The sequence below is a fragment of the Aethalodelphis obliquidens genome, unplaced genomic scaffold, assembly GCF_003676395.1.
Source record: "Aethalodelphis obliquidens isolate GAN/ISIS:26980383/991018 unplaced genomic scaffold, ASM367639v1 scaffold63, whole genome shotgun sequence".
Classification (NCBI taxonomy): domain Eukaryota; kingdom Metazoa; phylum Chordata; class Mammalia; order Artiodactyla; family Delphinidae; genus Aethalodelphis; species Aethalodelphis obliquidens.
Window position 1 is genome coordinate 472,468 of NW_020838007.1, and position 60,096 is coordinate 532,563.

Genomic DNA, 60,096 nt, shown 5'->3' on the forward strand with positions numbered 1-60,096 from the left:
AATAAAACCCCAATAAAAGCAAAACTCTGGACAACAAAGTTCGGGTGAGCTTCCCTGGTTAACATACTCAGTGCATATTGTCAAACACCGATGTGCCAGGAGAGTGGTGTGTCCTCACTCCACAGGGAGACAACACAGAAGCTTTGAATTTAGGACCCCCCCAGACCTTGCCCTATACATCTCTTCTTTTGGCTGGTCCTGATTTGTATTCATTTTGCTATTATAAAACTGTAAGTTTAAAAAAAAAGTGCTGGTGGGGATGTGAAAAGACAGAAATATGTAATACCTAGTACAGCTGGAGATGTGAATATCCTATCATTTTCCACTTCTAGGCCTCAATCTCCAATAAAGACACACACATATATATAAAACCATGCATACGGACATTCATTACAATGCAATACTAAAAAGCTGAAGCAATTCTCAGAGGTGAAATGGATACATAAACTGTGGTTTGTTCCTACAGGGAACTGTCATACAGAAGACAAAATGAATGAACTCGACATATCAACACTTATTCTGTACTCTAAGTTAAATTTATCTAGCAATTTCCAAACTAAGCCTTGAATTTCTGCCTTATGTGCCAGTGCTCATGGCTATTGTCCTTCCCCTCACTTTTAGCCCAGCAAATCCGAGTCCTTTAATCCTGACACTACAGATGGGAAAACCAAGGTCAACAGAGGCTGAGTCGTGCTAACTTCACATGTCAGATGAGCAGCAGAACCAGAAGCAGAACCAGAACTCTAGCCCTCTGACTCCTCATCTCAAGTAAGGCTGCAGAGAATCTCAGAGAATGGTAAATGTAGAATCTATCCCACCTCCCAGCCTGGGGCACTCCATCCTTTCAACATCCCTGGATAGCCCTGGTCTCAGCTGCTACAACTTCTAGCTAATGAAGTGTTTAGATATAGCTTCACCTTTCAATCACCGTGTGACTCAGTTAAGTCAATCTCTCTGTGACTCAGTTTTCTCATGTTAGATGCCAATAATCTCTGCCTGGCTGTCACATGACCTCATTAACAGCATCAAGTTAAATAAAGGATAAGAAGCAATAAATGTGTGAAATAAATGAGAAATTATTAACTTTTTTTTTTTTTTTTTTTGCGGTACGCAGGCCTCTCATTGTTGTGGCCTCTCCCGTTGTGGAGCACAGGCTCTGGAAACGCAGGCTCAGCGGCCACGGCTCACGGGCCCAGCCACTCCGTGGCATGTGGGATCTTCCCGGACCGGGGCACGAACCCGTGTCCCCTGCATTGGCAGGCGGACTCTCAACCACTGCGCCACCAGGGAAGCCCTATTAACTTTTTATTATTCTCAGGATGCATAAATGCCTGCCCTCTTGCTACAGAGATCATGGGATTTCCAATTTGTAAAGAGATTTGATGTAGAGCATTTTGCCATGAAGCATGGTAGTGGAGTGGGGGGTGCTGGCCTTATACCAGAAGCAGGACTCTGGAAGCTCTACTCCTTTTCCCCACCTCATCTGGCTTGTCACCTCTGTGCCACTCGGCTCTCTGGCACAGGAAACTAGCAGACAGACCGGGGTTCCTGGAGGCAGGACCAGCCAGTCCTGACAAAATACTGAAGTTAGCCAAGTTGGTCTTCAAAATCTCTTCCCTGTGCCCTTTCTCCCGGTCTAGGCTTCACTACATCTTTCCTGGGTTACTGAGGGAGGGCTTCTGGTTCCACCTCCTCCCCTTCTACCCACCACTGTTAGGTTTCCCACTATTTAGTAAGACGTATAAGGACCCTGAGGTTGGAAACTATGCCTGGCCCCATCTTGGCAGAGTCCGTATTCAGCAAATGCTGAATTGAGCCAAGGTACTGCCTGTGTATCCCTCCCTTACCAGGTGCATTGTGCTGAGCTGGGCCTCTTGCTCACAAGGAAGATGTCTGATGGGTCCCTTCCCACAGGCTTTTGGGAACCACTGCCTTTGCCCTCCCCTCCCAGGCTCTGTGCTTTTTCCAACAGGCCTGTGGGGAGCACTGGTAAACCTGGGAGATGGTCACATAGTGCAGTGGAGGGAGTGTATGGGCCGGGGACTTGGCTCCCTGCCCTGACTCCTCTGCTGCTGCCCATAGGTTTCACACCACCATGTTCCCTGGCAAGGGCAGTGGCCTGGGGTTCCCCACGGACAGGGCTGGCACTGAGAAATGCTTCGAAGTTGAGGTCACGCTACTTCTCTTCTCATTTTTAAAATGTAGAAATATTTCCCATTCTCCTCCCTTCACAGTACTGTTAAGAACTAAATGTGAATTAATTAATAATTAAAGATTAAATGTGAAAACAAGTAAGAAGAGAAGTGACACAGGCAAGGCATCTCCAGAGCCAGGCTGGTCTGCCAGGCCCTCCTGACTGCGATCCTCGGGCCACTGCCAGCTTAGACTTCGGTCTGGCTGCCCGTGGCCACTTCTGGTGGCCCTCCTCTCACCCAGACCAGAGACATAGGGATTAAACACAGGAACCCTGCCCTCCTGAGTGACCTTTTATCTACACAGGATTGTTTTCTCTGAGAAACAGACCAAAAGGAAGGCAGGCCAGCAAGACATTAGTTCTTTTCTTAGCCTCTCAATGGCTGACATTTCAGGAAACCAAAATTCTGAACAGGACCAGAGGGGATTTCAATTCACTCTGCCTGTCTGCAGGCAGGGTCAGTCTTACATTGGGATTCTATTACACAGGGTGCACTTCCAGAGGTTCAGGGGAGGCCTCTGTCCAAAAATCTCTTCCAAACTTATTTGCTCATGCTTGGAAATCCATCATTAGAGCTTTACTTCTTTGGCACAAGCCAAATGTGAGTTTTTGTCTTCTGTACAATCACACAAATCATACACATAAAATTGTGAATGAAATAAATTGGTCCTTTCCTGACAATAGGCTCGGATGGAGATTAGAAGGCTAGAAGATTGCCAGCGCAGTCCCTGGGGCTGTAAGAGGGAAGATGGGAAGCGTGCAGAAGAGAAAGGATGTAGAGGGGGTGGAGCTGCTGAAGCCTTTTGACCTAGACAGTCAGGTGCAGCCTCCAGAGCACACAGAAAAACTACATGTAAAAAACACCAGGCAAAAAAAATAGATCACACTCTATGATTCCATTTATATCTAGCAAATGCGAAGTAACCTACAGTGACAGAAAGCATATCAGTGGTTGCCTGGGCAGGTTGGGGGGAGGCAGGAGGGAGGAATGACAAAGGGAATGGGGAAATCTGGGAAGTGATCAGTATCTTGATTATGATGATGGTTTCAGAAGTATATATATAGATAGATAGATAGATAGATCAAAATTTATCAAATCACACACTTCATATATGTGCAGTTTATTTATTATATGTCAGTTATACCTCAATAACACTTTTTGGAAAAGAGTAAAAAAAAAAGCTACGTGAGTACAGTGTGCCTGCCAAACCACCCATCTCACACGCCTCTGGTAAGTTCTGACAGAAGCAAGTGTTTTCCAAGAAAACACCTCATCTCTCTGAGAACTGGGTATTCTCTCTGTAAGTTGATAGGGATGAACTAGACAATCCCAAGGTTCTATCCAGATATCACATTCTAGGCTGTGAGGGTCAAATATACTAACTAATAGGAAACCATTATAAAAGCTTAAAGGATTTGATTCAAATAGAAGGCAGGAATTAATAGCCAATGTATATAGAGATACTGAGTAAAAATAGTGGATTAAACACGTGTCTAATTTCAATATATCTAAAACTCCATTAAAAAGTATTCTTTTTTAGGGCAAAGTCTCCAGTGGGAGCTCTTGGAAAGGAAAAATATGACATCAGAAATAAAAATGTAATAAAAGCATTAGAAGACAGATTGAGGAAGTTTCCCAGAGAGTAGAATAAAAAGACAAAGATAGAAACTAGGAAAGAACAGATAAGAAATTAATCCCAATAGCTGAATCACAGGAGTTTTAGAAATACAACGAGGGATATAAAATAATTCAAGAAAACACTCCAGAATCAAAGGACATGAGCTTTCATGTCCTTTGAAAGGGCCACCAAGTGGCCAGCACAATAGGTATGTCCTCGTGACATTTCTTAATGCTGGGGACTAAGAAGTCCTACCAGGCCACATGCAAAGAAAGAATGGCCTCAACAGCAGTCCTGAAAGCTAGAAGACAGTGGAGCCACACTACCAAGTGACTCTTATCTAGGGCCCTACACTTAATCAACATGTAAGGTTTCAAAAAATTTCCCTTTCATGCACTCTCAGAAGTTCTAGAAAATATAAGTCATCAAAAAGAGGGAAGGAAGCAAAAAAATGAGAACACATGGGATCCAGAAACAGGTGATCCAAGACAGGAAAGAGGCAAGGGAATTCGGAATTCCCTGGATGACAGTATGGGGGAGGGGTTCCCGAGATGGCAGCAGTACCCCCAGAGCAGGTGAGAAGAAAGCCTCCAAGAGACTGTCTGGATCTGGATAGAGAGAGATCTGGATAACTGGCAGGGTTTAGGGTTAATTAGTGCTAAGATCTTAGAAACCTAAATGCATGAAAAAACAAGAAGAACAAAACAAAAAGATATGTTGGGAAGGAAAACCAATCATAGTTGACTACATTGCTTACCTGTGAACGGGATTTACATTGTCATAATGACAAGTGCACTAATTACTGATCTACCCAAAATTACACTATAACTATACTGGGAACTATATTGGGCATAGGAAGTATAACATGTGTAGAGGGGGTGAGTGGAGAAAAGGGAGCTGAATCCTCATCTCCCATGGTGGGAAGTCAACAGATAATGCCTGAACTGAAAAATCAGGAAGTAGCAATACAAACATGTTATTTATAGATAGGTAAAAGAATGAGCTAAACAAGTTGAAAATGGTCCCTCTAGAGAAGGAAAAGTGGCGGTAGGGTGGTGGAGGGAAGCTGAGGACCACTCTTTGTCTTAATAAACCTTGTAGCACTGTAGAAGTTGACTTTTTAAATTATGTGCCTGCAGGGAATCTCCTGGAGGTCCAGTGGTTAGGACTCCACGCTTCCACTGCAGGGGGCTCAGGTTTGATCCCTGGTTGGGGAACTAAGATCCCACACTGCCTCACAGCACAGCCAAAATATAAAATAATAAAAATAAAAAAACATAAATTACATGCCTGTATAACTTTGATAAAATATAATAACTTAAAAAATGAGTGTGGTGAAATTCACACTTATTGAGGGCCTGCAGTGCAAACAGGTGTTCCACATGTAGGCACCATGGTTTTATTAAAAACACATGGAAGAGGGTGCGTCCATTTGGAAAGTAACACGGGGGTTAATCCCACAGTGCTTACTGCCTCCTCAGTAAGTTACTTGGCCTAAATCTCAGGGTGTCTCCTTGAGAAACCAGATGCAAGGAGTGGTGAAGGCTTTTTTAAGCAAATGTCTAGAGAATACAGAGTGAGCAGAGCCTAGATCTACAGCCAGCTGCTTCAGGTCCTAATTTGGAGAAGAGCAGGGGGTAGAAATGTGGTGAGTGGGACAGAAAAACGTGCCATCCTCTAGTAGCTAACAGACTGGCCCTAGCAGCATGAAAAGAACAAGAAGGAAGCCCTGTTTATGAGTTGTCTCATACCCTGAGCATCAGGCTTTGTTTGTTACACTCTTGTGTCTTAAATTTCAGTGGAAACTGGAGAGTTTCTCCTTTATGATGCTGAAATGGTGACCCCATGAGTCCTGTTGTCAGCTACCACCATCAGCAGCAGCACAGGGCCAGATCTCCGGCAAAAACACCCATCAGAGAGGCCACAGTCTCATTAGCAAGCTGAGAAGGGAGAACTCACAATATGAGTGGAAGAAAAACACCCAAACTAGGAATGAAAAGACCCAGCTTCCCAGATTTCCTCTCTGCCACTTGTTGCTTTGTGCCCTTTCTTTGCTTTATAAGTCACTCATACACATGGCTCAACTTTTCTTTTCTGTAAAAGTACTTGACTAGATGCTTTCAAGGGGCAATACTGGCCCCCTACACACCCTGAGGCAGGGTCCGTGTCTGTCTTGTTCTGGTGGATTGTATGCTGCATTCTGTAAACCTGCTGTGGTCCCCAGGTCTACACATTCGCATGGTGGGGCAGGGGGAAGGGGGAGAGGGAAGAACTTGTTGCAGAAGTTTTTTTTCTTTCTTTATTTTTTATTCTTTTGGGTTTTCTCTTTTGTTGCTGTTGTTTTCTGTTGGCAGGACACACCCAAAGATCCAAGTTTATTTTAAAAAGAAATGGAAGAAAGTATGTAGCACAATGTCTGACACATAGCAGATATTCGATAACTATAGAATGATGAAATGGAAGGTAAAGACAATCGGTTTATTAGAGTCTTAAAACTGGAAAATGACCCCAGTCAATGAAATTCATCACAGATGAAGAAACAAAAGCCTAGTGAGAAGGGAACACATGTGTTTGTGGTCACCCCAGCTAAGCAGGAATGGAGCTGAGTCTCAAGTCCCAACCCTGTGGGAGCTCAATAGAGGGTAGATCAGGACAGAATAGACAGGGAAGGGAAAGAGCCACATATTGGAATATTTAGAGGAAAACATCAGTGTAACAAAATACTATTCTGAACTAACTAGTAAAGTTGGGCAGTGAAGCAAGATAGAGTAAAAAGAGCACACAGTATCTGGTTCAAGTCCCACCTCTGCTACTCACCTGTGTGACTTAGGGCTAACTACCTTATCTGAGTCTAAAAAGTATGGATAATAATAGCATCTGCTTTAGAGAATTCTTGTTAGAGTGAAAGTAAGTTAGATATGGTATATGAAAAAAATATTTTACAAGCTATAAAGTATCATAGATTGTTAACCTGTTTGGCTAGGATCCCTCCTGAGTATCTCGCACTAACAAATCAACATGGATTATTAATGACAGTTTTCTTCAGCCAGCTAATTGTCGCTTTGAAAATCAAATGTAAGGACCTTGAAGGGGGGTAAGTTCTGATGGAGGGGGCAGTAGGAAGAAGTGGGCAGTTAGACTCTAGGTGGCGGTGCTGCAGGGGCTGGTCCTGAGTGGTCAAGAGCAGATTACACCAAGGCAGGGCATAGGGAGAGCTGGCCCATGATCTGGAAACTGGTCTCTAGACTTCGTGACTGGGGGGACCTGTGAACCCTCCTGGTGGGTTTCCTCTTCTGTAGAGGAGAGATAATACCACCTCTACTAACTTGGAGACTCCTGTAACATCATGTGAGATGGTGGCTGTGAAGAATCTTTAAGAATCATTGATCACCATCTCTGCAAATGGGAGATTATCATTCCTTTAGAAGAACATGGATGACAGGATATAAGGCACATGTATAATAAACCTTGCCCACTGTTATGGACTGAATTGTGTCCCCCCAGGTTCATATGAGGAAGCCCTAACCCCCAATGAGATTGTATTTGGAGATAGGGCCTTTAAAGAGGTTATTAAGGTTGAATGAGGTCATAAGGGTGGGGTACTAATCCAACAGGACTGTTGTCCTTGTAAGATGAGGAAAAGACACCAGGGATGTAAGCACACAGAGAAACGGCCATGTGAGGACACAGCGGGAGGACAACCACCTGTAAGGCACAGAGAGAGGCCTCAGGAGAAACCAAACTTGCCGACACTTTGATCTTGGACTTCCAGCCTCCAGAACTATGAGAAATGAGTTTCTATTGTTTAAGCCCCTCAGGCTGTGGCATTTTATTATGGCAGCCTGAGCAAACTAACACTCCACCTAAGTTTTGCTGCCTTTACTCCTTTCCCCAGAACAGATTCTCCCTTCACACTGAAGGGTAATACACAAAAGTGGTTCCCAGAGGCATTCCAGCAAGCCAGCAAAGGGAGGAGGCAGCATGGCAAGTGGTCAGGACCAGGTGTTAGGAGCTTGCCCAGTCTACTTGTGGGTTATGTCCCTGAACTGCTGAGTGAGTGAAACCATCTTTGTCTGCTCTTAGATACCAAGTTTGTCTTCTTCTGCCTATGTACCAAGATTCTGAGACTCAAGAGAATAAGCTGTTTAAAGAGCTTTTAGTCCAAGGGAAGGATGTAGCACACGATTCAAGCTCAACTTTCCTCTTCGCTGTGTGCTATGCAATTTGAATAGTGGTACCTTAGAAATAAGGGACAATGTTTGAATCTTGATTGGGAGCTCCACAAGTAATTATGTTGAATCCTGTCAGAATGAAAATGACAAATCTGGCACTCTGTATTCTCCTTACACACTGACTTCATAGGTTTATTCATTCAACAAATGTTATTGATCACCTACTACATGCCAACTTCTACTGTAAATCTCAGAGATATACTAAGAATAAAATAGGGGCTTCCCTGGGGCTCAGTGGTTGAGAGTCCGCCTGCTGATGCAGGGGACACAGGTTCGTGCCCAGGTCCGGGAGGATCCCACATGCTGCGGAGCGGCTGGGCCTGTGAGCCATGGCCGCTGAGCCTGCGTGTCTGGAGCCTGTGCTCCGTTATGGGAGAGGCCACAACAGTGAGAGGCCCGCGTACCGCAAAAAAAAAAAAAAAAAAAAAGAATAAAATAGACATAGTCCCTGTACTTACAGAGCTTACAGTTGAGTGGGAGAATAGAGACAAGAGCCAGAGGATAGAAATAAAACTCTGTGGCCTGGCATTTGAAAACCCAGTTTAATTTGGGCCCAGACAACCTCTCCAGGTACCGCCTACACTCCTACTGAAATGCCTTGCTCCAACCAAATCACCCCAGTCAAACCTTTCTAACCTCTGTGCTTTCACGCTTATTCCCTACCTGGAATGCTTTCTATACCTTATTTAAATCCTATCCATCCAGCAAGGAGTGGTAGGCAGCCTCTAAGATGCCTCCCAATGACTTCTGCCTCTTGGTATTCACACCCTTGTATGTGGGCTGAACATAGTGACTTGCTTCCACTGAGTGAGCAAAAGTGATAGGATATCACTTCTGAGATTAGGTTACAAAAGGGGTGCAGTGTCTATCTTGGTCACTCTTGCTCTCTCTTAAATCTCTCACCCTGGGAGAAGCCAGCACCAAGGCTTGAAGAAGCGTGTGGAGAGGCTGTGTCACAAGGGACTGAGGCCTGCCAACGACCAATTCAGTGAGCTTGAAACTGGGTTCCCCTCTATGTCCTGTTGAGACTTTAGGCTGGGAGCTGGACCACAACCTCACAAAAGACCTTGAGCCAAAGTCACCCTGCTAAGCTGGACCCAATCCTTAACCCACAGAAACTGTTAGATAATATATGTTTTTGCTCTAAGCCACTAAGTTTTGAGGTAATTTGTTACACAGCAACAGACAACTAACACACAAAACCTGGTTCAAACTACCCGCCGAGGTTTCTTTCACCTAGCCTAGTCCAAAGCAACTTCTACCTCCTGTGAACTTGTAGAGCTGCTATCATTGGTCATTTTATACTTTTGCAACATTACTTACCTTCTATCCTCTGTGTCTCTGGTCCATTCCAAGTAACCCAAGATCACTAGCTGCTTAAATTTCTTGTGTGTCCCTGTTCAGAGCAAGTATTTGGCAAAGTAGAGAAAGAGGTTTTGAGAGGCTAGAATTTTGTGCAGAAATGGGCTTTTAGTTCATATTTGGTGGCTGACAGATAAATGATTTGGAGGTGGGAAACACGTGGAAGTTAGAAAAGGGACTATAGCTTGGGAAGAGCTAATTTCTGGACTTCACCCATGTGAGGCATCAGTGGCTAATACTAACAGTCAGTCCTCCTTGTAAATTCTTTCTGGCAATTTCCTTCTTATTGTGTGAGGAGCTTAGCCTTATGTTGGCAGTTGTGAGAGGCAACAGAGAGGGTGGCTCTGGGGCACTGGGGTCACTTCAGAGGAGGGAAGCTAATTGTTTTCTCAGGTCCCCTCTCTCACGTTTATTCTTTTCAGGGCCTCTGTAGCAGGACGGTGCTGAAGCCCATTTCCTACACGTAGCACATTTATTTAAAACACATACCACATATACACAAAAAACCAAATGCAAAGGAAAAAGGGGGAAAAGGCTGCTGAAGACCAGAGTCACTAAAAGTTCAGGCTAAGAATAGACAAGGAACTCTGAGAGCTGCTCGGCTATGTGACCTCCTACAGGGGCTTGGCAATAAGCCCGATCCAGCTTTGTTTTTTCTACGCCTTTACAAAGAAAGAGCACTAGCTTAGGAGTCAGGAGAACCGAGTTCTAGGCCTGGCTCTGCCGGTGCCTTCTTCTGTGACCTTGGGTGAGTCCTTCCCCTCTCTGGGCCTCAGTTTCCCATTTGGAAACAAAAGGGTTGGACTAGACTCCAATACTGACAGAATGCAAAGGAAAATATTAGGTCAGCCAAAAAGTTCATTTGGGTTTTCCCATCAGATGTTACAGAAAAACTCAAACGAACTTTTTGGCTGACCCAATAGAAAGGATGCTAACCCACTTGGGACGCAGGAGACCTGACTTCTTGTCCCAGTCTTGTCACTAAGAAGCCCAATCTCTTTGGGCCTCTGCTTCTTCATCTATAAAACAAGGTGATATATTCATTCATCCATTCCTTCAACAAATACTTTTTGAGCACCTACTACGTTACCAGGCTTGGTGCTAGAGATATGATGGTGAATCTAGACAGACGTGGTCCATGTTCTCATGGAATTTCAAGTCTATTGGTGGCAGTGGAAAAGAGGAAAAGATGAACTGTAATTAGTCATGTAAATGAGGGTGTCATTAATGCCAAGGTAAGTACGATAAAGGAAGGATCATACTTGGTTTTGGTGACTGAGGGACACTTGCAACCTCCATCAATTCCAATGTTCTGTGATCCAACAGGCGTCTCTGCTGGGCGGCAAAGAGAAACCCTTTGATGAACTCACATCTCATACCATAGCTTTTTTTTTTTTTCCATAACAGCACAGCTCAGTTAACCCAATCAACCATCACTCATCTACTGGGTACATATGACAGGGAATCAACCACCAATTCCTGGCTTCCTGGAGCTTACACTAGTGGGCAGAATAAAATCATAAACTGACACAGCTACAAAATGTCTCACACCATTCTGACTGCTAATTATATGCTTTAAATAATAATGTTTATAAGAATTAAGAATCAAGTGGGGATTTGGATGTGCTAGGGCAATCAGAGACATTTTCTTAGAAGTAGAAATTGAGGTAGGCCCTGAAGGTTTGCTGCATAATTTTAGATAAACAGAAACACTATTATCAGAGTGCAATGGCCCCATTCCCTACTACTAGACAGAAAAGGTACATGGGACATACAAGAGAGATCTCAAGTGGGAGATTCCTTAATTCCCTTTGGGGCAGGAGGGATTCAAGTCCCACTTTTTGTCAAGGAGCAAGAGACCTCTTCTGTGACCTACTCTGAATACTGTCCCTTGGATTGGGAGGACTGCTACAGATGAGCTGCCTGACTTGGGGTGGCCACCTCACCTCTGTGAGTCTGTTATCTCATTTGTAAAATGAAGGGGTTGGATGATATCCAACATCCCTTAGAGTACCCAGAAAGATGGCTAAAATTTGATTCTTTGTAAGTATTTTTATTATTTTATAATAAAACTGGTAGTTGCTGCCATGGAGTAGGAGCTGTGGGATCTTAGACAAGTTACTAAGTTTTCTAAACATGATTTACTTCTTTTTTCACATTAGTTTTTAGAATTAAAAGGTGATACATGCACGTTTTTTTTAAATAAATGTATTTATTTTATTTATTTATTTTTGGCTATGTTGGGTCTTTGTTGCTGCACACAGGCTTTCTCTAGTTGTAGTGAGCGGGAGCTACTCTTTGTTGTGGTGCGCAGTCTTATTGTCGTGGCTTCTCTTGTTGTGGAGCACGGGCTCTAGGCACACAAGCTTCAGTAGTTGTGGCACAAGGGCTCAATAGTTGTGGCTTGCGGGCTCTAGAGCGCAGGCTCAGTAGTTGTGGTGCATGGGCTTAGTTGCTCTGCAGCATGTGGGATCTTCCCGGACCAGGGCTCGAACCCATGTCCCCTGCATTGGCAGGCAGATTTTTAACCACTGCGCAACCAGGGAAGCCCATGCACATGATTTTAAACAATCAAATATTACATTCTATTTTCTCAAGATTGCTTTGGCAATTTGGGGTCTTTTGTAGTTCCATATAAATTTTAGGATTATTTGTTCTGGTTTTATGAAAAATGTCATGAATATTCTGATAGGGACTGCATTAAATCTATAGCTTTAATGAGTACAGACATTTAAACTATAATAATTCTTCCAATCCAAGAACATGGGATATCTTTCCATTTCTTTGTATCATTTTCAAATTCCTTCATCAATGTTTTATAGTTTTCTGAGTATAGATCTTTCATCTCCTTGGTTAAGTTTATTCCTAGGTATTTTATTCTTTTGATGTAATTTTAAACAGAATTATTTTCTTGCTTTCTCTTTCTGATAGTTCATTATTAATGTATAGAAAAGCAACAGATTTCTGTATATTAATCTTGTATCCTGCAACTTTATTGAATTCATTTATATTAGTTCTAATAGTTTTCTGGTGGAGACTAAGATTTTCTATATATAGTATCATGTCATCTGCAAATAGTGATAGTTTTACTTCTTCCCTTCCAATTTGGATGCCCTTTATTTCTTTTTCTTGTCTGATTACTCTGGCTAGGATATCCAGGACAATGTTAAGTAGAAGTGGCAAGAGTGGGCATCCTTGTCTTATTCCTGATTTTAGAGGAAACACTTTCAGCTTTTCACTGTTGAGTATGATGTTAGCTGTAGGTTTGTCATAAATGGCCTTTATTATGTTGAGATATGTTCCCTCTATACCAACTCTGATGAGAGTTTTTATCATGAATGGATGTTGAATTTTATCAAATGGTTTTTCTGCATCTACTGAGATGATCAGGTGATTTTTATCTTTCCTTTTGTTAATGTGCTGTATCACACTAATTGATTTGCATACGTTGAAACCATCCTTAGGTCCCTGGGATAAATGCCACCTGATTATGGTGTGTGATCCTTTCTGTAATTACTGAATTCAGTTTGCTGATATTTTGTTGAGGATTTTTGCATCTATGTTCATCAGAGAGTTTGGCCTATAATTTTCCTTTTTTGTGTTGTCTTTTTCGGGTTTTGGTATCAGAATAATGGTGACCTTGTAGAATGAATTTGGCAATATTCCATCCTCTCCAATTTTTCGGAATAATTTGAGAAGGATAGGTATTAACTCTCTTTATATGTTTGGTAGAATTCCCCTGTAAATCTGTACAGTCCTGCACTTTTGTTTGCTGGGAGTTTTTTTTTTTTATTACAAATTCAATTTTACTACTAGTGAGAGAAAAAAGAACAAAGCTGGATGTAACACTCCCTGACTTCGGACTATATTACAAAGCTACAGTAATCAAAACAGCATGGTAATGGCACAAAAACATACACATGGATCAAGAGAACAGAATAGAGAGCCCAGAAATAAACCCACACAATTATGGTCAATTAATCTACAGCAGAGGAGGCAAAAATATATAATAGGGAAAAAGACAGTCTCTTCAATAAGTGGTGCTGGGAAAACTGGACAGCTACATGTAAAAGAATGAGGTTAGAACATTTCCTCACATCATATACAAAAATAAACTCAAAATGGATTAAAAACCTAAATATAAGACCTGAAACCATAAAAGTCCTAAAAGAGAACATAGGCAGACATAACTTTGACATAAATCATGGCAATATTTCTTTGGACCTGTCTCCTAAGGCAAAAGAAATAAAATTGAAAATAAATGACACCTAATTAAACTTAAGAGCTTTTGCACAGCAAAGGAAACCACTGACAAAATGAAAAGACAACTTACTAAATGGGAGAAAATATTTGCAAATTATATGACCAATTGGGGTTATTATCCAAAACACATAAACACTTCATACAATTCAATACCCAAAAAACAAACAACTTGATTAAGAAATGGGCAGAAGGGGCTTCCCTGGTGGGGAAGAATCTGCCTGCCAATGCAGGGGACACGGGTTTGAGCCCTGCTCCAGGAAGATCCCACATGCTGCAGAACAACTAAGCCCATGCACCACAACTACTGAGCCTGTGTTCCAGAGCCCAGGAGCCACAACTCCTAAAGCCCGGGTGCCTAGAGCCTGTGCTCTGCAACAAGAGAAGCCACTGCAACAGAAGCTCGTGCACCGCAACAAAGAGTAGCCCCCGCTCACCGCAACTAGAGAAATCCCATGCACAGCAACAAAAACCCAACGCAGCCAAAAATAAATAAATAAAACAAATAAATTTTAAAAAAAAGAAAAAAAGAAATGGGCAGAAGACCTAAAAAGACATTGTTCCAAAAAGGACATATAGAGGTCAACAGGCACATGAAAAGATGCTCAACATCGCTAATCATCAGAGAAATGCAAATCAAAGCCATAATGAAATATCACCTCATATCTGTCAGAACAGCTATCACCAAAAAGACCACGAATAACAAATGTTGGCAAGGACACAGAGAAAAGCGAGCCCTTATGCACTTTTTTTGGGAATGTAGTTTGGTGTAGCCGCTATGAAAAACAGTATGGAGGTTCCTCAAAAAGCTAAAAATAGAAGTACCATATGATCCAGCAATTCCACTCCTGGGTGTGTGTATATATATATATATATATATATGAAGAGAATGAAAACACTCATTGAAAAGATACATGCACCCCAATGTTCATAGCAGCATTATTTACAACAGCCAAGATATGGAAACAACATAAGTGTCCATCAACAGATGAATGGATAAAGAAGATATGCGTGTGTGTGTGTGTGTGTGTGTGTGTGTATATATATATAATGGAATACTATTCAGCCATAAAAAGAATGAAATTCTGCCATTTGCAACAATGTATACGAACCTAGAAAGCATTATGCTTGGTGAAATAACTCAGACAGAAAAAGATAAATACTCTTTTTTATCACTTATATGTGAAGTCTGAAAAATAAAGAAGTGTATATAACAGGGACTTCCCTAGGTGGCGCAGTGGTTAAGAATCCGCCTGGCAACACAAGGGACACAGGTTCAATCCCTGGTCCAGGAAGATCCCACAGGCCGCAGAGCAACTAAGCCCGTGTGCCACAACTACTGAGCCTGTGCTCTAGAGCCTGCAAGCCACAACTACTGAGCCTGCACACCACAACTACTGAAGCCCGTGCACCCTAGAGCCTGCATGCCACAACTATTGAGCCCACGTGCCACAACTACTGAAGCCCACGCACTCTAGGGCATGCGAGCCACAACTACTGAGCTCGCATGCTGCAACCACTGAAGCCCACGCACCTAGAGCCTGTGCTCTGCAACAAGTGAAGCCAAAGCCACTGCAATGAGAAGCCCACGCACCACAACAAGGAATAGCCCCCGCCTGCTGAAACTAGAGAAAGCCTGCACGCAGCAACAGAGACCCAACGCAGCAAAAAAAAAAAAAGACTATGCTATAAAGGTTACAGAGTTCCTATTTGAGGACTAAAAAAGCTGTGGAAATAGACAGTGGTGACGATTGCACAGTACTGTGAATGTAGTTAATACCACTGAATTGTATACCTTAAAATGGTTAAAATGGCAAATTTTGTTATATATATTTACCACAATTTTAAAAATTAATAATGTAATATTACAAAACTCACTGAATTATACACTTTAAATGGGTGAATTGTATTTCAATAAAACTGCTAAAAAAAAAAAAAAAAGAGTATACTACAAGAGTGAGAGACTGGAGAAAATACTCCAATCCAACCCAGAATCTGGTCCCCTCCCCAGAGGCAACTATTTCTTGTTTCTCCTTCTAGAAACAGTCCAGACATTAGTATATTTTGAAATCTATCATATCTTTTTCTTTTAACGCAAATGGGTGAAGTGATGTTCTGCTGTGGATTCTGCTTAATTTCACTTACTAACATATTTCAGGTTGTTGCATATCAGCACACGCAAATTTACTTCATTCTTTTCTGCTTCTGCACAGAATTCCACTATAGGGAGCTATCACAATTTACTTAATGAGTTCCCTCATTGACGAACGGTTTGATTGTTTCTAGCCTTTTTCTATGGCAAACAGTATTGCAGGAAACATCCTTGCACTTATGGCTTTAAACACAGGCATGAATATATCATCAACAGAATAAATTCCTAGTTCTGGTATTATAGGTTCAAAAGGTTAATGCATGTTAAATATTAACATTTCTAAATCGATTTCTCTAGCGTCTACCAATATATACTCCTATCAAGAATTCATTCATTCATTTTTTTCATTCAACCAATATTGGAATGCCTGTTGTGTGCCAGGCACTATTCTAGGCCCTGGGAACACAGCAAATAGATGACAACAACAACGACGACAAGACAAAATCCATTCCCTAATGGAGCTTACAGTCTTGTAGGGGGAGAGGGCAAATAAAAAAGTAAAATATGTAATATTTCAGGTGGTAATAAATGCTATGGCTAAAATAAAGCAGAGAAAGGAGTGTTGGTCAGGGGTGGGGACTGGCAATTGAAATAGGATGGCAGGGTATGAGAATTCCAAGCCTCAGTTTCCTTATCTGTAAAATGGGACAATAACAGTACCTATCTCATAGGACTATTGAAAGAATTCAATGAGGTTATGTCTGGTAGATAATAGTGAGCATTTCATAAATTGAGCTAATATTATTATAAACAACCTTACAGGTGAGGAAACTGTGCCCTAGGGAGGAACAATATGCCTAAGGTCCCAAGGAAAATTAGTGGCTGGGTAAGAATCAGAACCCAGGTCTCCTGACCTTCCCTGCAGTATTACTTCCAAATATACCCAGGGACCTAAAGCACTAAGAAGCCATCCGCCCGGGGGCTGCCAACGGCACCATGATTTTAGGTTGAAGAGTTCTCTGAGAACGTGATTTTCAACATCAGCAAGAGGGGAGGGAAGATGTGGGAGTACACAAGGTCCTTCTTCAAGGAGAAGCAGTACAATTTCACTCGGGCCTAAGGCTGGGCCTGCTGGGGTTTACTCACAAGACGTTCAGATCCAGGATGGTGCTCTCAGCCAAAGGCAACAAGCTTTCTGGCTGCTGCTGGCCCATCTGCTCTGATGAGACTCTCCCAAACCCTAATCTCCCATTGGTTTCATTCCAAGGAATCTCCTAGAGGAAAGATAAGCAGCAGCTAAATCACAGCTGTAGAAATACTAAGAACCGGACAGGCTGTTGTATGTTTGGCTGGGTGAGATTTTTCAAGCAGGCCAAGTGTGTGGTGGTGGTCTCCTAACTCTCTGTGCCCTTTTCTCAACCAGTGGCACCTCTGCTCCCCCTACAGCCAGGCACCCACAGCTTCCCTGGGCCTTCTGCCTACACAGTGCCCTACCCCTGCCTGGGTTCTAACCTCCTTCAGCCCTGTCCTTTCTTCATGGAGGGTCTTATCCCCTCCACTCATCCTAACCTCTCCTTTAAAAGAAGATGCCTGCTTGTTTAACACAGTCAGTATGGAGCAGGATTTAGAGAAGTCAGCATTCTGGGCTTGACCTCTGTTGATGAGTGCTTATATGAACCTGAGCAAATCAATTACCTTTTCTGGGCCTCAATTTCTTTACCAAAAATGTTGTAAATTATATGGCATTTCAAGCACCATGGAGTAGATTATTCTGCAAAGGGCAGGGACCCCAATGATCTACCTAAAGACAAAGAAGTATACAGAGAAGTAGTGAGGCCAAAGGCAGAAATTTTCAGGTTGGAGGTGCCAGAACCACTAAAATGCTATCAAAAAGTATGTTCTGATAAACAATGTCATAACAATGTTGATGAATGGCACCCAGTGTCAAGTTTGAGGTTAGCCATAAAGGGAGTTCACACTTCGACAAGAGACCTAGGTTTCGAATTCTATTCTTATACTGAGTAGACCTCAATGCAAAGGAAATTCCAGGCTAGATTTGGACCTACCCTGTCTGCTCTTGAAAAGAGAACCATAAGAAATAAAAGGAGCTTTGGCCCAGATCACCAACTGTTACTTGAATATCATGATGAACATCATGCTAGGGCTAACTAAAGTTTCCTCTGCACGGGTAAAAGCACGAAGCTTGAGAAACATTCAATTCCTAAAAGGAACACTGAACTCAAATTTGGGAAAGTGATCTGAGAAGATTTCAAAAGATGTCAGAACTATAAGCAGATGTGTAGATGCTTCCACTTTTGTGGAACTATGGCCAGTTACATAGACAGGAAGCTTCTGTTGGGGTAATTTGAGAAAACGTGAAAATCTTTGTGACTATCACTAACGTATGTTATCTTATGAGGTAGCATCCATAATCTTAACTTTACCCACAGAGAGAGGCAGGGAATAGCATGGATGATGGAGACATGAGATTTTGAATTCCAAAATAACCTGACAGTTACTACATCACTGTTCCTGCCTAGGAAAATAATCTGGACCCCAAACTTTTCTTCTTTGATGCCCCACGGTTGGGTTGATAACAAACTCTCACAGGCTTGAGTCTTTCAGCATTGTTGATAAAGCAGAAGCAATGGCAGACATGAGTACTTTGGATGGTGAGTCTACCAGACCTGCTTAGATCCTCTCCCTGCTGGGATACCAACAGACTCAGACCTCCAGGGTTGGCAGTGCGTCCTAGAAGAGAAACACTGAAGGAGGGGTGGCACTGCTTTCACGGAGCCTTCAGTGACTTTCCACTGAGCTGTGGGAAAATTTGACAGTTGACTGCAGCTGAATCATAACCCAGAGGTCCTGACTACTCAAATCCTTGAAGATTCCTTTCATTCCTTTCCCAAAGGGGAACCTGGCAAACTCCAACTGGTTAATTCCATTTACCTTCTGTTCCTTGCAAGATGTAGGTGCAGAGTAGTGTGCTCTCAGTGGCGGCAAAAAGGGTATCAGAATAACAGCATCTACAATCTACAATTACAATACTGTACATTAAACTCTGACTCCAGAGTCTGTGTTCCTAACCACCATGTCATACTGTATCCAACACCAGTACAGATATTCCGAACTCAAAAGCACTTTAGATATCACAGAACAACTCCCAAATTCTGCAGCTGAGAAAACAGACCTAGTGAGAAGGATGGGAGTTGCCTAGTGACAGAGCCAGGATTCAAGGCTGGTCTCTCTACTCCAGGGTTCAATGCTCTCTCTGCTGTACAGAAGGCCTCGGGTTCTCTGATTCACCTTAAGGATGTGGAGTTCTTTGCTATCTTATTCCTTATTTTTTAGGGATTGGAACTATATATAAGCATAAAAATACTTTCACAGACTTTTTCTATAAATTATTGATCCCTCAATTCTTCCTACCCTTTTTTAGGGACTTTTTTTTTTCTTTAACTTGGCTCCTTTTTGCCTTCTCCTTTTTTTTAAATCCCAAGAAAGTGAAAGCAGTTTCAGACAGGATTTTTTTTTTTTTTTTTTTTTGCAGTAAGCGGTCCTCTCACCGCTGCGGCCCCTCCCGTTGTGGAGCACTGGCTCCAGACGCGCAGGCCCAGCAGCCACGGCTCATGGGCCCAGCCGCCCCACGGCACATGGGATCCTCCCAGACCAGGACACGAACCCGCGCCCCCCTCATCGGCAGGCGCCACCAGGGAAGCCCAGACAGGATTTTTTTTTAAACTTTGAAATCTTTTAACCAAGTTTCCCTTCTTTTACCAAAGCATTTTAAACACTGCTATTCAGCTATGATTTCTAATTGTCAATCATCCAGTAAGTGCTTTTGATCTCCTCACTATCCTTCCCTGCCCCTCCCTCTTAAGAGATGACCACTAAGGCTCGTTATGTCCCCTCAGCTCCCGTGTGTCCATCTTCAGTTCCCGCTCTGCACAGGTTCTTCCTCACATCCTGCCTCCTGTCATGGAGAGGGTGTCCACACTGCACCCCAGGCAGTCTCAACACGATGACCATGGCCCCATTCCTTCCCACTCCCTTCTTTATCCGGACCAACAGATCATAAACAGGTGGGTAAGAGCCTAGAAAGAGCAACATGTGGTAGAAAGAGTTTGGTCTTTGTAGTCAAACAAATCTTCATCTCTCTGGTCAAGTTTGTTGACTAAGCTGATCCCATATGTCAAGTGGATAGGAGACCCCACTTCAAGGTGATTATGAGAATGGAACGAGAGAATATGTAAAGGGGTTAACACACCACCTAGCACACAACTGACACTGCCTTCTTCCTCTCCTCCGGTTCCTTCCCTTTTCACAAAAAAAATGTTCAAAGACCTTCGTTTTTCAAAAAGCCCTAACTCATCCTCAAACAATGAACTGTTCTTTCTCCTTCCTGTCATTCCAACCATATTCACAGTTTATCCTCACTGTCGGCCCTTCCTTCCCCCTATTCAATTCATTTTGGCCACTATATACTGAACCCTACTAGGGACCAGCTCAGCCCATTTCAATACTTTCCCAAACTCTGAATTCAATACACACTTGTGAACTGACGCCACTGCAGCATTAACTGCTGCCCAGCACTCTGACCTCGGGTGACCTGCTCATTTCTGCATCTCCTCCAAGTCCTCTGAACTTTCTGTCTCACCATTTTCTACCTCTCATCTTTCTGCATCCTGTCTCTGGGTGATCTCTTCCCATGGATTCAACAATCACTATTTGCTTAGATTTCCAACTCCTGCTCTCTCTAGTTCAAATTCCAATCCTTAGGCCCCAGACCTGAGTTCCCAACTGTTCACAGGGATCTCTCTTTGGAGGTTTCATGAGCACCTTAATCTCCAAATTTGCTTTTTCACTTACGGCTCCTGTTTCCTAAATGGCTTCACCACTAAGCCAATGCTCAAGAAAGAAGTCTGACTCATCTTGAACATCCCTATCTTCCATACGCCATACTCTGTGTTTGAGTGGTCACAAATCTCTTTGATTTTTATTTCCACAGTATCTCCTGAATTCACCCTCTCCACTTCCAGTGCCTTACTTAGATCAGGACTTTGTCATGTCTCAGCTTATACTGCAGTTACTTCCAGTTACTCACCCTGCTCACCCTCTGCACAGATCCGTGATTTATCTAATTAATAGATCTGAGCATATTAATCATCTTCTCTAAAACCTTCCATAGCCGTGACCAGGTGAAATCCTGAATATTTATATCTCTAGCTCCCCATTAGAATGAAGGCACCTCTTATTAATTACTGTATCCCATTGCCTAGTAGAGTACATTAAATATGCATCAAGAAAGCTTATTATATGAATATAAACCCAGAATCATGTCATGTAGAGAATATGAAAGAAATATGATGTGGTCCCTGTCCTCTAGGAGCTTATACTCTTTTTAGAGAGACAAAACAAACACAAGAAACTATTAAGTACCTAAACTGAGATACAAACTCTAAATACCAGAGGAGCTCAGAAGAGAGACAGGTCAGTATAAGGTGGAACTTCTGGTGAAGACCTCACAGAGAAGAGTCTTCCCGAGGATCTGAAAGGATGGGCCTAATGGGAGTGGGAAATTATGCTGGGGACCAATGAGACTAACCTGGAGAGAATAGGTGGGTCAGAAAACAGAGGCCCTTGGGACTTCCCTCGTGGCACAGTGGTTAAGAATTCGCCTGCCAATGCAGGGGACATGTGTTCAAACCCTGGTCCGGGAAGATCCCACGTGCCGCAGAGCAACTAAGCCTGTGCCCCGCAACTACTGAGCCCGTGTGCCACAACTACTGAAGCCCACGCCCTGGAGCCTGTGCTCTACAACAAGAGAAGCCACCGCAATGAGAAAGAAGCCTGCACACCGCAATGAAGAGTAGTCCCCGCTCAATGCAAATAGAGGAAGCCCGTGCACAGCAACAAAAACCCAACGCAGCCAAAAATAAATAAAATTAAAAAAAAAAAAAAAGAGGCCCTCAAAGGTCAAGGAAAAAGGAGTTTGCCCAGAGTAAGAAAGCAGTAACTTTTTTGAGTGCTCTAACAATAAAAAACTGTCATATACAAAAACTATAATCATACAAAAGCTACTTTTGATATACACGCAAACACACTCTTTTAATGCAGCAATCCTTTGACAGACACTATTATCCCCATTTTGCAGATGAAGAAAATGAGACACAGAGCCATAAATAATTTGCTTGGGGCCACACAGCTGTGTGCAAGCCCCTAAGCGCTACAGGCAAAGATAAAGAAAATAACTCCTGCTTTCAAAGATCTCAAGTCCAAACAGAGACAGGGGCACAAATGATTACCTCATTAACAATTACTTATACATCAATGTGTTAGGTAATGTAACACATATATACACAAGATGGGAGAGTTATTTTAGGAAAATTAATCTAAAAGTATTAGGTTAAAAGTAAAAGGCTCTACAGGAGACAAAAACACTGAAATTGGAGAAATTAGCTTCCTAGCTAATACAGTGATTCAGGCAAGATCCAGCAAGTGAGGTGATGATGGTGGATGCAGTAAGACTGGAAAAGAGGCAGAATGCAAACCATTCTAAAGCAGAAAAGGTTTAATGTAAGAAAAAGAGAATCAGACACATTTTTAAGTCTGGGAAACTGAGAGAAGGACATTAGTAAGAGAAAGATAAATTCATTTGAAGGTATACTGAGTTGAAGACAAAGTAGGACCATTCAGCTCTGGGAGAATGTAATAGGCCTTAATATAGTCAGATTTAGAAATTAGATTTTTTACATTGTTAGCACCCAGGCTTGAGTTGTACATAACGAAAGAATTTTAAAACATTTTAATGAACTCTGTGCCATTAGGTTGGCCTCTACGTATTTCCTGTGGTTTTATTTTCTCCTCACATTCTGCTAGTCTCTATTAACAATTCTGTCTTGCCTCATCCTTTCCACAGAAATGAAGTGTGATTATAACATAACAAATCTGAAGTTTAAACACACAAGAACTTATCTGTCCAAAACTGATTCCAAAAATGCTGTTTTTGCTCAACACTTCTCTGGAACTTCTCTGTTGGAGCTGCTTTCAGGGTCAATCTACAATCCAAACTTTACCATCACACTCTGTTAACACCTCCAACCTCATCACTCAATAATTTAGCTCTTGTTTTTTCAAAAATAAAATCTACCCTCAAAAAAACAAAAACAAAAACAAACGCTTAGCAGCAGTAAAGCTGTTCCAGAAGCTGTGCCACAGACTGCAGGCAACTTCCAGAGAGGCTTTCCAAATATTCTGAGAACCAGCTACATCACTGCAGGGAAGGGATGCCCCTACCAAGAGTGGGGCATCATACTGCTAATTATTTCACAGACCCACTTTTCATTTAATCCTTGAAGAAGCCACAGAAGCAAGTATTATCATCTTATGTTAAAGAAGAGTAAAAGAAGGTCCAGAAAAGTTAAGCAACTTGCTCAGGGTTATAAAATACATAGCAGAGTTGGAAAATTTAAAACTTATGATTTTACCACTGTATCACATTGCTTTTGATAAAATAACTCAATGTATGGGAGCATTATTAAACAGTATCATTACTATATAATCTTATCTCACATGGCCATGATTTTAATACTCCTTTAATTTTTTTCCCAACCACTTTCTGTATCTACTAATTTAGGAAAATATGAACAACCAGCCATGAAAACTTGTCATAGATATTGAATTAAGTCTACCTTATAGAAACACAGAACATTAGAAATAGAAATGTCTTTAAATCATCAGGCCTGACTCCTCTGATTATATCATATGGTTTACGTATGTTACAATCCACGTCAACAAGCAAATAGTAATTTCTTCTCCTCAGATAATGTGTTCAACTGAAGGTTCTCGTGTATTTGCCATCAGGGCTTTATTCAAGCACCCTCTGTTGAATACAGAAAGTTTTACTTATTCCTCCTTTAAATTCTACTCCTTCACCACTGGAACATCATCCACATTTATATATAACAGATGATTATACTATCTTAAGCTGGGTTGGAAGCCTGCAGGCTTGAATTATTTAAGAGAAAAACGTTTCCACTTGTCCTGCCAAACACGTTGATCAATGTTCACTTAAGTGATGTAATCATATTCTCTCATTTTGTAAGGTCTACTCTCTCTCTTCAGGTGACTAAGCAGTCTGCAATCTTCCTTCCTTTAATTAGATAATTTTCAGGCTTGTCTTACCCTTCCGGTTTTTACAACTTCATGCAGTCATTTTCTCCTGTGAATACAGTAAAAGGTTTCATGGCTAGAATCTTTCTTTAGCACACGTCTCTAGAACTCGAGCTATCTTCCTGTACACTGGTACAGTGCGACCATTTATCTACTCTGGTGCCCCAGACAGACTGGCTACTCTGCAACGGTCACCTTTTTCTGCTTGCAATCTTGCTTTTCCTCCTTCTTGGATTGACCTTCCTGTGTCCTCCACACATCCTTCTGGCTCAGATGCTTGTTCTCCCACCTCTGGATCTGTGTGGCACTTTTGGTAACGTTATCACCTAACATTGTAAACACAGCTACTGTTTATTAAGCACTAACCATGTGCTGTCCCTGGAGTCTTATGTCTGTAATACAAACTACCCAGCTTTTCCTCCTACCCCCTCGCAACACACCTCCCATCCCCTATGAATTCTGTCACTTAGAGGCCTAGCAGTGTCTTGCACACAGCAGGTGCTCAAGAAATAGGAGCCATTATTATGATTATGAGAACGAGCACCATATGACTTATTCATGTTTGACCCCAGTGCCTGGTACAGTGTCTGGCTCACTCAATACACGTTTATAAAACTAACCAATGAAGAGAATAAATGTTAAATGGCTATACGAGCCTTGTGAAACAAGCTGTGCAGCTTGCCATGGACTGCTAAAACTAACTCTTCAGAGTCTAGACAGGAAAAGTACCCAGTTAAGTAAACAGAGATGGGGCTGGGGAGCATGGAAGCACCGCCTAGATGCATGGTACCACGTTCAGAAAGCTCTTGCTGGCTATTGAGTGCAGAGGTTGATTATAGAAGACAGCCTCCTGTGGACTGATCTGAGCAGAGGCCAGGATCAGTTTGGCTCCCACATGTAGATGGCATGGTCAGACCAACTCCCTTGATCAGGGAGAAATTTGGGACTGTAGGAAAGGCTCCTGATGATGAAGGGGGTACCTCATTCTTAGAGAATGGAAGCCTATACCTGCAGCACCCACAGAGACCCAAAGGTGAGTCTCTGAGGTCCTGGGATTTGGCAGTGGCAGGAAGTAGTCTGTGTTGGAATCTGGCGACAGCTAGCAGGGCCCAGTGAGCAGAATGAGACTCAAAGTCCAGATGCAAGTCTTTGGCAGTGCTAAGTTTAAAAGGGGCAGTGCACTGGGATGCCAGAGAGAGACCTGGATTTAAGGAAACAAAACCCAGATTCAGTTACTGAACTATAGTGCAAACAGGTTTAATGCCGCAAACATGGCAGACTAGTTATTTGATTTGGGGCATTAATTATTCAGGCAGGGCTAGCAGCAAAGTTGAAATCTGAAGTGGAACTCAGATTCTGGGACTAAAAACAGGACTTGCTAGTGGTAAGGTTGTTGGTGGGGCAGAGAACCTGGCACCTTACTACGATACTGCACACCCTCCACAATGGATAATTAACACACAGTACAGTCTCTCAGAGCACAAATTCTACTTGGCTTCAGTGCTAAGGATTTTGAGACACCAGTTACCTATAGATGGTAGAGTACCACAAATCTGTTTGGTCTGGCTTAACAAATATCTAATTCTTTCTATACACTTGTTTCACCCCTGGGCTGTACCTGCCTAGTCTCTTAATTCCACTACAGTGTTTCTCCCCTAACTGATCCCCAGATACAACCACTTCCAAGTTGAAATTACTCTTTCCTACCACAAGATAGTTGTTTCATCCTCTGATTCTGGGACCAAAACTCCTGTCACTATTAGGTCCCAGAATCTAGGTCCACACTACTAGCAATAAAAGTGGTCCTTGGACTTCCCTGGTGGCACAGTGGTTAAGAATCTGCCTGCCAATGCAGGGGACATGGGTTCAAGCCCTGGTCCGGGAAGATCCCACATGCCACAGAGCAACTAAGCCCATGCGCCACAACTACTGAGCCTGCACTCTAGAGCCTGCAAGCCACAACTACTAAAGCCCGCACACCTAGAGCCCGTGCTCCGCAACAAGAGAAGCCACCACAATGAGAAGCCTGCGCACCACGATGAAGAGTAGCCCCTGCTCACCACAACTAGAGAAAGCCCACACACGGCAACAAAGACCCAATGCAGCCAAAAATAAATGAATTTTTAAAAAATTGGTCCTTTTCCATTAAAACCAACCAAACCAAACAAATACACTACAACAAATACTACTAGTACTACTAGTACTAGTACTACTACTACTACTACTACTACTACAATCTTCCCATCACCTGGTTCTTCAGTAAGAGCACTCTTCTTGACTTTCACTTCTTCAGATACCAAACTATCTTGTATTGGTCTATGGTCTGTTTGTGGCTCTTTGGATTTAATATCCCTAAGTTTTTTTTGGTTCATGTTAAAGCAATACATACAAATCATGGACTATCTGGTTCAACTACCCATCTGATGACTGACTTTCTTCTACAACACTCCCACCAAGTGGTCATCAGGACCATACTTGAATACTCAGAACGACTGAGAACTCACTGTCTGCAGAGGCAGCCAATTTCACCTTTGAATCACCTGCTGGAAATAACTGGGGCTGAAATATGCCTCCCTGAGTTTCTATCCATTGACTCCAGCTCCTCTCCTTAGGGCCATATGGAACAAATATAAACCTCTTATACATGGCCCCCTTCAGATATCTGAATAAAGTGACAATATCCTTCCTGAGTTTGTCTGCTTTGTTTTGCTAGTGCCTTCAACAATTTGTTGCTGTTAGATGTTCTCACCAACATCATCTCTTTCTTTTCTGGATGTATTCAAGATGATCTACATGCCTCGTATCTAGCCCAGAGCAAGACAGATTACAGGTGTGTTCTGGACACTATACCTCTCATAATGCAACCTAAGACTATATCATCTTTTTTGCAGCTACAACACACTGCTGACTCACACTGAGCTTATAATCCGCCAAATACCCCTAAATGCCACACATATTGCTACTAATCCCACTGCATATGTATACAATTGTTTTAGGGAGAGCAGGAAGTAGAGAGGAAGGTTCATTTAAGAAGATTCATTTACCACATTGAAACTTCATGAAATCTGGGTCCCAAAAACTCAACCTGGGATTTTGCATTCCTAATGATACACCAGCCTGTGCTTACTTAGTTTGCTAGCCCAAATGATTAGACAAACTAGTGATGGGTCATGGACTAGATTTCAGCTTAGGCTAGTCAGCTTTGATTTATTTCATGGCTTCCCTCAGAATGCAGCCTTCTTTAAAATTACTCATCTTTCAAATGTATGCTATTTATTACCAGAAGAACTGGCGGAAAGAGTATAAATGATTCAATGCAAAGGCATTACCACCACTGGAAAAAATACCCCAAAGATAAGCATCCAGTACATTAAGGATGGTATATTTATGATTTTCCATGGGAATATTATATCTAAATACCTTTTCCCTGATTAAAAATACCTTGTAGCAATAAAGATTTTCAAAGATATTTCCACTTAGCTTATTGGATTAGTTCAAAGAAAGTAGAGTGGGTATTATCCTCATTTATAGATGGAGAAACAGACCCAGAAAGGTCATGACTTGTCCTGGCATAGAACCAGGAGTGAACCCCAAGTCCTTGGATTTCTAGTCCAGTGCAATTCCCATGGCACTCGATAACACAAGGGTGGCCCAGTCCTGGCCTTAAGGCACTAATATCCAAGGAGTTCTCCATTAGCTGTTAGCCACATGTGCTCTACTTGCCCTTGCCATACAGATAAAAAGAGGTCTCAGTGAAAAGATAAAAAGTTGTTACAACACTTAAGAGATGCCAAACTCTAGCAATCATAAAATCATAAAATTTATGAGAATTAGTCCAATACCTTTAACTTTATAGATTAGGAAGAAATATCAAGTAATTTATCTAAAGCTGCAGTTACCTAATACCAAAACCAGGATTAGAACTTATTTATATACCCAATTCAATGTTCTTTGTTATACTATATTGTTTCTCAAAATACATGTAGGCAGCTCTCTGTTACCTATAGCTAGGACATTTCTGAAAATGAGGTCTGATGTATGTTATCTACAACTCAAGAATGTGATGGCTAAAGATCCTGCCAAACTCCTAATCCAAGTGACTATGGGCCAGGAGATAATCAGAGAGGGATGAATCATGACATACTGAACTGGCAACTTCCGAGTAAACAGAGCTATGCTATATGAAGTAGCCCCTAAGGGTGGACTTCTTTCCCCCAACAGCAATACTGGTATTGGAACCACTCAAGGACTTGGACTCCTTGTGTCCTAGATGACCAGGGTTTAAAGACAGCTGAGAGTCTTACTGAAAGGAAAGGATTATGAATCTGCCACAGCTAAGGGTGGTCTTTTTAAAAAGCAGGCTAAGGGACTTCCCTGGTGGTCCAGTGGGTAAGATTCCATGCTCCCAATGCAGGGGGCGTGGGTTTGATCCCAGGTCAGGGAACTAGATCCTGCATGCATGCCGCAACTAAAGAGTTCGCATGCCGCAACTAAAAGGTCCCACATGCCACATCAAGACCTGGCACAGCCAAAATAATTAATTTAAAAAAAAAGCAGGCTAAATATACAGCTACAAAAGGACCCGGTAAATGACTATATAAACATTTATAAATATTGATGTGGTGTTCAATTTGCTTCAACAATCATTTGTCCAAAGACATGTCATACTTCTATCCTCAAGAAACTTAACAGATTCGATATTATGGAAACACAGAGGTGGGAACTCAAGCAAGCCTGAGAAGCCAGGAAAGGATTTATTGAATAGGAGACACCTGATGAATCTTAAGGTTTGGGTGAGAATTTTCTAGGTGAAGAAGCCAAGCAAAGACATAGGCATGAAAAGGTATGGAGGGTTTGTGCAACTAGAAACCGTCTGACAGTGCTGGAGCCCAAAGTATGGGCAGGGAAGAGTTATAGCATGAGATGAGGCCAAATCAGAGGGCCTGATGCCATGCCCTCTAGGACTTCGGCCTAAACTAATGAAGTGCCACTGAAGAACAGATCACCCTGGGAACCAAGGCTGAGGAGGAATTTGAAGTTGGGAAGACTGATCATGTTGGTTGAAATAATTTAAATGGTGAGAGCCTGTACACAGATGTATAAGTAGCAATAGGAATGTATACGATGTATCAGATAGCTCATATTCCAGAAAAAATGAGGCCATTGAATGTTTTCTGAGGGGTGGGGTCTCCTGACTTAAATATTTCTCTCAGGACTTTTTCTCATGTCTGACACTTTCATCATCAGAGGTTCCTTCTGTAGGATCTCCCCCACTAAAATGGAGGTGATCACTGCATTTTATTGTTGCTCAGCTAACATTAAGATGGATTATGAGGGACTTCCCTGGCAGTCCAGTGGTTAAGACTCCGCGCTTCCAATGCAGGGGCGCGCGAGTTCAATCTCTGGTCGGGGAACTAAGATCCCACATTGCCACACAGCCAAAAAAAACCAAAAAGAGATGGGCTATGAAAGTTTACTGGGAGTAAAGAAGGTGTTGCAGGGATGGTTAGGATTAGTGATGAGGGGAGAAGCAAGGGACTCAAAGCAAAAACAAGGGACAAAAGTTCTGACTGCTCAAAAGGAGACAATGAAATTCCATGTCACCATTTTGGCTGGGCTGGCCCTGTCCTGCTACAAAATCCATTTTCAGGCAGCTTGTGTTATTCCGAAACTCTTTCATGTGAGCCACTTAAAGTCTACACAAGGATAATAATATTAACAATAAAATACACTCTAGCAAAGAAAGAAGAACTATGACTTCTGAGCTAAGGAACACCATATAGGGACAAGTTAACCCAGACACTGGACCTTTAGAAAGTTTCCTAGAAATCGGGTCACTTAAGATCTTTTCGCCCTTGACTATAAGTGAAATATTGGCGCCTGTATTTTCATTTCCAGTAAGTATCATGTTTAACTTGGAAATCTGACAAATACCAAGAACTCCTGCCCCATAGTTCACAGTATTACTGCGAGGATCAAATGGGACAAAAAGAGGCAAAAGCTTTTGTGTGCTGTAAAGCTAAATGAGGTCATAGGCAGTCCCTCTGGTTCACAGGAGAAAAGAGGAAGATGGGGTCTCCATGTCATGGCCCTTGCAAGGACTGCTCACAAACAACGATCATAAAATCGTTCAAATCTTCCAAATGTTGATGAGCGGAGTCCACAGCACCTTAAGTACCTTCCCTAAGGATTAAAATTAACATACATTGTGAATTTAAAAGTAACACCTCGGCCTTCCCTGGTGGCGCAATGGTTAAGAATCCGCCTGCCGATGCAGGGGACATGGGTTCGTGCCCCGGTCTGGGAAGATACCACATGCCGCGGAGTGGCTAGGCCCGTGAGCCATGGCCGCTGAGCCTGCACGTCCAGAGCCTGTGCTCCGCAACGGGAAAGGCCACAAGAGTGAGAGGCCCGCGTACCACAAAAAAAAAAAAAAAAAAGATGTTAGTTTTAGAGGGACAACTAAGGATAGACATCAGAGGTAAGGAGTAAAGTTAGAAGACTGGCAGCAATTCAAGCAAAAGATGACATACTGCAGGCATGAGGTGGGAGAAGGAAGGATTTTAGCAAAAATCAGGAGATAAATTTAGCAGAAGTTGATTGCATGGGGGAAAAAAAGAACATGGAGGAGTTGGGGATGACTCCCAAAGGCTTAGCAAATGAGTGGGCAACAAGGCCATTAACTAAACTAGGAAATACCATACAGAAGACAAGAGCAGGGCAGAAGAAGGGGGGTTCAAATTCCCTCTGAGGCATTTTGAGTCGGCAATGAATCCTCTCCTTTGAGGCCTTAAACGATTTCCCCTTCTAAGCCAGAAATCACCCCTTCCTCTGAGCTCCACGGCACCTAGTATACCGTTTCCACACCGAATTATTTAAATCTGCAGTAATTACAAAGTTTGTCCCTACCTTAAATCACAGAGGAAAGGTACTAGGTCTTGCTGCTCTGTGCAATGCCCTTATCTCGGAGCCTCAGACACAGCAAGTCTTCAAAGGCTGCATTCTTGAAATGCGGCTCCATCAGATACTGGAAACTGCCCGTGAACATGCATTAAATCAATGACCCAAACCTGTGCGTGAGAGGCTTCTGTAACGTCTCTAAAGCCTTGGGCCCCACAGCACCTACTCTGAGCTCCCTGTGTGTTCATCTTATCTGATGTTTAAACAACCCCGCTCGGCAGCGGGATTCCGGTCCACAGAGAAGCAACAGAAGCCCCGCGTCTGGGGTATCAAGGCCTGCAGGTGGCTGACCAGGTTGTCCCTGCCAGCGCCTGCCCCGTCGGGCCGGGTGGGCCAGGCCTGGGGGTTCCTCGGGTTCTGGGGGGGCCCACCGTGGCCTCTGGGCGGCGGCCCCAACCCCCCCCCAGGGGGCCATGAGGACACCTAGCCACCCGCCCGCCCGCCCCGCGCGGACCGCCCCGCGCTTGGTGGTATCAGCCCCATGACGGCGTGAGGGTCCCTGGGTGGGGGCACGCGGCCCGGCCCCTCAACTCTAGAAACCTGGCCCCGGAAGGCAGTAGTGAGGCCTCCCGCCCGGGGCTCTGCTCGTCCTGTACCTCCGTCTGCGTCCGGGCGCTGCGCTGGAGCCTGAGGGCTTGACGGGAAGGCCCCGCAACGGTCCGTTCACCTCAGGCCCGCCGCAGTCCTGCAGGCCGCATCCTGGCCACTCTCGCCGCCTCTCTGCGTCCTCCGTCCCGACTCTCGGGGCGGGAACCTGAGGTGAGGAGAGCGAGAGACAAGCACGCGGCCCGGGCACCTGAGCGAGGGCCTCCGAGGACGGCTGGCGGACGGTCAGTCAGGCAGTCAGGCCAGCGGGAGCCACACCGCTGACGCGCGAGACTCCTGCGTCCCTTGTGGACGGGGCGTGGCCGGCGCGTGCCGAAGGAGGCGGGAAGGGCAAGGGGCGGTGCCACCCGCGACGTCCTGGGGCGCTGATTGGAGGCGCGCTGCTGATGTGTGAGGAGGGGGCGTGTCCCCACGTGAGCTCTCGGGTGCCGAGGGCGCTGGAGTAGAGGGGATGGCGCCTGCGCGGTCCTGGCTGTCCGCCGCAGCCTTGTCCGCCTGCTCCTCTTCCTGGGGGCAAAGGCCGTCAGGCAGTTTGCGTCTAAAGAAACGTGCGGACTTCAGCCATGGCCGGGGCTGGATTTGAGTCGCTGGAGCGGTGCTTGGAGAAGCATCTACCACCCGCAGACCTGCAGGAGGTCAAACGCATTCTCTATGGCAAAGAGACCAGGTGTGGGGCCTAGACTGGGAAGGTGGGGGACCTTGGGGCCAGCGGGTGTGGGTCTGGGGGACCAGGCAGAGTGCTTCAGTATCAGAAGGGCTCTACAAGGGCGGTGGTGAAGTACTGAATTGGCGAGCTGAGACCCTAGGAGGTATAGATGTGACAGCTCTGGGAGCTCAGAGTTGCACAACCGAGAGTGAACTTTACAAGCCTAGAGGGAAAGAACGGTTTTTACTCTTTGTGCTTTCTCTGTGACCACCCAGCTCTCTTTCCCAGCTTCCAGTGACCAGCTTCTTCCCCAGAGCCAGGCCTGCCCTCTAGGTGTCTGTCTAGGTCATTACCTCCTGTGAGAGCCCCCACCTCCTCCTTCCTGCAGTGACCCAGCCTCTGGCGGACCCTTGGAGGGAGAGGCCTCTGAATCTGGTTGGCGAAGGAACTTTTCCCACTGGCAAGCCACAGGAGTTAGTTCCCATGCTCAGAGCAAATTTTTTCTACTCCCAGCCAGCTGTGTGCATCACTAAGACTTTCTGAGGGCAGTGCACTGCTGGACCCTGGGCATACAGAGCTGGAAGACACTTCCCCTTCCACTCTTGTTTCTCTTCGGTCCACTTTTCTCAAAGCAACCAGAAGATGTAAATCATATCCTGCTTAAAACTCTATCAGGGATTCCCACAGCCCTTAGAATGTAATGCAAACTCTGACCCCATGCAACTCCTGACTAAACGTCCTTCCACTTTCTTGCCCATTTGTGGGCTCCCCCAATCCAGCCAGACTGCGCACTCCCTGCCCTTGTGGCAGTGACCTTGAGGCAGGAACCTGATCAGCTCACCTGAAACTGGAGAGTGTTGATTGGATCAGAGATTCCCAGCCACCAGCTGATGTGGAGTTCCTGCAGGGAGGCCAGACCTCAGAGTCTCAGGTGTTTTCATAGCTAGTGGATGGTAAAGGTAGAACAGCTGCCTTTCGGGGTGGGCATGGTACAGAACTTTGTCCAAAATGGCTCTTAGTACCCAAAGAGGGGTGCCCGGGACTTCAAGTCCCCTCTAGTGTGCTCATGCTGGATTACTGCTTCCCACCACATGTGTAAAGGCTTGTCAGGGGGGAAGCCTCTTAGAATTGAGGCTCCTAAAGAAGTCTCAGGGTGTTTAAGGGTGAGGTGGGCATGTTCCCCTGGGAAAAGACAGAGCTTGTGGGTGTCAGGGAGAGTCTTAGGAAAATAGAAATAAGTTTCCCACGTAGGGGACTTGCTGGGACCCATTCTAGAGCTCAGAGTAAGGACTGCCTTGTAAAAGGGACTTTGTATGCACATTTGGATCGCTCCAGGGTGGGGAGGGATTGGAATGGGAGGTAAAATGGGAGCCAAATTCCATTAATCAGTGACCACCAGGCATCTTCCTGGGGCTTGGCTCACAATAACTGAGTAAGTGGTTCCCCTTTTCCATTCTTTCTCCTTTTCCCTTTTCTTGGTTCTGTTCCACCCAGAACTGAGCCCCTTCCAAGCTTCACCTCCAGGGTATAAACCTTTGTACTTGTGATTGAGTGGGATTTGGCTATGAACAGACTGCAAAGTGAAGGTAGAAAATTAGTCATTTAGGGACTTCCCTGGTGGCGCAGTGGTTAAGAATCTGCCTGCCAATGCAGGGGACACAGGTTTGAGCCCTGGTCCGGGAAGATCCCACATGCCTCAGAGCAATTAAGCCCGTGTGCCACAATTACTGAGCCTGCGCTCTAGAGCCCACGAGCCACAACTACTGAGCCCACATGCCTAGATCCAGTGCTCCGCAACAAGAGAAGCCACCACAATGAGAAGCGCGTGCAATGCAACGAAGAGCAGCCCCCACTCACAGCAACTAGAGAAGGCCCGTGCGCAGCAACAGACCCAACGCAGCCACAAATAAATAAATAAATTTATTAAAAAGAAAAAACAAAAGAAAAGAAAAGAAAATTAGTCATTTAAAAATTCTTCTGTTCACTTCTCATGGCCTGTCTCGGGCATGGCTGCCTCTATGAATGCCTGGTGGACCTGAATCCTGAGCCCCTGCCCTGGACTCCCCCTTTGCTCCACACAAGACCAGCTTCCCACCCCAATAATTGCTGCGCCCAACACAAAGATGATGCTTAGTAAATGTTTGCTAAGTGAATGAGCTAAATGGGCCTTTGCCTGTGCCAGACAGATGAAATCCCCAGAGAACATCAACTCTCAGTTTTAAGACAGCCAGAACCAAGAAACATTTATTCATTCAACAAACATTTATTGTTTATTTTTGTCTTGGACACTAGAGGTACAAGGATGGGTTAGCCACGGTTCCTACTCTCGAGGGACTTTCTGTCTTTTGTTGGTTGTCCTACATCATGGTTCTGAAGACCAGAAGTACAAAATCAAGGTGTTGGCAGGAATAGTCTTCCAAAGGTTCTGGGGGAGAATCCTTCCATGCCTTTTCTAGTTTCTGTGGCTTCTGGCGTTCCTTGGCTTGTGGCAGCATCACTCCAGTCTCTGCTTCTGTCTTCACTTGGTCTTTTCTCCCTGTGTCTCTTCTCTGGGCGTTTCTTAGCCCATCACTGGATTTAGGGCTCACCTGGGTAATACAGGATGATCTTATCTTGAGATCCTTAATTACATCCACAAAGACTCTTTTTCCAAATAAGGTCCCATTCACAGGTTCTGAGCATTAGGACGTTGGACATATCTTTTGGAGGGGCCACAGGTCAGCCCACTACAGAGATTCTGCAGAGGTGGGCATCAGGGTGGAGGGAGGCTGGGTTTGGGATTGTCCTGGAGATGGTCGTTCCAGGTGGAGGAGTGGGTGCAGAGTAGGAATCTGGGGGTCCCAGTGTTAAAGGGGCAGAGGAGGTGGAGATTTTGTGGTAGACTCTAGAGGTAAGGATGCGGGGGGGACCCTAGGGCCAGTATCAAGGGTGCTGATTGGGACAGGGACAGAGTGTCAGGTGGCTCAAGGAGGTCTGTAAGGATGGGGACAGCAGGGAGTCCACTGGCTTTAGCAACCAGTAGGCTGGTGGTTCCAGAACAAGAGAGGCCTGTGTAGAGCACGCTTTCCCTTTTTTCTTTTTTTCTGGTTTTTTAATGGGAGAGACTCAAACAGCTGTCATGGTGAATGTGGCAGGTCTGCAGGAGACAGGGAGAGATGTCCAAAGTGGGTATATTGTTAAGTGAAAAAGGCATGAAGGGACTTCCCTGGTGATCCAGTGGTTAAGACTCTGTGCTTTCAATGCAGTGGGGCACAGATTCAATCCCTGGTCAGGGACCTAAGATCCCACATGCTGCTTGGCGCGGCCAAAAACAAAAATAAAGGCAGAGTAGAACATACAGAAGGACACCTTTGTATGTGTAACATACACGCATATCAAAAATATTGGAAAGATACATAAGACATTGTTAAGGGGGTCGTCTCTAGGTTCTGAGATGGAGGGGAACTCATTTTACATTTTCTACTGTTTGATTTTTTTCCCCCCATGAGCATGTGTTTCTTTTGTAACAAAGCTCTGGTTTAATTATTTAAAATGCTGATGGTAAAGAGCCATTAGAGGGGAAAGAGAAGTTCCAGAAGCGAGAGCTTGCCAAGGAAGCTGGGGCTGGGCTCCCTTGGGCAAGGTCTGCCTTGACCTCGCTGGAAAAGGGGGTGCCCCGGGGAAAGGCCAGGGGATGTGTGGAGCCAGGACAGGAAGTGATGGGCTTTCCTCCTTGAAGTTGTAGGTGAGGCCCCCAGGGTGGGGGCCTTAGTATCAGGATGAGGGGCAGAGGGGCAAGAGCCAACTATGGGGACCAAGGGAGGGTTGGGGGCAGCACGGAGCCCCCTTTGTGAGGTTGTGGCCCATTTGCTGGTCTCCACCACGGCTGGTCGGTGCCACGCCACATCCTTGAGCCAAGCCTTTGGTGGACACAGCACATGGTTAGAGAATGGGGCTCGAGGGCCAGTTGGGTTCTCCAGGATGAAGCAGGCAGGATTGGGTGAAGGAATGCCAGGGTAACTGGAGGGTGGGGAAACCTTCAGGTAGTGGCCAGACAGTGGGGGGTGCTGGGGAGAGGTAGAGCCCAGAAGGTAGTGGAGGCCTGGCCTGCATGGCCTAGGGGACGGGTGTCTGCAGGGAGCTGTGGGCAGGGATGGGAATGGAGGCAGGGAGGTCGAGCATCGTGGAATGACGGGGCTGAGTGTTGAAGGTAGAAACGTGGGGAGAGCTGACAGCTGCAGTCAGTGGGTGGGGAGAGTTAGCCAGAGGATGAAGGACCCCTTCCAGGTGATGGTTACAGCTGGGCTTGCAAACCTGAGGCGAGCTTTTCCACCTGATGTCTTCCTGGTTGACAGTGCAGGCTGAGGACGGCCTACCAGGACCACTCCCAAGGGCAGCCGGCCCCCAGGCCCTCCTTCTTGTCCTGGCCACCATGGTGACTTGTCCGGGGGAGTGGGGGCGTCCGCCTGCAGGTGGGGGACTGTCTCTGAGGCAGTCATGGCAACAGGAGGCGCAGTGTGGGCACCGCTGCTATTTCTAACCTGCTGAAGCACACGGAACCCTGACTAGTTGAAAAGCAGGCTGATTGTCAGGGGTGGAACCCAACTCCGAGCTGTCAGGGCCATCACAGGGAAACTGCCTGGCAGGGGGCGGTGGCAGGGGGCTCAGGCTGACAGGGCTGTGATTTTGAAAGGAATGTCTTTAAGAAAGTGGTTTAAAGTAGGAGAGAAATATTATTAGATAATGGTTGTCAGGTTATTTTTTGATGCATTCTCTGGGTATTTCATAACCACCGTGCCCCTAGGTGGTAAGGCCTTCCTGGCTGGGGGCCCTGTCCCATGCCCCTGCGGGTTTCACCCCTGGGCCAGGCACAAAACGGGCCATGTGGCCCATGGTCACTTTGGTGGGAGGTTTTATAAATAATCCACTTGCTTCTGTTAATAAATCACAAACAGGGATGAGCCCTTCAGCCTTTGGTCTGGACATCTGGGCCCCGCCACGCTCACCCAGCATCGGGCAAGGAGCTGCCCTCTCCCCTGGCGGGAAGCAGGACAGGATGGGGTGGGGGTGTCACCAAAGACTTGTAATCCTTAGTGGCAAATGGCCACGGGACCCTCCGTCCTGCTGTCGTCCTGGCCTCTCTTCCTAACCGGCTCCCAGCCTCCTTCTCGACAGCTCCTTTGTCTCATCATGACCTGCCGCAGCCCCCAGGCTCAGCACGGTCCTCTCACTCTAGTCCACAGACATTTTTGGGAATCTGTTCCCTTTCTCCTGTGCTGCCTGCTGAGACTTCAATTCCCGCCACCACCACCTCCACCACCACCACCCCTGATTTCAGCAGCTCCAGCATCAACCTTGTGACTAGTTTCCCTGCTGCCCCCTCCCCACTGCCCTCCTCCGCCCAGCCTGACCATGCCGTTCCCAGCTCCAGTCTCCCCAGGGAAGCCCGTTCTCCACCCACCGGGCCCAATGCTCCAGCCCCGCCTCAGCTTCCCACATGTGGCCGAGGCCCTGGCCCTGGCCGGCTGCTGGGCCTTCTTGCCGGGACGCTCCCACCTCTTCTCTGTCTGAGGAGTGACTCTGGAGGGTCATTAAATGCAGCAGACCTCAGGCAGATCATGTCCCCTCTTTCCTGCCTGTTTAGGAAGCTCGACCTGCCCAGCAGGGCTTTTGAAGCCGCCTCCAAAGGGGACTTTGAGCTGCAGGGCTATGCCTTTCAGGCTGTGACGGAGCAACAGAGGAGGCCCCGGATCGTGCGCATGGGGCTTGTTCAGAACAGAACCCCCCTCCCCGCGGACACCCCTGTGGTGAAACAGGTTTGGCCTCTTTTGACTGTGAATACATAAACGGGCAGCGGGCCGCTCTGTGTTTTGAACTCGATCTTGTCCCCGGATGGTTGCCCAGCGGCTCTGCCCTGGCCCCCACTTCCTTCCAGCCGTGTCTCTTGCTTTTCTTTCTCTTCTGGCTCCTACCCTTTCTCTGCCTTCCTCTCACTCCTCACTATTCTGTCCACCTTCCTTTCCACTTCCTCTCCTGTGATCGAGCTGAAGTTCCGTTTACCAGTTGGGAGGGTGCCCCTGTGACTCACGCGCTCTCCGTGGAACTGCCTCTCGGGCTCCTACCGGCACACACCAGTCAGGACCCACCTGTCCACCGTGTGTCCCTCTGCCTGGATCCTAAGATCCCCAGACGTTGGTCAGATTGTGAATATGTCTCCTCAGCCCAGGTTGTCAGGTCATCGGGGGGCAGGGATGCTGTCATCACCACCCCCCAGAGCCTAGAAGCACGCTTGGCACCCAGCAGTCATCCGCGGGGCCCCGTGCACGCAGTCCCTCGAGGGAGACCGAGCGTCCATCAGGAAGCATTTGTGGTCTCTGGGTTTTCAGCCTGGTTCCTCTGGTCTGTCTTTGAACAAACACTTCTGAATGTCTCCTGGGAGCCAGACGTCATGCTGAGCACAGAGAACTTGAGGACACTGCTCCCAAGGAGCTCGTGGGGTCATGGGAGTGTCAGTGGAGGAATGTGACAGCACAGTGGGAACAGCGCCACCATAGGGACACACACAGGCCGGGGAGAATGCAGGTACCCCAATTCTCGGCCCCTTGCTGGAAGAGCTACCCCTCTGTGGGCAACACGTGTTGTGGATAACACATCCAGGGAATTTTGGGCGGGGAAAGGGAGCACGTTCTGGCAGAGGGCACAGCTGGGAAAGGTGAGTCATTGGAAGACACCATACATATGGGAGAACAGAAGTGGCAGGACAAAGCGTCCCCAAAGCTGTGGATGCAGGAAGTCATAAGCGGACTGGGTCCTGGGGGGTAGGGGACGAGGGAGCAGTTAACCCAGGGGATGGTTGTGGTGTGTGGTGGGCCCACTGAGTGTGGCCCCTATCGCAGTAAGCACTCACATCCTCACGTCCTCCTCTTAGCAACCCCCGAGGTGGGTAGTGTTCTCCCCATTCTCTAGTCAAGGAAACCGAGGCTTAGCGAGGCAGCATTGAGTGTGTGTGGGACCCCAGAGCCTCTGCACCGCCACCTTTGACTGCAGAATTGGACCCAAGGACAGTCCAACATACCAGAACCTCCCAACCTCCTCGTCCTCTTGCAGCCGGCCACGTGGGTGTTGAGTTCTAAAGATGGGCTCAACCAACTAATCCTCGCTGTTTAAATTGCCAGGTCACTGCCCTGCACAGACGCATCGAGGCCATCGTAGAGGTGGCTGCCATGTGTGGAGTCAACATCATCTGTTTCCAGGAAGCATGGAGTAAGTGTCTCTCGGGGTGCTTTCTCTGCTGCCTTCAGTGCTGTCTTATCTCCACGTCGCCAAGAGTGTCTGCTGCTTGATTTCTTAAAATCTCCTTTCTTTTGTCATCCATAGAAAGGTTCTTTGTCAACAACACCAGCAGCCCCAGAACCCCAGCCTTCCTCCTCCTCACGTGCCTCAGTCTCTCGTCTGAGCCTCAGCCTTCCTCCCAAACTTGAATCCGTTTACTCCTTCCTCTCACCTCCTTACCTCTGCCCTGATCCAAGGCATGTCAGCATCTCCTCAGCTTCTGTAATCGCCTCCAGCTGGTCTTCTCCACTCTGGCCCCTTCTAACTGGCTGCCCACACCTTCTAGGAAAGATCTGTATGAAAACTCTGCACTGCATCATCTGTTCCTCCCCATCTCTGCCGGGCTCTGCCCTGACCTTCTGATACTTTACTCCCTTCCCCCGAGGCCACTGCGCCCACTGTTCCCTCCACCCAGAGCCAGAGCTGGAACTGGAGCATTCCTCTCCCCTGGCCTGTAACCCTGCTCGACCTTTGGATCTCAGCTCAGAGCCTGCCTCCCTGTGTAAAGCTGCATCCCTATTAAATACTCCTGCTACCTTGTACCTCTTTATTTTATTTTTAGTCATAGTTATACACATTCAAGGTTTAGATTCAAATGGGTCTGTTACCAAAAAATAGCTATCCTTTTCCCCAGAGGCAGCTACTTCTTCTCTGAGCTGGTTCTTTTGGAATTTACCTTTGCTTGTGTTGCTGCTTCCTAATTTTTCAGTTTTGCATCATTTATTGACTTCCCATGATGGAAGGAGACAGTGTAGTCCTTTGCCCTCTCCTGCCCCCTCTACGCACATGTACCCTTCCTGGTCTGTCCCCAGTCCATTTGCTACCAAGATTCAGAGGAAATCGCTTTGATTTCTTTCCCTGAATAGCTTTCTGTTTTCCCTGCAGTTTGCTTTGTTTTGTACATGCTTACCACAAAGTCTACCCCAAACTTTCTGCTGGTTTCCTAAATCCCCCTAAGAGGTTTAGACACATGAAGTAGTCTATCGGTTTCATCTCCTCACAGGAATCTGTCACAGAGCCTTCTGGCTGCTCTGCTCTGAATTGGTTTCCCCCTCTCTGCCATCCCAGGACTCCCTTAACCATCATCCAGGGGAGGGTCCCTCTGCCTTGCTCTTGTGTTTCTCCTATCTCACAGCTTCCTCTTTCTTGCTTTTCCCCCTCATTTTTGTTGAGTAGACCGTTTGAGACCTTGCACATCTGAAAATATTGCTGGAGAGTATGGTTGGGTATAGAATTCTGGGTTAGAAACAATTTTCCTTCAGAAGTTTGAACACTTTGCTCCATGTCTTCTGGCTTTGGGTGTTGTTGACTAGTCTAAGACTATTTTGCTTTATGCCCCGTTGTATATGGACTGTTTTTCTCTACAAGGTTGTAGGATCTCTTCTTCTCCAGTACTTTGAAATTTCATAATGAGGTGCCATGGAGTGTATCTATTTTAATCCATCCTTCTAGACACTTCAGTGAGTTCTAACAGTCTAGGAACTTGAGTCTTTCAGATCTAGGAGATGTTCTTAGATTGTTTCATTCGTGATTTTCTCCCCTTTTTTCTCTCCTCTTTTTTTGATACTCCTTGCTGTTAGGATGTTGGAACTCTGGACTGGATCCCTCATTTTCTTTTGTATTTGTGCCTATTTTTCATCTCTTTGTCTTTTTGTTCAATTTTCTGGTAGATTTTATCTAATTTGTCATTCAGCCTTCTAGTTAGTCTTTTGTTTTTGCTGTCATATTTTGAATTTATGAGAGTTCTTTTGGTCTGAAATTTTCTATTTTATCACATTCTGTTCTCGTTTTATAGTTACAATATCTTCTCTTATCTCTAAGGATATTAAGTAATATTTTTTTTTCTCCCTGCATGGTTCCTGGTTACTCCAAGTTGGTCTCCCCGCTGCTGCCCCAATTACTTATATTTTAAGAATTGGGGATTAAAAAGCTGATTGCAAGCTCTGAGTTTGTGGGAGGGGCTTCTCCACTGAGTTTCATTATAGGATGACCGGATTTAGCTGTTTGTTAGGAAATCGCCTATGGTAGTATCTTTGGGTCATTCTTTTCAGGCTGGTCAGATTCCCCAGAGAAAATTCATCTAATCTCCTGCCAAGAGGAAAGGACAGGAGTCCAGTGTGCTTATGTTTAGTTAATCCCTTTGTTTTTATCACTCCACTCACCTTTGTCCTGGGTTCCCCAAGGCCAGAGACCCTCTGTTTAACTGTCTCTAGAGAGTGAGCCTCTAGCTGGGGTGGGAGAGGCTCAACCCAGCCTCTTGGAGTGGAGAAGGGATCTAACTGCTTCTTAAGTAGACTTTTGACCATCCTACTTATTTGTCGCCCCTCCCTGCGTCCCCACCTTCAGAGCTGCATGGTGCCTCTGGCTCCTGAGCTTTCAAGGGGTCTGTGATGGAGAGTGGGGTGCTTCCTGGCCTCCTCCACTGCGGAGGGGACTCAGTGTTCTCAGATTCACTAAGATATCTCCCACCTCCCTCGGCTCTCCAGCCTCCCATGTTTTGTTGTTTTTGTCCCTGGCTCGTGCCCCATCCCTGTGGGTTTATACCTGTACACAAAAAACCCTTTACTCTCATTTGGTGGGGTTTCAGGAAAGAGCAAAGGAGTGTGTCCCATCTGCCACCTGTACCCAGAAGTTCATCACGTTCTTCACATTTCTCGTTACACGTATACTCTTGTGTGATGCTTTTGATTTGTCTGCCTCTTCCATTAGACCGTAAGCTCCATGTGATCAGTGCCTCGGTGGTGTTTATTTTTCCCACCCCAATCCCCACCTCTATTTTTTTAACATTAAAAAACTTTAATTGTAAAATATGCATACTATTACTATTGGTAAGTGTACAATTCAGCGACATTAAATACATTTGCAAAATTATGTAACTGTCATCACCATCTATACCCAGACCTTTTCATCATTTCCAGCCAAAACTCTGTACTCCCCTTCCTCTTCCACCCCTGATAACCTCTATTCTACTTTCTGTCTCTATGAATTTGACTACTCTAGGGGCCTCATGTAAGTGGAATCCTATGGTATTTGGCCTTTTGTGTCTGGCGTATTTCACTGAGCATCATGGTTTCAAGGTCCGTCTGTGTTGTTGCATGTGTCGGAGTGTCCTTCCTTTTTATGGCTGAATAATATTCCATTGTTTGGATGGACCACATTCTGTTTATTCTTTCCCCTACCCAGATTTTATCTTTAGTGGCTTGAATAACCCTTGGTACATGACAGACACTAAAAAATATTGGATGGTTTAACCAACTTCTCTTTCTTGGATCTGGAAAACTCCTGCACATACATCAAGGCCTAGCATGGACACTCCCTCCTTTGGGGGGGCCCTGGGGACTCCCCTACACAGGTTCCCTTTCAGCTCCCATCTTGGCTGGCAGCTCCTGAGGGCAGGGCCCGGTCCAAGTCTGAGCCTGCCTCATGGAGTGTTGGTTCAGTGAATGTGGAACCCCCTTCCCCTCTAATTTGGAAACTGTAGTTGGAACTTCACAGCCGACCTCCCCCAACCTCCCTTCCACATGCTTCTTTCGAAAGTTTGTTTACATTACAGCAGTTGTGAAAACAGGAAAAGAAGCCATTAAAATGGAAATGGAGAAATTTGGAGAGCTTAGCAAGCTGAAATGAAATCGGAAAGAGAGGTTTTATTCTCTTGGGGCATTTGAGTCTCTCCTAATGCTCTGAAAGCTGAGAGTGAACAACGGTCATTAAGGATTGTTCTTTGTTATCAACAGCTTTCTTGTTGGCTTCCTTAAAATAGCTCACCCATCTTCACCGATGGCGCCTGGGGAATCTTGATCCTGGTGCCAGGGCCCCCTGGGCTGGTGCTGGCAGAGCCTGCTGCCCACTTAGCTGCCTCCATGGGCTACCGCCCTGGCAGCTGAGATGGTGGTGGTGCCATCATAGCACCAGGCTTCCAGGGACTGGAAGGAATCTGGAGGCTGATGCTTCTCTTCTCTGTGAAATGAGGAGTCACACCACCTTCGCAGGGGTATTGGGGACATGCTGCCTATTACCAGGCCTGGCACCTTAAAATTTTTTTGCAAAATTTGCAAAATTTTTTTGCAAAATTGGCATGCACATGGCCCATGTTTGGAAAAGGTTGGTTGCAATTATTACCCCCAAACAGGCCACACAACCCATGCAGCGGCCAGGTAGTCCTCGCCAGCCACATCACACAGCTTCCTACAAACCTTCCCTGCACTCTGAGTTTCAGAGTGACCGGAACAGTAGCAAGCACCTGGAAACATCCGTTAGGCTAATCCTCCTAAAAGAAATGGACTTGGGTTATTGGGAGGAGGAAGATCTAAAGAGTACAGTCGTCCCTCGGTATCTACAGAGATTGGTTCCAGGACCCCAAACCCTGCAGAGACCAAAATCCAGGGATGCTCAGGTCCTTTATATAAAATAGTGTAGTATTTGCATGTTACTTACGCACATCCTCCCGTATACTTTAAATCTTTAAATCATCTGGAGGTTACTTGTAATACATGATACAGTGTAAATGCCAATTAAATAGTTGCCCGTGTGTGGCAAATTCAAGTTCTGCTTTTCGGAACTTTGTGGAATTTTTTTTTCAAATATTTTCCGCCTGCTGTTGGGGGAACCCGCAGATGCAGAGGGCCAACTCTATGCGGAATTGGTCCAAACAAGGAATTCAGTACTCCAAATCAAGAAGAAAAAGACAAACAGCTCAGCAGGAAGTGGACAAAGGGTACGGACAAGATCATCTGGAGGATGAATCCAGAAAGGCCAGCAACCATGTGGCCAGGTGCTCCACCTCACTGGTGACACGGGAAACGCATATCTAATCCCAATGAGATCCCAGCTCACAGCATTAGACTGGCGGGTGTGGATGCACGTGGCCGAGGCTGTGGAGCAGTGGGACACACTCAGCCAGAGGTCCCTGGTGCCTACCCCCATCGCAGCCCCCTCCACCCCACAAAGGAAACTGCCCTTGAGAATCTGGTGTGCATGGCGTTCTTTGAATTGTTACTGCGTGTATATGTACCTGCTTTTTTTTTTTTTAAGCAAACAAAAATCAGTGAGTTAATGAAATTTCCTGTTGAATTAGCCCCCTAGATGGTGGCATCTAGCCAGAGGTCACAGAAATAATGCTTTTATCCTTGGGGAGTGCTCAGCCTACCCAGTGGTTCCCAAACTTCTGATGGTGTCATTCAATGAATGGCTTTTCTTGTTCCTGAGCAAGCCTCAGTCCCTGGGACGATGAACATTCCTATGGTGATGCGTGAGGGTCCCAGCGCCATCCTCGGTGGCCCTCTGACGCTGTCCCCAAGGAGCCTTGGTTGTGCTCTTAACCAACCAGCAGATTGGCCAGCAGCTCGGGATCTGCTGGTTGGGAACAGTTTCTGGCTGTACCTTTTGCAAAAAAATTTTAACATATATATGTATTGTTAAAATTGTGGTAAAATAGGCATAACGTAAAATTTACCATTTTAACCGCTTTCAAATGCACAGTTCTGTAGCATTAAGTACATTCACATTATTATGTAACCATCACCACCATCCATCTCCAGAACCTTTGCATCTTCCCAAACTTAAACATCTCCCCATTCTCCCCTCCCCCAGCCCCTGGCACCGACCATCTACTTTCTGTCTCTGTGAACGTGCCTATACTAGGTCCCCCATGTAAGTGGAACCATATAGCACTTGTCCTTCTGTGTCTGGCTTATTTCAATGTGCATAATGTCTTCAAGGTTCACCCATGCTGTAGCAAGTGTCAAACTTTCCTTCCTTTTTAAGGCTGAATAATATTCCATCTAACGGATGGACCACATTTTGTTAATCCATTTGTCCACTGATGGACATTTGGGTCATTTCCATCTTTTGGCTGTTGTGAATCATGCTGCTGTGAACGTGGGTGTGCGAGTATCTGTTCAGATTTCTGTTGCAAGTGTTTTTAAGACCATAGGAAGGACATTTGTCCTTGCCTCTTATTCTGCCATGAAGCCTAAAGGGGAGGCGTCCCCACAGCCAGGGATGGGCTTTAGAAGGCAGGCCAAGGCTCTTGGGGCTGGGGTCTCTTGTGGAAACCCTCCCCCACCAGGCCAAGGACCCCCCTCAGAGGCCATGAGCTTGGATGTGATTCTGACCTTTCTCCTCTCCACAGCTATGCCCTTTGCTTTCTGTACGAGAGAGAAGCTTCCATGGACGGAATTTGCCGAGTCAGCAGAGGACGGGCCCACCACCAAGTTCTGTCAAGAGGTAGGATGTTAACCTACCTTTAACTGTTAACTAACCTCTGGCAGCAGCCAAACACGGGCAGGTCACAAAGAGAGGCCGCAGCTGCCAGGGGTGGCCCTTCTCTGTGGAAAACGCACCCATTTGGCTCTTGCTTTGCCAGGTGAGAATAGATAAGACTATTTACTGCCCCTGCCCCCTTTTTTTAGTGTACTTTCTTTTTTTAAAAATAAATTTATTTATTTATGTATTTATTTTTGGCAGTGTTGGGTCTTTGTTGCTGTGCGCAGAATTTTTCTAGTTGTGGCGAGCGGGGGCTACTCTTCATTGCGGTACACGGGCTTCTCATTGTGGTGGCTTCTCTTGTTGCAGAGAACAGGCTCTAGGAACCTGGGCTTCAGTAGTTGTGGCTCGTGGGCTCTAGAGCGCAGGCTCAGTAGTTGTGGCACACAGGCTTAGTTGCTCTGCGGCATGTGGGATCTTCCCAGACCAGGGCTTGAACCCATGTCCCCTGCACTGGCAAGTGGACTCTTAACCACTGCACCACCAGGGAAGTCCCTAGTGTACTTTCACTTAAAATCAGAGTTTCAGAGCCAGAAGGGCCCTTAATGGCTTTTTAAGTGAGGGGGCTGCAGCCCACGGAGGGGGTCCTGGAGATGACTCCCGTAGTAGGGTGTGCAGCTGGCAAGTGTGGCGCTGGCACTCGGGGACTGAGGTCAAGGTCGAGTCTGTGTCCACAGCTCTGCTACCCTACTTGCTGTTCGCCTGAGTTATGGAAGCATCTCTGCATGGCCCGTCTCATCAGTGTAGAAACTGGGCTTCCTTTTTCTTTATTAAAACCTCATAATACATGTTCTATGATCCCATTTATATGAAATGTCCCGGGTAGGCAAATGCTTGGAGGCAGAAAGCAGATTAGTGGTTACCAGGGGCTGGGTGGGGAGAGGGGATGGGGAGTGACTGCTCATGGGGACAGGGTTTCCACTTGGGGTGTGGAAAATGTTCTAAAATTAGCTTGTGGTGTTGGTTGCACAACTCTGAATGTACTGAAAACCACTGAATGTCACACTTTGAAAGAATGGACTTTATGCTCCGTGAATTGTATCTTAATAAAGCGGTCATCCAGAAAACCCCAGTGATATTCCAAGAGGTTACAAATGGTGACTTATGCTTATTCTCACCTCGAAAAAAATAACTCCTTTCATTTCTCCGATGTCCCATTTCAGACTTTCTACATATACTTAGGGGATTTTGGAGCAGAACCGTAATCATAGTGATTCTATCAATACTGAGTTGTGATTCCAAACATCCTTGTTCTCAGGCTGTAGGGAAAATTCTCTCAGCCACCAGATTGTTGATTCTGTGCTACGAGGCAGGAAGTGATTGCAGATGGCGTGCCTGAACTAGGATGGGAGGAAGGAAGAGCAAAGGGAGGATGGGGATGAGCTGGTCCCAGGGGACCCCTGTCTGTATCGAGGGCCCCGGGACCACAGCTGCCCCCACGTGGCTCATAGCATCCCCTTCTGCCCGCCGTACCATCCCTCTGTTCTGTCATTAAGATCAGAAGTAGCAACGGGCTGGTAAGAGCTGATGACAAATGACCAGCTGGGGCTGCTCATCCTGGTCACCAGATCCTGAACTTCTTAATTGAGACAAAAGGAATTTGGTGTCAAGAATTATGTTTGGTTTGGTTCTGGGTTTTTTTTGTATAGATTACACATCTGATTTATTTTATTTTATTTTATTTTATTTATTTATTTTGGCTGTGCCACATGGCATGTGGGATCCTAGTTCCCCAGCCAGGGATCAAACCCACACCCCCTGCCATGGAAGCGCAGAGTCTTAACCACTGGACCGCCAGGGAAATCCCTTTTTTCTTTGTTATTATGGTAAAAAACACATAACATAAAATTAATCATCTTAACCATTTTTAAGTGTACAGGTCAGTCATGTTAAGTATCTTCACAGTGTTGTGAAGCAAACCTCTAGAACTTTGTCATCTTGTAAATCTGAAACCCTCCACCCATGGAACAACCCCCTCCACCCCCAGCTGCTGGTGCCTGACGTTCCACTTTGTTTCTGTGAATTTGCCTAGCTTAGATGCCTCACATGAGTGCACTCCTGCAGTGTTTGTCCTTTTGCGCCTGGCTGATTTCACTTGGCATAACGTCGTCAGGTTCATCCATGTCAGGGATGACAGCCATGTCATCCATAGGCCAGGATTTCCTTCCTTTTTAAGGCTGAATAATACTCCATTGCATGTATACACCACGATTTATTTAGATGCTTGTGTTGCTTCCACCTTTTGGCTGTTGTGAATAGCGCTGCTCAGAACATCGGTGTGAAAATCTACTTTCCTGCACGGTTGCTGCTCCTATGGTAGCTGTGTTTAACTCCGCCAGGAATGCGGCATCATTTACATTCCCACTGGCGGTTTATGAAGGTTCCTGTTTCCCCACATCTTGTCAACGCTTGTTACCTTCTTTTTTGTTTTGTCTTGTTATTGCCTCTGGATCTGAAGGTCTATGGGAAGTGGCTTTTAAGTCTTGCTTTTATTTTATTTGTACTGTAGGGTCTGTGATCTTTGTATAGGGCTCACAGCATTGGAAAACAAAAGACTTAGCTCTCTGTGCACCCTTTAGAATTAGGAAATCAGCCTTATCCACACTAAAAAGGTCCCCAGGGCTATTTTCAATATTTCAGAAATCCTGATATAACCCATACACCCTCTCATTAGGGTTGCTAGGCTAATTGAAATTTCAAGTGATTTAATTCTGACTAGAATTATTTAAGTTTAGACTGCTTAAGAATAGAGAATGCATTTCACCTATTAGCACACACGTGACATATAGTAAATGGTAAAGTGAATGAATAAATAGTTATTATTCTCACTTGTATCAGAAAGAGAAAAAAGACTAATTTCAGTTATTTTGGGTATATACCCAGAAGTGGCATTATGAGGTCATACGGTAGTTTTGTTTTTAATTTTTGAGGAATCGCCATACTGTTTTCCACAGCAGCTGCACCGTTTTTACACTCCCACCAACAGTGCACAAGGACGATGCTGGTTCCTGTTTAGCTAAGCTTGGGCGTCAGGACAACGCTGGCATTTAGTCTTCAAAGAACAGATGCAGGGAGAGCTCAGAACCCCGTCTAACTATCTAGGGGGACCATTAGATTCTTCCATAAAAATGTATGACACTTGATTTGAAAATAGGACTGTGCCGTGCTCCTTTTTCCAGCTGGCGAGGAAGCATGACATGGTGGTGGTGTCCCCCATCCTGGAGCGAGACACGGAGCATGGGGACATCTTGTGGAACACAGCCGTGGTGATCTCCAACTCTGGAGCCGTCCTGGGCAAGACGAGGAAAAATCACATCCCCAGAGTGGGCGACTTCAATGAGGTGAGCTGCCCCTCGGATGACCAGCGCAGCTGCCGCACGGTGTGGCAGCAGCGCTGGGGGCCTCCCTGCACTGCACTGCATCACACAGGTGGATGGGATGCAGTGGGATTCCCGGTGAGTCCCAAACGCCTTTAGCGCAGAGGGCTATTTTTTAAAAAATATAACCTGATTTGGTTTCCTGGAATTTTTCTTTGAAGTAAGTCATATACAAATTAAAACCAAAATCAATAGTGCACAAGCATGAAATGATTCCCGTGGCCCCTTTCAGGCCCTGAGCTCCGCGTCTGTCACAGTCTAGTTCTTGTTTGGTGGGGAGAGGTCCTTGTCCATGGCTCCCATGGGGTCTGAGTCAGCCACGTCCACGTGTCAGGTGACAGCGAGGAATGCGTGTCTGTGCACAGGTGTGTTAGCTGGGGCTTGGTGCTCATAATCAGGCTGTAAGTCAGGGGGGCTGTTCTGGTCAGTTAATGCCCATCATGGGTGTGTAGGTGGAGGGAGGTGGATGTTTGAAGGAGGGAAATGAACTCCACCTAATGCCTAAGATATGAAGTCTGAACTTGATCTGCAGTAAGTACAGTTGTTCAGGATGTGATATCCCCATCCTTCGCCGCCCTCCCTGATTGTGGGGGTCCCAGCCACTCTCAGGCTGGTCAGGCAGACGAGAAAGGATGTGCAGAGCTAGCCAAGGCCCTCTGGGGAGAAAGAAGAAGCCAGCATTCCCCAGTGACAGCTGGAGGCGAGGGCGGGAAGACGTGCCCCTCACCTGTTTACCCTGGGATTAATCTTTAGCTCCCCACAGATAGTGACGGGCTTGTCTCAACACACAAGGATCTGCTCTGGCATCCACCCTGTGTGCACATCCTGGTTGCTGCTCGACTCTGACGAATTTTGAAATTAATGGGAGGAGGCAGAAGGCAGGAAGCAGATCTGTGTGAGACCCTGACCAGCACCCCAAGGGGGCAGGCGGAGAGGCAGGGTTGGCAGGACTGTGTCCCACCTGCCTGCCACACAGGGACATCCTTGACCCCAGGCAGAGTGCCCAGGGAGCTTTGTGGAGAAGAGCACTTTCAGAGTGGGATTCTAGTCTCATATTGGCCTTCGTTAGCCGGGCAGGTCCTGTGTCCACTGGGCTACGCTGTTCCCCCCAAGCAGGGTAAGAGCTGCTCTGGACGAGCCCCCGTCCCTTCAGCCCTAACCTTCTTATGGGAACAGGTGGTTGGTGAGGACACTGACCAACTTGTGTTAACACTGACCACACACCTCAGCCTCTAGTTGTGCCATGATTGAAACCTCACCAAGTTTATCTTTGAAATACTGTGGGAAGTTGCTTTGGGGACTTTTTAACATCCCACAAAAGAAATTGTGGGTAAGTGCTCAAGCCACGGTGATTTCCCCTTGGGTCAGCTGCTTGTTATTGTGTCTGGGTTTTCAGATTTGGGTTTTTTTTTTTTAAGTGGATTGAAATTTTGGAACTTAAAGTAGAGTCATACCAGGAGCATCCCTTTTGGAGTATGGGTGACATTTCATTTTTCTGTCAAGTCTAAGGAAAGGGAAACTTGACAGCTCAGGGGCATCTATACATGACCCTTTGTCTTCCAGTCCACATACTACATGGAGGGAAACCTGGGCCACCCCGTGTTCCAGACTCAGTTCGGGAGGATCGCCGTGAACATTTGCTACGGGCGGCACCACCCCCTCAACTGGCTCATGTATAGCATCAACGGTGCTGAGGTCATCTTCAACCCCTCGGCCACCATCGGAGTGCTCAGGTCACTTGGCACAGGGGACTTGGGAGGGTTCTGGGGGCAGGCTGCAGGGCGCGGAGGCAGGTTTGGGAAACAGCAGGCAGGTGCGACCACCAGGTCATCTGAATCCTGGGATGGTGCCAACTTTTCTGGGAAAAAATACTGCAAGTGTCAATTACGATCCCTCCTAAAGAGCTGTGCTGTACTGCAAAATGCCATCCTTGGCTATGATGGTGTCTCAGGCAATAATAATCTCCCCCATCGCTGACAGAATTCAGAAAAGCTCCCCTTCTAAGGGGTCTGGAGCATCGGAGGTACCTGGCCAGCTTCAGCTCCCCCTCCTGTCACAGCTGTGCTCCTGGGGGGTTGGGAGGTGGGGTGACGAATGAGTCCTAAGTCTCCTGTCTGCAGAGTCCGGAGCATGGAGGGCAGACACCCAGATGAGAGAAGGAGCAGACGATGGGTCGGAGCTGAGAGGGTCCTTAAGACATCAGTCAGGTGGCTCTGAAACCTGTTTTTAGCCAACCAAGTGTTTCCTTCTGATAACACAGAACCCGTGTTTGGGTGTTAACCTCACCCCTGAGTAGATAAAGCTGTTGTGACCAGGGTAGAGGGTGGGCCTGGCACCCCTGAGCTCCTGGGCAAGCCCTGGGCCCCTCACTGAATAAGAGCAGGCGGCTGAGATGACCCAGCACGACTGCGCTTCCGCTGCTTCTGTCTCCCCAAAGGCTGAGCTTCTGGGTGGTTTCCAGCTTTGCATCATCAACAAGTACCAAAGCTCTAGGAATTTGTGTGCAAATACCTCTCTCCCCAGCTCACTTCCTCCAAAGCAGCATTGCTGGGTCGGGAGGTACTGGCTTTCACTCTCTGTCAGCAGGACAGGGCCGGGAGGGGGAGTCCCGGTCCCCACGTGGGGTCAGCTGGGGGAGTTCTGGGGGGCAGCCCTGAGTTCCCTGTCAGCCCACCCCTGTCATTCTTGTCCTCGCTCTCCATGAAATTTCAGTCTAATTTCTTCTAAAAGTCAGGATGTGACATTCACTTTACCTTTCTCTTGAGCGTGATGCCCCCTCCACAGCGTGACTTCCCTCAGCGTTCTGATCTGCACAGCAGGTCCCTCACAGAACGCAGACCCCCCTCTGCTACCCCAGACCTGCCGCCCCATCCATGCACCCCATCTTGTCTAAGTCTAGGGGGGCACTGTTGGGCAGAAGGGGACACTCGAGTCTTGGATCTCCCCTCAGAGAATCTCTGGGGGCCTCCTGGCAGCATGGCCACTATGACAACATCCGTTGGCAGTTGCGACAAAGGGTGATTCCTGGTCGTCGGGCCACCAAGCCTGGGCAGAACCTCTGGGCCCTAGAGCAGCCCCTCCTGCTGGCCATGTGTAAGACATCCAGCAAGCTCCATCTCCCCAAAGGGGTCCCTGGTGGATCCTGAAGCCAGTTCCCCACCGGGTACAGCTGCTGTCAGGCTGGGCCGGGCACAGCTGTGGCCTGGAATCAGATGGTCACCTCTCCAACCAAGCGCCCCCAGGCTTTTATCAGCCCCAGTTAAGCAAACAGAAGCACCTCAACGTAATACACACATGTCCTTGGCTTATTAAGTTATCGATCTTCCTTCCTTGGCCAACAGTGGTCCAACTGGTGCCCTCCAAGGATGTGGTTCTGCTGGCAGTTAAAACTCTGACAGGTCTTTCAGAAGCAGCATGTCTCACAAGTTCCCACAGTGTCCACACCTTGACCAGATAATTATAGTCTGAGAACCTTAGCCTGAGGATGCATCTGAGAGAGGAGGGGAAGGCTGCCTGCCTGAAGATGCTCATGGCAGCATGATTGATTACAAGAAAAGCTGGAAGGGAGAGAGAGGTCAGAGTCAGGTCAGTGCCAGCCCGTCTTTTCCATGGGTTATCGTACAGCCACTAAAACAAATCTTCATGGAGGTACTGCAGCACCATGATGAAAGCCTGTGAGCAAAAAGATGTTTCCAGGCTGGGATCAGAACTCTGCAAAGACTGAGGATGGTCGTAGAGCGTGGGAAAATTACAACAGGTGGTTCACTAGGATGGTGCAACTCTGAGTTTCTTAAAATACTGAATGATTATTTGTAGAATTGATGGCAAGCACGATTCCAGGCATATCCCCACAAGCTGCGCACAAGCATCGGCTCACAGCTTCTGGAAGCATCCATCCCCTTCTCCGGCATCTCCCACCTCCTGTATCAGAGCCCGCCAGACACACACACACGTGCACATGCACAGATTGGAAGGGTATCCTCATTTGTGGGTCCCACAGTTCCAAGCACCCAATGGAGGCAAAGTGCTTTTTTTTTTCTTTGCGACATGTGGGCCTCTCACTGTGGTGGCCTCTCCCGTTGCGGAGCACAGGCTCTGGACGCACAGCCTCAGCGGCCATGGCTCACGGGCCCAGCCGCTCCGCGGCAAGTGGGATTCTCCCGGACCGGGGCACGAACCTGTGTCCCCTGAGAGTCCATTGGCAGGTGGACTCTCAACCACTGCGCCACCAGGGAAGCCCCGGCAAAGTGCTTTTTGATGAACTGAGTCATCCTGACAAACCGTGCAGCCCACGTGGTCAAGGATTTCTACCACGTATGTGTGTTAATAGGAAAGCCGCCATCCCCACCCCTCGATGCCTTTCCCCTTCCCACTGTGATTATTTTTAGGGGCTTGTGTACACCGCGCTGGGAAAGTGGCAGATGTCCCCATACCCCCACCGGGCTCTCCATGATTCCCGCATGCCCCGGCTCTCACGAACCTCCGGCTTCCTTTCCCTTGCTTGTTTTGTTTGTTTGTTTGTTTGTTGCGGTACACGGGCCTCTCACTGCTGTGGCCCCTCCCGTCGCGGAGCACAGGCTCCGGATGTGCAGGCTCTGAATGCGCAGGCCCAGCGGCCATGGCTCACGGGCCCAGCCGCTCCGTAGCTCGCGGGATCCTCCCGGACTGGGGCATGAACCCGCGTCCCCTGCATCGGCAGGCGGACTCCCAACCACTGCGCCACCAGGGAAGCCCCCCCTTGCTTGTTTTGAGAGCCTCCGTTTTATTGCCAGCTGTGGTTTTGAGTCCTGCACTCCGCACCCTCCCTGGAGAACTGCAAGAATGATGTTTTATGGCACTCGCTCTGCAACTGTCTGTTTAATTCCCGAAAATGTCATTGACGGGTGTGTTTCTGTAAAAATCCTTTCTTAAAAGTTTTGTCAGCTCGGCTTAGCAGCTGGAGGGGGGAGAAAAGCGGCAAAATGAGTCCCCTCAATCTAGCCTGTGATTTTTTTTCTTCCAGACTCGTGAATCCTCCTGAGAATTAGGCTTGTGACAAGCACCCACCCACCCCTTCCACCTACTCTGTGGTTTAAACCAGGTGCATGCTGACAGGAAGGAAGATTCCAGGGCATCCCGCTCCCAGTCACTCAGCGTTTCTAAGTGGGCATTACATCTGTCAGTTCAGAATCCTAATCGCCTTGCTCCTCAGACAGATAATTAGTGACAAGGAGGCCCACTGAATCCCGCGGCACATTTTCTTTGGTGGGCTGGGGAAGGACCTGTCTGGTTGGGGCGAAGTTTCCCACCCTGTCCCCACTTCGCAGGTGCTGGACTGAGGGAGGTCTGCAGCTCAGCTGTGCCTGTGGGATGACTCCTTCCCGGGCCCGTAGGAGAACCAGGGGGCCTCGGCTGCGAGACTCAGGGTTCAGAAGAGGGAGATGGGGGGGCACTGGGAAATGGGAGCCAGCACAGGGGAGGCGATGCCCACCTACAACCTAAATTCCTTTCAGGTGTACTCTGTTTGCTAGGCCTGAAATCTCTGACTTCTCTGCCTTTGCAAGGCAGCCCAGCAGGGTAGGGATTGGGGGACACGTTACACACAAGCCACCAGGGCCCCAGCTCCCTTCTGACATTTACCAGCCTGGGAGGTGGGTTCCTGACCCCCACCTGGGAGGAGGGAACGAGTGAGAAGCAGCAGTTAAGGAGTTCCTGCCACACAGCCTCCCACCCCCAGAAGCTTCATCTGCATGGTCTCTGAGGAAGTTTCAGAAAAGGAAACTGAGTCAGGATGAGGCTTTGATCCAGGGCTGCTTCTGCTGCATTGGGCCCTCTCCAAAAGGCCGCTTTGGCTTGAGCCGGCCTGTTTGTGGGTTTGGGGTCACCCACGGATGCAGTGAGTCTCCCTGGCCATCTCCACTGCAGGCCTGGAAGGCTGGCACCCGGGCTGCAGCTCGGGGCCGAGCATCCTCTGAGCCTGGCTGGGAAGTCGGCAACCTGGTTCCTCTCTTTCCGCTCTCACAGTGAGTCCCTGTGGCCAATCGAGGCCAGAAACGCAGCCATCGCCAATCACTGCTTCACCTGCGCCATCAACCGGGTAGGCGAGGTAAGTGCCCGAGGCCTGGCCTCCAGAGAGCCCTCCTGCAGCTGCCGTAAAACCTGCCTGCCAGCGGGGCCCAGCCTCTTCAGAGCAGCAAAAGCCACAAGGGAAAGAATTGCTGTTGCTGTGGCCCTGCTGGGGACACTTGTTGTTACACCTCCTCTCTGCATGCAGGCACACCCCACATGCTAGGGTCCCAGCAGGGGGCAGACTGGCTTCTGTCACTTTGGAAGAAAGCACTGTCCCTCCCCTGTTTTTGTCTGTTTTGTCTTTAGCTGAAACCATTTTGAAAGGCTCTCACCTCAGTACCACCAAGTACCCAATTTCTCCCCACCCACCCTTGACCTCATGCACCAAAGGATTCTGACTACAAACGCCATGTATTTATTGCAAAACACATCATCTTCCTCATTCTTACTAATCAGATGTCAAACTCTAATCAGAGCATCTGATCAGTCAGAGAGAACACTAAGTCGGTCTAATTTCTGACAACGTAAAGAGACTCGGTGTTTTAATTAGCCCACGTATCCCTGTCCCTGCTGGATACGCAGTTTCCATTAGGCTTCTGGAAGATACTGAGAGCCACGAGCAGACACCACCCCCCCACCACCGCTGCCTTCGCAGACCCCAGGCTGGACTTTATGACTCCAGCAGGCGAGCCTCAGACGCCCTCCACGGCCCTGGGAACCACTCTCTGCAATGACTTTCTCTTCTCCCAGCAGATGGCAAAATCCGGGTCTTCCCCTGGCTAGTCAGATGCCCTGCTGGCCGCCTGCTGGCCTGGGGCTGGGACTCAGCAGGGACCAGTTAAGTTCAGGCTGGTCCACATCACTTTAACTCCTAACTCCCTCACCCCAGCCTGACGTTGATGAACAACCCAGCAGCGCCCCCTATAGGTGTGTCTTACCTTGGTTTTATTTCCCAGGAGTTCTTTCCGAACGAGTTCACCTCTGGGGATGGCAAGAAAGGTATGTCCCGTAACTTTCCGTGGGACTGCATATGAGGGGTGGGCCTCACTGTTCCTTCCCCATCTGCCGCTTCCGGGCAGGGTCTACCCCACAGACTGTGTCTGCACAGCTGTGTTCCCATGTGGATCGGCATTCCTGGGCCTGTGACCACCTCATTCCCCGGATGAGGATGGAGTAGAGATCGGATCAGACTCCATCCCTTCCCCGGTACTAGGGTGAAGATGGACTGAGGTGTGGGGGAGCCCTTTGTGAGCGCCCTGAAATAGGGGTGCATCATCCACCCCACAGACCTCACTCTCCCCTCCCTTTGTCCTCGTCCACACCCCTCACTCCCCAGCTGTACAAATGCCCCAGAGCCCAGCATGGCTGCCTTGGGTTCCTAGAATCCACAGCTTGTTTTGATCTGAGGGCAGGTCTCACCTCACCTCTGCTAGGAATCTGCCACCACCCCCCCGCCTCACCTCTCTAGCCTGGAATGTGGGAGGGGGGCTGCCCCCTCACCAAGGAGGTGTCTGAACTCGCTCATGGTTCCCGCCCTGGGAAGCAGGGGGTGCTGAGGGGGTCTGTCTCCCAGAAAAGCATTTCCTGAAAGGGCTCCACATCCCCCCCAACGTGAGGCCTTGGAGACCTCATGAGTCTCTAGTCTCACTTAGCTCCCTGCAGGAAAGTGAGGCCAGCTGGGCCCTGCACTGCGCCCACGTGCTCCCTACACACCTTCAGGGTGGCTGTTACCCTGCTTTACTGGTGAGGGGACCGAGGTGTGGAGGGAGGGTGGGGGTGACAGCTGGCACGGGTGGCGGCTGGCGAGGGCAGAGCTGCCAGCTCACCGTGCGGGGCCACGACGGGAGGCCCTGCAGAGCCATGCAACTCCCTTGGGCTATGGTGGCTGATGCTGGAGCCGGAAGCCAATACCTCTACTAGGGTGACCTGTAAAAGGTTCCTGGGGCAGAGGTGAGGGCTCTGAGGGTGACATGCAGCCACTTGCTGGGCCTCCAGGCACAAGGAGGGAGGCAGGTCCTTGGGACCTTGGCCACCACTGGGAAGGAAGGTGGGGACCCTTTGTCCTGGGAGTCTCTTGGTGCACCCGTCCCCCTGCCGAGTCCACCCATGTCTGCCTGAGCTCACCGGGGCCTTGCCTTTGCTCCTTCACAGCTCACCGGGACTTCGGCTACTTTTATGGCTCAAGCTACGTGGCGGCCCCTGATGGCAGCCGGACCCCCGGGCTCTCCCGCAACCGGGATGGGCTGCTGGTCACTGAGCTCGACCTCAACCTCTGCCGGCAGGTGAATGACATCTGGGGCTTCAAGGTGGGTTCTGAGTCCCCTGCTCCTCCGCGTGGGCCCGTCCTGCCCCCAGCCCTGGGAACCGCGGCTGCTGTGGGCCTCAGGGACAGCCGTGTGAGGCTGTGAGTTGAGCAGAAGGCCTGGTGTCTGCCTCCTTGAAGGCCAGGGCCAGTGCTCAGGGGAGGAACCACTGGGTCATACGATGCCCAGGCAGCCAGCCTCAATAAATTCTCTGCTCATCTGATTTAGATTCTGGGCACCTTCAAGCAAATTAATCTCAATTTCATTTGTCCAGAGAATAGAGTGGATTGGCCTCGCTAATCCTGTTTTCCTTTCCAGGCATTTGCACTTATCACAAGGTAAATGTGGATGTCTGGCTCTGCCTGTGGCCATGCCCCGAGTCTAGGCCTTGACAATGGAGGGAAGTGGGTCAAGCAGAGAAATGGGATCCAGGCCTGGCTCTGCCATTGCCTTGCAAGCCCCTTCTGCTCCCAGCCTCAGTACTCCCATTTGTAAAACAAGAGGCTGAACTCGAAGGCCCCAGGTGGCCTTGGAGACCAATACCCTGTGACACCACAGGAGTATAAGTGCCCACCTCCTGGGGTAGGGTGCTTGCAGCCTGGGACCCCCCCAAAAATATGGCATCTCATCAAGGACACAGATGGAGTTTGCTGTGTTAGTGTCTAGCAGTATTTCCACCAACTCTGCACCCACTTATAAGAAAATCATCAGATGTAGAGAACAAACATATGCACACCAAGGTGGGAAAGAGGGGGGGGGGGGGGGGGGGGGGGGGGGGGGGGGGGGGATGAATTGGGAGATTGGGATTGACATATATACACTAATATGTATAAAATAGATAACTAATAAGAACATACTGTATTAAAAAATTAAATTAAAAAAAGAAAGAAAATCATACACACAAATGAACATTGCATTGTCAGGACGGAATGACTTTGCCCAGCATGTCTGGAAGGGACCAGGACTTCGGATCCAGCCAGATGTGGGCTTTAGGCCTGACTCCCCTGTTTATGTGAGGGTGGGTCCTTGGGCATGTTTCCTGAGTCCCAAGTTCTCATTGGACAGAGAAGGCACTGCCCACATGAAAGTCTCCTGGCCTATCTCTCCTCCTCTGGAAGCTTAGATTAATGCAGGATTCCACACAAATTAGAAGTCGGAACCAATAAACAGAATGGTTTCTCATTAGTAACTTTTTATTTTTTATTTTTATTTTATTTTATTTTATTTTATTTTTGCGGTATGCAGGCCTCTCACTGTTGTGGCCTCTCCTGTTGCGGAGCACAGGCTCTGGACACGCAGGTTCAGCGGCCATGGCTCACGGGCCCAGCCGCTCCGCGGCATGTGGGATCTTCCCGGACCGGGGCACGAACCCGTGTCCCCTGCATCGGCAGGTGGACTCTCAACCACTGCGCCACCAGGGAAGCCCTCATTAGTAACTTTTTGAAAGCGGAAGCCTTCCCAAGCTGTGGTGATGGGCATGAGTTCCCGTCAAGGCTTTGGAAAGGAGGGAGGGAGGGAATGCTGGGGTGTGAGCACCCTGGGTGGGCTTTCTGGCCCCACCCCCAGCCTCTGTCTGTGTCCACGATGAGATGCCATGTGGAATGGATGGGCCTCCAGAGCCAGGGGACCAGGGTGCGAATCCCAGCAACTCCACTCCTGGCTCGTGACCGGGAGCAGGTCAAGCCCTCCTCCCTCCTGACTTGGAGCCACCACACCTTCTGGCCGAAGATCACAGAGGTCTTTCAGCAGGAGGGGCAAGGGGGTGTGAGTCATCACCGGCATCCGTGATCTTCGCCACAGCCCCAGAATCGTTGCCAAAAGGTTACACGGGGGTTGTGCCTCTATATTATACTCTGAGACTGTCCTGTCAACCAGCCTTCCTAACGCATTTCTGTCCCATGGCTGCCCTCCAGTGGCAGCAGGTGGTGGCGAGCAAATGAGGGCAGTTATAAAACGGGAACCTCTAAAGTCTGTGTTTCGCTTTCAGATGACAGGCAGGTACGAGATGTACGCACGGGAGCTTGCTGAAGCTGTCCAACCCAACTACAGCCCCAAGATTGTGAAAGAGTAACAGGCTTCAGCCGCTGCCCGCCAAGGAGGGCACCTCTGCCCACAGCAGATCAGCCTGGGCTCTGGGCTCTAGTGTCCAAATTCTCCCTGCTTGATGCCCTGACAGCACTGCTGCCCAGATTGGTTTTAAAGTGCCTGGGTGGGGAGGGTCGAATGAGTACCAGGTTTCCTTCTGTGGTGATGAAAATGTTTGGGGACTGGATAGAGGTGATGGCTATACAACATCGTGAATGTCCCAAATCCACTGAATTGTTCACTTTGAAATGATTAAACTTTGTTAAGTGAATTTTAGAAATTCAATTAAAGACAATCCCAGGGACTTCCCTGGTTGTCCTGTGGCTAAGACTCCCAATGCAGGGGGCCCGGGTTCAATCCCTGGTCAGGGAACTAGATCCCACATGCATGCTGCAACTAAAAAAATCTCGTGTGCCACAACGAAGACCCGGCACAGCCAAAATGAATAAACAAATAAATATTTAAAAAATAAATAAAGACATTCCCAGGCACCCATTGTGCAGGTTGGTTTGAAGTTACACAGGTGGGAGGCCCCAGTCCTGAGTTTCTCCACTTCTCCGTT

At 47.2% G+C, this 60,096-nt stretch overlaps 1 protein-coding gene across 2 annotated transcripts; it reads left to right on the top strand.

Moving 5' to 3' along the window:
• Positions 1 to 31,993: 31,993 nt before the first annotated feature.
• On the top strand, positions 31,994 to 59,882 carry UPB1 (beta-ureidopropionase 1). Of its 2 annotated transcripts, XM_027088710.1 has the most exons (11): positions 32,050 to 32,167; positions 32,435 to 32,606; positions 37,770 to 37,941; positions 39,301 to 39,388; positions 45,588 to 45,682; positions 48,901 to 49,062; positions 50,662 to 50,831; positions 55,102 to 55,183; positions 56,103 to 56,145; positions 57,298 to 57,452; positions 59,437 to 59,882. In XM_027088710.1, the coding sequence occupies exons 3-11, from the start codon at positions 37,885 to 37,887 to the stop codon at positions 59,518 to 59,520; spliced, it is 936 nt and encodes a 311-aa protein (XP_026944511.1). In that variant the 5' UTR covers positions 32,050 to 32,167; positions 32,435 to 32,606; positions 37,770 to 37,884; the 3' UTR covers positions 59,521 to 59,882. The 2 variants fall into 2 exon arrangements, with proteins under 2 accessions (XP_026944510.1, XP_026944511.1); XM_027088709.1 differs by lacking the exon at positions 32,435 to 32,606 and having other exon boundaries at positions 31,994 to 32,167.
• Positions 59,883 to 60,096: the final 214 nt, after the last annotated feature.

Coding starts and splice junctions, on each gene's coding strand:
- UPB1 (XM_027088709.1), top strand. CDS start 32,064: ATGGCCGGGGCTGGATTTGAGTCGCTGGAGCGGTGCTTGGAGAAGCAT. Junction 32,168..37,769: donor CTCTATGGCAAAGAGACCAG/GTGTGGGGCCTA, acceptor CTGCCTGTTTAG/GAAGCTCGACCTGCCCAGCA. Junction 45,683..48,900: donor CCACCAAGTTCTGTCAAGAG/GTAGGATGTTAA, acceptor TCCTTTTTCCAG/CTGGCGAGGAAGCATGACAT.